We start from the raw sequence: 72,089 nt of genomic DNA on the forward strand, positions 1-72,089 counted from the left end.
GGTACAGGCTTCTTCCCGGTAGGCCGTTCTGGCCTGTACCGGCTCCCTTTCACCCCTGGATAAGGGACAGATTGAACTCAGTGAGCATATACAATTTTTTCCTCCATTTGATAACTAAACAAATAAACATACAAAACTTCCCAAATCATCAAAAAGGCATTTCCCTGACCCAGTGAATATCTGCCAGATCTGATCACCTAAATCTTTTTTGACCTAAGTGCTAGAGCTTTCCAAAGAAATGGCTGCAAGATTTTTTTTTTTAAATAACTGGGAAACATTATTTTCAAGCAACCATTTTTTAGGAATGGTTTACAATTTCTAATCGCAAATTCACCAAAATATTGAACCCCGTGCAGTCTCTACCTTGCTAGATTTGGCAAAAAATTAGGACATATTTGCAAAGTTACAGCTTTCTAAAGACCCTCATAACATAAATCAATATGCAATATTAACTATAGGTGTCACTCTGCACTCTAATATTGTTTAGGAGTGTTATAGGCAATTATCCCTAGCTGTGCTCAACCAAACAGTGAAAAGCTCAGTATACAATTATTACTGATCCCATGAATCTTCCGATATCCAACAAGTAAAGTTTGGTTTTAGAATCAAAGGAAAAAATCTTGTTAGAAGTAACCGGTAAACTGGTAAACATCATTGCTTTACACCAGAGTTTATTTTTAAAAAATGTTTCAATTCTTGCTACTCTGTTATACCTACTATTCTGTCATTATATCTCTAGGTTGTGGATAAAGACTGTGAAATACAAGACCCAGAGAACAGCCTAGAACAGCCAATTTGTTGCATTGCTATCAGTTTGCTATTGTATGGTTATGATAAGACTGTCAGGTCATTAGAATTTAAATCAGCTTATAAATATTTTATTTGAAATTCATTGTCAAGTAAACACTAAGGCTTGTCACTGTGATGATATGTTTATTATCTAAATTAAGTCTTAATATTTAACTTGCTATAATGCTCTTGCATGGGAATACAATTTTATAAGGGTTTAATGAGAATGGGTTAAGCTAGTCTCATTGTCCCATTGTCACGAGACTGTTCTTATGCCATTTTCTGTTCTTGTTCCAGTCTCTGCCACTGAATTAGAGGATTTGGAGTTTTAATAGTTAATGTGTCTCCTTAAGTATAGTGGTCTGCTATAGTGCATTGCTTTGACCATTTCATTATTTTGTATCTTAACTTTGTGCCCAGGCCATCAATTCAGCTCTTATTTAGTCAGGTTGTTAATGAGGGAAAAGTGCTGTGACCATTCAGTACAATCACAGAATATAGAAAAGGTCAAGGTAGTGTACATTATTCTAGTCCACAGAATATTGTACTTGAGGCAATACAGTCTTCATTCTCTGATACTTAATTCTCAGGACAAAATTACTACAAGAACATAATATGGCATAAAATTAATCCACACTGAAAACAAAGCCAGCAATTAAAATGCTAAATGGCACAACTTCAATCCTTCCTTTTGACAATTATTGAAAAGAGAATGGGGATTTGATCTCTTACCATATAAAATTGTAATCTTATAGCAATTCTAGTTGCCACAGGATAATAAATATCTGCTTAGTTAAACACTGCATTTGAATCTGGCCCACCTGTTATATTATTTGATACTAGAATTCCTTGCTGGCTTTTTATCTTGTCACCTTTTACCTTATAAATGCTACTACTGAATGTCTATTTGTTAGCTTTTTCCCAAAAACTTTCCTATTTCTTCATTCACAGCATTTTGTCTCTGTTCCTGTTCAAGCCTATGAATTCTCAGGCTTCTGAAGCCTGTAATTTCACTTCCGCTCCCTTTCACTAAATGGAGTTATTGATATCGTAGTGACTTGAGCTATTGGACCATGTCTCTTTTGATTCATACTTTCCATTAATTACATTTAGTTCATTCGTATGATGAATTGCAAAGGCTCCAGTATTGTTATTCTTGGCTTCAATGTTGTGGAATATTAGTTTAGCCTTAATCAATGAAAATTAGAGACTAGCAGCAGATTGGATATAAAAATTACAGATTGCAAGTCAGAGGACATTTGGGGCCAGATCCTGGGCTGCAGCTGAGCTGTGCTCAGTATAGCTCAAAAGGCTGAATTAAGTTCATTTTAAGCAATCTTTATGCTCGTCCTGATCCTGGGGAACCACCTTACTCTGGCTGCCCACTACCCATAAGGAGATATAGGGGCTGCTAGGAGTATTCCATTATCAAGCGAATAGAAACCTCCTCTGGATTTATAGCTGCTTTGGACTAGGAACAATTTGTTTCAGCATCTCCTCTTTTGGCAGCTTAATATGATTTTCCCATGAGTAAATTTACTCATGTTTACTCATGTTTGCAGGATTGGGGTTAAAATGTATGTATCTATCCATTTTGATGTGGTATATACTTTACATATATGTATATTTTTTACACTGTGGTCAGGCTCATTATTGGGATTGAACAAGATCTGGGAACATTATATCTGTGCTTTTTGGTTCCAATTTGGCCCAAGACTCTACCAGGGATTGTCACAGATAGGAATCTGTATAGTTATGATGAGAAGGGCTGTGTGAACTGCAGGTTACTTTAAGAAGAGTGAATATATGCAGACCCTGATAAACTCCTTGAACCGTAGCCTTATTCAACAGAGAAGAGGACCTGCAAACCACCCCTTACAGGCAAATCCACCATTTCAAACCTGCACAATCTGAAGGCCACTATTCAGTAGAAATTTGGCAGATTTCATAGCACACAGACATTTATTGACATTTTTGGCTTGACCACTTTTGTCAAAAGGGCATGATATAGCCATGGGAGATTTAATCATCCTGTGCTACTAGATGAGTTAAGGCTAATGAGCATCTTTTCAAAGAAAATAGATATGAATTTAAGGCAAAACCATTATTTCAATACTGGAAGGCATTTGTCTGTGGGATTTTCAATATTTCAAAGAACTCTTCCCTTTCCCCCTCTCTGACCTCATAATATAACAACAATTTATTTCTGTGGTGTTTTAGTTTATGGAGCAGTTTTATATCACACTTTTTGGCTGTGTTTTCATTATATGAGTTATGAAGCTTATCATGGTGCTCTGATCACTCTGAAGGGGAGGGAGGGTGGGGGGCATAGTATAGGAGAGATGTATAAAACTATTATTAACTATATTAATCAAAGGGTTAAAAAAATTCTAGAAATCAGAAGATCCAGCAAAACTGGACTATCTGGCAGCATTCCACAGTATGTGCTGCTGCCATTTCCCCTGATGCTTTTGTAGATACTTTTTGTAGACAGGACTGATGTTTTTTTGTAGATTCTGCTATAGCTCAAGACAGGCCAGTGGCTCATGCGTAAGTGTATGTCTCTGCAGCTAAAGAAGAAAAATTCCATGTGACTTGTGTGATGGTATAAAAATTCATTATAAAACAGTATCAACCCTGAATTTGTGTAACTATTGCAAGGGTTGCTGATGGAGAGAGTGTCAACCAAGCTTTTAATAGATCAAAATATCTCTTTCTAAATACAATGAAAGGGAGAGTATCTGATCAGATATAGTCTCCAATTTGTTTTAGAATTATGTGCCAGACCCTCAGCTGGTGCAAATTGGCATGGCCCCAGTGAATTGAACCAGCACCGGTTCTGTTCCTAATCCCTAAATTATTACTACTTTTTTATATGGCAAGGATTGGTGCCTTGAACTCTAAGCTCTTTAGGAAAGGTATTGGCTCTTCTTACCTGTTAGGGTAGTACAGGGGTCAGCAACATTTCAGAAGTGGTGTGCCAAGTCTTCATTTATTCACTCTAATTTAAGGTTTTGTGTGCCAGTCATACATTTTAACATTTTTAGAAGGTCTCCTTTCTATAAGTCTATAATATACAACTAAGCTATTATTTTATGTAAAGTAAATAAGGTTTTTAAAATGTTTAAGAAGCTTCATTTAAAATTAAATTAAAATGCAGAGCCCCCCGGACCGGTGGCCAGGACCCGGGCAGTGTGAGTGCCACTGAAAATCAGCTCGTGTGCCGCCTTTGGCATGCGTGCCATAGGTTGCCTACCCCTGGGGTAGTATGATCCTAAGGACCCCTCAATGTCAGCTGGCAAAGGGTTCACTGTTCTGTCAGCAACTCCTATCAGCCCTGACAAACTCACTACTCCTAATGCATTACTGTCTTAGTATTTATCTACAGAGAATATTATTTGATGTATCAAATGACAGCTGATGGCAAACTGGTCATTAATATAATTGTGTTGTGTATGTATTAACACTAAATGATAAGTTGTGTACCTACTAAAAATATGTTTTAAACTATGTAACTGGGAAGAGTTGGCAAACAGAGTTTTTGCCACACAAGAGATAAGACATATATATCCCGCACATGTAGATTAAGCAGACACAATGAAAACCTAATTTACATGTAAAGTCAACAGGAAAAACAAGGTTGACTTGGGAGAAGCTGGGATGTGAACTCAACATGGAGCTAGTAGTGCATGAGAGAACAAACAGGAGTGCATTTCAAAGGTTTACTGGACTTCAACAGGTGCAAGGACAACACATCATTATCCATTTAACTGAGAAACACTTTTGGTGGGAGTGAGGGGGGAGTGATTCATGAAGGAATAGATTCTGGATGAAATTTAAAGTAATAGGATGAAATTTAATAGTGAAAAGTGCAAGGTCATGCATTTAGGGATTAATAACAAGAATTTTAGTTATAAATTGGGGACACATCAGTTGGAAGTAACAGAGGAGGAGAAGGACCTCGGCGTATTGGTGATCACAGGATGACTATGAGCCGCCAATGTGATATGCACATTAAAAAAGCTAATGCAGTTTTAGGATGCATCAGGTGAGGTATTTCCAGCAAAGATAAGGAGGTGTTAGTACTGTTATACAAGGCACTGGTGAGACCTCATCTGGAATACTGTGTGCAGTTCTGGTCTCCCATGTTTAAGAAGGATGGATTCTAACTGGAACAGGTTCAGAGACGGGATACTAGGATGATCTGAGGAATGGAAAACCTGTCTTACAAAAGGAGACTCAAAGAGCTTGGCTTGTTTAGCCTAACCAAAAGAAGGCTGAGGGAGGATATGATGGCTCTTTATAAATATATCAGAGGGGTTAATATTAGGGAGGGAGAGGAATTATTTAAGCTTAGTACCAATGTGGACAGAAGAACAAATGGATATAAACTGGACACTAGGAAGTTTAGACTTGAAATTAGACAAAGGTTTCTAACCATCAGAGGAGTGAAGCTCTGGAATAGCCTTCCAAGGGGAGTAGTGGGGGCAAAAGACATATCTGGCTTTAAGACTAAGCTTGATAAGTTTATGGAGGGGATGGTATGATGGGATAGCCTAATTTTGGCAATTAATCAAAGATCAATTGCCAAATTATCAGCAGGTAAGTATGCCCAGTGGTCTGGGATGGGATGTTAGATGGGATGGGATCTGAGATACTACAGAGAATTCTTTCCTGGGTGCTGGCTGGTGAGTCTTGCCCACATGCTCAGGGTTTAACTGATCGCCATATTTGGGGTCAGGAAGGAATTTTCCTCCAGGGCAGATTGGCAGAGGCCCTGGAGGTTTTTTGCCTTCCTCTGCAGCATGGGGCATGGGTCACGTGCTGGAGGATTCTCTGCAGCTTGAGGTCTTCAAACCACAATTTGAGGACTTCAATAACTCAGACATAGGTTAGGGGTTTGTTATAGAAGTGGATGGGTGAGATTGTATGGCCTGCATTGTGCAGGAGGTCAGACTAGATGATCATAATGGTCCCTTCTGACCTTAAAGTCTATGAGTCTATGAGTGAAAACCAGCAAACTCTGCAGAAAGTCTTTGAGGGTATGAAAGTACTTTAGACAAGGGTTGTTGCCTGCTAAGATTTAGTCTCTAGAAAGTGTTTTGTACTTTTGTTTTATTTGTAACCATATCTGTTTTCATTATTCTTACTCGATACTTACTTGAATCTGTGTTCTTTGTTAATATGCTTATATTTGTTGTCACTATAAACAGACTACAGTGCTGTGTTGTTATAAAGGGCATAATCCTGAGTTGTAATATCCCAGCTGTGTGCACTGTCTCTTTGGGGACACTTACCTGGTAATTTCTGCGAGTGAACAACAACGGGCTGGAGGCTACAGGGGAATGCTTCAAAGGGAGTTCGGGGGCTGGAATTCACCAAGTTTTAACCTGTAAGGCAAAGTGAAGGCTGGCAGATCCCTGAGGAGCTTGTTGGGTGGCTAACTGATTCTGCGTGGTAGAAACAAATAGTACCAGGAAGTCTCTCTTTCATTGAGGCAGTGGATACCATGGTGACCTACAGTACTGGCCACCCCAAGAAAGCATCACAGAAAGCATCTCGCACAATGGACACTGATCCAGATTGGGGCCTTTGGGCACTACCGCAACATAAATGCTAATTAATAACTACTTTATTTCACAGGAAAAATGAAGATGCTATAAAAAGTGAAAGCCATAATAAAATATGATTTCTTAAAATTAAAAGTCGGTGGGTTTTGTCTTCCAATCTGGACTATTTTAAGCATTCTTGAGGTGAACAGATAAACTGTAAGATAAGAAAATAAAAGTATATGAGGTTAATGTTTAATGCTTCTCTTTGGCATTAAGCAAAGTTGGGTCGGCAGTAGTCCTAACAGATTCTGTGCCAGAGATCACTGAAATGCCAAGCACAGCTCAACAGAAAAAAATTACAGTATTGTTGGCACCTTATGGACAGATCCCTGTGTACAATTCCCATATATGTAGTGACACAAATGTATAATTTACCATTTTGCCATCATGCCGCATAAATAGCTGTAAGTAATTTTACTATCCTCTTTCTTAGCCTCTCTGATCACAATTTTCTCTTTTCCCCCAATGTCTGGGCCAGATTCTAATCTTAATTCTACATCTTTAAATGTAGAATACAGAATGACTTGAATGAAGTCAATGGAGTTATTCCAGATTTAAACTACTGTAACTAAGATCAGAATCTTGCTCTCTTTCCCCTAAAGTAAAACAAACACTTTCTTCTTCATGTTGGGCAGACTATTCAGTCTAAAGAGCTAATAATTCACTGTGTCATCCTTACACTATTTCCTATGCCTTTGGTTCTACAAATGAACAGTTGTGGTAGGGAGAGAAAAATTATAAAATGAGCCCCATGCAGGTCAAGAAGCCAGGATACTTGGGGAGGCAGCCTGGTCCAGTGGATAGAGCAGTGGGAGCCTGGAGACATAGATTCTGTGTGGAATTTTCAGTGGGCCTGAGGGAATAGGTGTCCAACTCCCTTAAGCACTTTAGGAATTTGATTCTATTCCTAGCTCTGCCATTGACCTGCTTTGTGAGTTAAGTCAAGTCAACCCTATATATATCAGTTTCCCCATCAGTAACATGGAGTTAATGATACTCTCCTTCTGAAAATCCTTTGAGATGTTCAGATGAAAAGCAGTATATCTGAGCTAAGTGTTATTAGTTTTTCCACTGTATGGGGAGAGAGTTGTGTAATATGAGACATCAAGAACTGACATGATACTTGGGAATTTAATAGGGTATATTTTCCTCTTGATAGGCACATATATTTCCCATGAAAGCTAATGGGAGTTATATGTGTGCATCAAGAGAACATACCACTTTGCATGTAAATTTCACATTTTATTGTACAAAGGATATGTAACTCTCTTATCACCAGGAACATAGTGCCAGCACGAAAATCTGTACCAGCTCAGTTGGTTATAATCAAACACTAAAATGATCTAGCTGAGCCTAATTGTATTTTACCTTCCCGCCACTTTTGTAATGAAAGTACTTTAATCGAAAGCATTTGCAGTGTCACATAGATGAATAAATAGCCTTTTTCTTGAAGTTAAGATGTTTTTTAAACTCAAGCTAATAAAACCACTCATTTCCATTTTCTTCAGAGTTACAGCTACAGTTAAAAAGCTTATACAACTTGGATTTGAAATATTATTCTTCTGTAAGAAAACCTGGTAAAAGATAGGAACTTCACTTGTGAAATTATCTTCTAAAGCTGATGTAAAATGCCAGATTTCATGAATTCTGAATTTGATCTGGAAAGTATATAGTAATTTCACCATGCAACTATTCTCAAAAAACAAGATATGTAGGCTTATGACCTTAGATATTAAATGGCACAAAGTCACACATCATGAAGCAATTCAGGATAACAGTAACCATGTTTCACAAGCTGCATCATAATGGGAAATCTCCTATATTGATCTTGTTCTTCAGAAAGCTCCTCCTATTTGCATGCAATTTCCACCCATTTTCCCCTTCTATCAAGTCCATTTGTATCAGTTCAGTGGCAGCCCCTTTACATGTACAAAAATGTGATTCCAAAACCAGCTGAATTCAAATGCAAAATAGTTGTCTGATTCAATATTTCTTAAATTTCTATCAAATCTAGAAGTACATGGTGCAGATCTTGATCGCCAAGGAGAAAATGCCTGCAGATGTTTAATGACAGATTTTTAAATCAAGAGAATTGTTGATAGTATGAGTTATTTTATTTCACAGTCAGTAAAAGAGAAGGTGTTAGGCCAGAAGGGAGAGTACAGCAGTCCAACTAGTACAGTATAGGACCAACACCATTACTCAGTGAAGAAGTAGAACCAATACGTCATCTCTCATTTACATTGGTGAAAATTTGGAGTACTCCAGCTGAAATGACTGGAGCAGTTATGGGTTTGGGTCCCAAAACTGCACCCTTGAAGTCAATAAGATTGAACAAAATTGGGCCCAGGTGATGGGATGTACATCCCACAAAAGCAGAGCAGGTTCTTAGGCCTGCATAGGCTGCACCTGATGGAGAGCCAGGGACTGAAAGGTTAATTGACAATGAAGCCCAACTGGGAAGGGGCAGGCTAAGGCTGTGCAAAGCCAGCAAGCTGAGAACAGAAGAGGGCTGCAGGAGAAATAATCTCACAGGAGAAATGTCATGTTCTTTGTGCAGATACGGAATGACTACAGAGCTTGCTTAATACACCTAATGTGTTCATCATAAGATCCTTGTTGCCCTGCAGGTATGGTTGAGGTTTGTTTAAATAAGGTGTTTTACACATAGGGCCACCTAGTGGCTAAGCAGCATAATAAACAGCATAATTTAGCATTCCATTCCATCTTCCCCTTTAAGTTCTGTGCTCCTACTATTTATAAAATTTACACTATCACACTGTCTTTTAAGTTGAATACGCATCAGTCTAAATGTCTCTAATTCATACTGGTTTTCTAGCCCTCCATTCGCTTGTGGGTAATGTGGGCTTCTAGTAATATGATCAAAATCATATTTCATTCAGAAATTCTTAAATTCTGCTGCAGTGAATTGTGGTCCGTTTTCCATCATTGGTTGTTCTGGAATACTGAAGTGATCAAAAGTGTATTTCAATTTCTGGATAACGCTACAACATGTTATATCTTTTAAGTACATTATTTCTATATACCTAGAAAAATAGCCCATGATAACTAGGTAATGATGTCCTCTGATTTCATATAAATCTGTAGCTAGTCTCTTCCAAGATCTGTTTAGTAGAGGTGTTGTTATTTAAGTTTTCTTCGTATTGTGTTGGTCTGTTATTTCTGCAATGGTCATATGCAGATACTTTATTTTTTATGTCCTTGCTGATGCACAGCCACCACACTGACTGACTGATTGTTCCTTTCAAGGAATTTGATGTCTCTTATGGATAAGGTTAGGATTTCTCCCCTCATTTAATTTGGAATTAGGATGCAATCATGAGTCCATTTGACTCGCTTAATTGTCTGCAAGTGGTTTCTGGCTTGTTATCAATCAGTGTAAATGAATCCCATCCACAAAAGTTCTCACATGCCCAAACGCTTGCCAGGCACTCCTTTTCAAACTGTGCACATCATTTTTCTGCTTCTGTGAGTATATGAGAGCAAAATGCAACTGACTTCCACTCAGACCCATGTTGTTGCAACTATACACCACATAGGCCTCAGCTGTGTGCATCTACAATGTCCAGTGTGTATTTGTTCACATCATAGTACTTGAGAAGTGGAGCTGTTTAGATAATTTCTTTTACCTTTTTGAAAGCAATTTCTTAACTTGGCCCCATAGCCAACATATGTTGTACTTTAACAGTTCATTCACTGGTTTTGTTATTGTAGAAAGTTCTTGTAGCTATCGATCAAGGTAAGTGACCATCCCCATTATATGTCTCAGCTGTGATACATTAGTTGGTGCATTTAATTTTGGAATTGCTTTTACTTTATCAGGGCTAGGAGTGATTCCATTTTTGGTTATTGTCTATCCCAAAAACTAGAACTGGGGTAGGTGGAAAATGCATTTTTCCTTATTTAACTTCAGTCCAGATTGGCTGATTAGGCTTTGGACTTTGAAAGTTTTGTTGTGTTTTTTCATTGAAGATCCTTACATCAGAATATCATTCATGAAAACTAAAATTCCATTTGTGTTCATTAACAATTATGCCATCTTTCTCTGGAAAATTTCAGGTGCAGTGGCATTCCCAAAAGATAATCTTTGAAAGCAAAATCTCCCAAAGTTTGTGATAAATGTAGTCAATTTAGCATTTTCTTTGGCTAAAAGAAATTTGCCAGAATCTACTCAAGGCATCCAGCTTTGAGAATACTGTAGCTCCTTTCACTTTGGGGAGGAAATGTTGAAAGGATATGTATTTTCTCTCACAACAGATTCATTAAGTCTTTTAAGATTCACACAGACTCAGATTTTTCCATTTTTCTTTATAGCTGGAACCATTGGGACACACCATACTGTTGGCTCAGAAATGTTCTCAATTATGCCAATCCACTCAATTCTCTTTAACTTCACTTTATGAAGTAATAGGATAAGAATCCTGAGAGGTGTATGTTCACTATTTGTTCAGCATTGTCTCTTAAGTTATTTGTATTAAATCTCCTTTCAAAAGTCCAATATCACCAAATTGCACCCATCAGGGCTGCCACATTTGTCTGTGGTGCTTTGATCACATAAACTCTGAATGTAGCTTTTGTCTATATAAGTTGTTTCTGTGGTGACCTGGCCCGTGCAGTTCAGAATACCTTCAGGGTTAGTCAGAGCTGTGTCAAGTGACTTCAGCTCTGGGAGGGGTTGAAGGTGATTGTAAGTTCCTACTGAGATGTCTCTGATGTTAGCTCCTGAGTCAATTTTAAAGTCAATAGTCTTGCCATGAACATTCAGTTTCACTCTCCAGGAGAGTTCTATGTCACCCTAAGTGCTAGATCCCAGAAACAATGCCTTTTGATTGTCTGTAATATGAGTAAAATCCCTGACTGCTTTGGTGTGGCAAACAACTGCAAACTGTCCATCTTTTATACATGTACTACAACATGTGCCTCTGGCTGAACATGTATCATATCTTGGGACATGACTTTTTCCATACCTTACACATATAGATTGGAATTTGTCCTGCTTAGCATGGGAGTACTCTCTCCTTGTCTCTGGCGCTTTATGATAATGACTTTTAACACTCAAGGGTCTGTTTATAGCTTTTAAGCTAGTTTCAGACTTCTCCAGTTGCTCCTGCCTTTTGTTCTGTTGTTTGACTAATTCTGACTGGTTTGCTATCTATATAGCTGAGGCTAGAGTTAAATGTCTCTTCAGTTGTAGCTGCTGTGAAAGGCTGGTTATTGCATTAAGAGATAAAAACCTGTCTCTGATATTTTCATGCTTTGCATTCCCAAAATCACAGTGTTCAGCCAATATATACAGAGCTCTTATGAACCATTGAATTGAATGATTCCCCCGGGTTCTTGAATTCTCTGGTGAAAACATGCTCTTTTGTAAACCACATTTCTCAGAGGTATAGTGTGTGCATCAACATAGTCAGTCAGAACCCTTTCATGGTCATCTTTGTAGTTATCTTCAGTAATGTCAAAGGATCAAAAAATATTCTCTGCTTCCCCATAGCATAAATTAGAGAAGATACTGGTATATTTCTAATTTCTCTGTGGAGTTTGTTTGCAATTTGAAATCGTGTAAAATATTGCTTCCAGTCTGCCCATTGGGAAGCTTTGTCAAACCTGATGTTCTCTGGGGCATTGAAGAGAGGATTGTTGATGATATCCTGCAACCTCTGTTGCTTTGTTCCATCTGTCTGCAACCTCTGTTGCTTTGTTCCTTCTGTTTGCAACCTTTGTTGCTGTTTCCTTCTGTTTCTGTTCTTAATTTATTCCTTACCCCATGTCATGTTCCTGTACCAGGTACAGACTGGCTGCACAGCTTGCTTATACACATCAGATGTGTTCATTATAAGGTCCTTTAATGCTCTGACAGGTATGACTGAGGTTCCTTTAAATAACTGGGACCTTAGTTTCAATAAGGGTACTTTACACACAGTGCCACCTTGTGGATAAACAGTATAATACAGTTTAGCATTCCATTATAAGAAGGGAGGTGTGTTTAGAGCTAAAGAGTCTAGCAAGAAGCTGAAGAAATGAGTAGTTTGTAGGTTAGTACAAAGTATGTGTGTGGGGGGGGTGGGACATGGCCCCCTGTTCCGGCACTCTGAGCTCATCCTGTAATCAGGGATGGCTTAGTCTCAGTGTCTCCATCCCAAGGGCAAGCCATCCTGTTACATGGACACTGGCTATAACAGCCAAGAGCATGGGTTTGTCTCTTATAATAATGCCCCTTGATGGTCTTTTTACTTTAAATATTTATCTACAGAGATCAGAGATTTTTATGGAAAAATTATGATAGAGGCAGATGCATTCAATTATCCAACTGGTAACTAATAGTGAATTGTATATTTTCTGGTATCATAACACTTGCCTACTCTTGGTTCAGTGGCCTATGAGCACAGAGCATATACTAACTCAGAGAACTCCTTAAAGTTATCCATTGTGATACACAGTACTATGATTGCACCTTTTTAAGTCTAATGCAGTGCTATCTTTGGGACATTAATTATGCTGAACTTATTGCTACATCTTGTATTTCTACATCTGTGATAGTCCCTTGATTTGTTCCTTTGATCTTATTTCAGGTTCAGCAATGAATGTGGGTTTTGAGGTCCTGATCATCTGAGTGGATTTAGTGAACTACAAGATATAAAATTGTTATAAGTAAAAATCTTCTCACATTTTTGCAGTGGTTGGGGTCAGGGAGAGTTCTTACATGAAATATTTAAGAAACATCTGACTATAACCCAACCAGCATGTGGGAAAATTACATTATTTCTTAGACTACTTTAACATCAAAGGTAGCACTGAAGTGAAGGATAGTCATTAAAAGCAGAATTACTGAAAGTGTCTGGGTAGGGCACTTAAACACATTTCAGTGGAGTGAAATAATTTAAAATCTGAAGTGTGATCCAGAATCACATATGTCAATTACTATGTTGTCTGTGGTATTAAAAATATATGCAGCTGGAGGCTTAATTACATGAGCTCTCTGAGTTAGAAACACTTCATTGTCTGCCCTCCCCCCGCCCCTTTTAAGTGCAGTATTTTTGGAAATAGAATGCAAATAAGCCACAAAATGAAGGGTTTTTTTTCATTTATTGTTATTGAAATCCATGATAACACTAGAGATTTGCAAAAATTAACTTAAAATATTGTGCTGATGGAATATGATTACCTGATGATGATGGTGATTGACTCAAAAAAATGTTTCCAGTGGAACAAAGATTTTTTATTAAGGAAAAATAGAAGGAAAACAGGTCTCCTGTATTTTTAGATTTTCGTATCTACAACAACAACAAAAGATGTGGTTACATTATATCTTGCATAGAAAGACACACAGGCTTTAGAATCATCCTTTCCCCTTAAACATTAGTCATGTGCCCCTTCCCCCTAAACCTAAATCAAAGAATACAATTCTAACCTAATGTTCCATTACTGTTAACCCAACTTAAGGTCCACTCCCACTCCCAATTAAGTCAATGGCCAAACTCTACTTGACTTAACTGGGAGTAAGGACAGGCCCATAATTCCTACCACTAAAGGTCCATCTAAACTGCAGCTGGGAATGAGCCTCCCCACCCGGCTAGATATACTTGTGCTAGTGGTGCTTGAGCTAGCAAGCTAAAAGTAGCAGTGTGGATGCTGCAGCTTGGGCACTCAAGCCTATCAGGTCAGGTGGTCTTACAGGCCTGAGCTGCAACTATAACTGCAATGTCCACACTGCTATTTTTAGCATGCTAGCTCAGGCCCCTCTAGCATGAGTATATCTACCTGGCCTGGGAGGCTCACTCCAAGTTACAGTGTAAACATAACTTAAGAGACTATCTCTTCATTCATATTACATTGCAACAGTTGAGGTCCTCAGAGGCACACAAGCTAATAGCCTCTGATATTACAAAGGAGGGGATTGGTGTCAGGGTTGTTTTCAGTGTCTTTGACTCTGATATTCACTTCCAGTTTTGGTGTGACAGAGTCTGAATTTATTGAACTTCAGGGCATGTTTAAAAGCTCATCTGATTTCCCAGGCTTTCTGGAGTGAGTAGAGTGAGAGGGTGGAAGGAGAATTTTAGTTTAAGTGGATCATAAGGGTTTTAATATAGACATTAGTCCTATCTGATTTTTTTTTCTGGTAAATTATTTATACAGTTACCCAGCATGTGGGAAAATTGAACATTTTTGCTATGTATTTTTTTAGATATCTCAGTACATTTATAAATATCAAATAGCTGAGGCTTTGCTGTTATGCACTGTATTTTTCTGTTGCTCAGTTTTCAATTGTTCATAGAGACCTATAATTCTGGGCACTAGTAACTATAACTACTATGGATGCTCAGCTTTACAGGTCCTGTTTGTACCTCCTCATATAGGAAGGCAAAGCTTCAGCCCTGTGGTAAATATACCCTCAAATATCCAACAACTCTTGTATTGTGTGTCAGCTTTGTGGCCTGAAGCTCTGCTATTCGCTACTACCTTCTGTTGGTGAACAGGTGAAAGAGCAGACAGAAGCTTCATAGGGGAAGGCATTCTTTGCCACCATCTGTTCATGCAAAAGGGAAAGTATGACTACAGTTTATTTGCATAAGCTTTCTACTTAGAAATCCTCCAAGTAACACGTTGGCAGAAGGGTTACGCCTGCAGATAATACATACAGCCACTTACTGCCACCAGTCGCACAAAGAGGAGTCTTTCATTTTCCATTTGTGCATCAAGTGGCCGTGGCTTCCACGGTTTGTTCAGATGCAGTTTAATGAGATCCACAATCTGTGTGGTAGGTCAAAACTGGGATGGTGGCTTGTTGGGTCAGTAATAATGTGCTTGTTTGGCATGGTAGATGAGGTCCAGACACTTCCATTCCCTAGACAGATCCAGAAACATAAAGTGGTCGATTGTGGTTTTTGCAATTTCAGGAATTGTTGGGGTATTTTATTCATGACTTGTCGGGTGGGAAGTTCTGGGTATTATTCAGTGCATTTAAGTTCTTGTGCTGTGGCTATATCTCAACAGAGAGTTGGAGGGTCAATGTTTGCTAATACAGAAAGCTTTGCTGAAGTGTTGGATATGGCATCTGTTAGAAGAAAGAGCAGATTGACCCAGAGGCAGATATGAGTGCAGGTTTCTTTATTGTGATACTTGTTCCCCTGGACCCAATTGTCCAGTAAGCACTGAATTAGTTACAGCACATTCTTTTTATTTGTTAGTATATACATGCCTACATCTGTTACAACACCCAAAAAACCCTTATTAAGTCATAAAAACACCCATTTTGTTAGTAATAATAGGAGATATACCAATCTCCTAGAACTGGAAGGGACCTTGGAAGGTCATCAAGTCCAGCCCCCTGCCTTCACTAGCAGGACCAATTTTTTCCTCAGATGCCTAAGTGGCCCCCTCAAGGATTGAACTCACAACCTGGGGTTTAGCAGGCCAATGCTCAAACCACTGAGCTATCCCTTCCTCCCTCCCTATTTATTATGCACACCATTACACACATTACACAGGCATTTTAGCTTGAATATATATTTCTTTGCAACAATTTGTTGCCACAAATCTCCCTGGTCAGCAGTTCTTACGGGAGGGAGGAAGGGGCCATGAGTAATTCTCAGGGAAGGTAGGAAGGGGCCATAAGCCAGGGCTTGTTTATGTAGTTGGGAAAGGAAGGGAGAAGGAGATAACACTGCTTTACCCAAAAGGTATCCTTTAGATTCCCACATTTCTTATGCAGCTGCAACACTTATCAATTCTTACAAGCAACAGGGAAGGGCAAAATATGGCAACTTATTTATTAAACAAAGAACTATGGAACTTCTTATGCCTTTGTCCCCTAAAGCCATGTCAGCACATTAGCAGCTTTCCAGGTCTCTACTTAACCCATACATATCCCAACAGCATCTTCTTGTCCACAGAGGTGCACAGTACTGTGCAACTGAGCATACCAGGGTCAAGGCTGATGTTCATACTACTGGGGCAATTGATCTCCAACTTGTTCCCACTTACTTTTGAATAATGTTGATGTGAATCTTTGTTTTAGAGACTACTTTCTTGAGGTGGTCATGAAAGGTCAGTTGCGGTCATAAGTGACACCAAGATATGTTGACTTTGGGACATAACACATTGTTTCACCACAAAACTCAACAGCTAGAGTGATTTATGAGATTCTGTTGTCAAGGTGGGAAGTATAGACTACTGATTTGCTCAGATTTGGTCTTAGCCACCATTTTTGAAAATACTCTTCCATGATCTTAAGGTCAGATGTAAGGGTCACTTCAAGTTCTTTAAAGCTATGGGCCTGAGTTGTAAGTGCCTGTGCCACTGTGCAGTGGAAGATGATGACCTTCACGCAGTCCACCCTATTAAGTAGGAAATCACAACTAACGTCATCAAACCGGTGATTGAACGTTGACCATCGACCTCCCAATCAACAAAAAGCAAGAAATTATCCATAGGCAGAAGTACATAAGCTTACCATTAATATTCAGATAAAGCAGTATATAAAATCCTAAGTATAAGTTAGATAATACACTTGTTTGCATTTCTATACTAAAAACAGGCAAGGACTGAGAACATTTTTCCACTGAGACAATATGGGTATGTCTACAGTACAGCTGGGAGCATGACTCCCAGCCTGGGTAGACAGACTTGCACTAGCTGAGTTTGAGCTAGTGTGCTAAAAATAGCAATGTGGAAGTTGTAGCTCAGGCAGTAGATTGATCTCTCCAGCTCTCAGAATCCCTTGGGTCTGTGCTTGGGTGGCTAACCCAAGCCTCTGCCTGTGCCACAATGTCCACACAGCTATTTTTAGTGTGGTAGCTGAAGCCGAGATAGTGGGAGTCTGTCTACCTGTGCTGGGAGGCATGCTGCCAGCTGCAGTCTAGACATACCCATAAGGGCCCAGGCTTATGTAGGCAAACAGGTGTTTTGAAGTCAGTGGGAGTTTTGCCCATTTCAGGACCGTGGAACTGGGCTTTTAATTTCAGTCAAAGATAATAGCTGTTCAATAACATTTATTTAATTCTGCAGCCTGGATTTTTCTGGTATTTTGTTAGACAAAATATTTTTTTCTAAAAAAGATTTCATGGTAACAAAAACTCCTTCAATTAATACCCTCCCCAGAAGATTATTATCTGAGATCAGGGTCTGCCTTCCAGCTACTATACTTAGTAAACACTCTTTGCTAAAGGATTTAATGGAAATCTTTCTCCTTCTGGTCAAGATCTCTGGAAGAATCCTTAACCCTGGGCCTTGGATTGGTTAAGCTTCCTGGACATGCTCAGTGCTGAGCAGCAAGTTACCTTTATGATTCTGAGGATTGTAGCACTGCACAAGACAGCTCGAATCACTGAACTGGCTGGATGCTAAGACCTTGAAAGTTAGGTTGGATTGGAAATGAGAATATTTCCAGAGTAGATAATGGTCCCCTTGGCTTTCACACGGAGTTTGAAGTATTTATTTTTTTATTTTCTAATTGTGTAAAACTGTTACACTCAAGAGAACTTAAAGAAGAGTTTACAAATTTGGGTTAGTAATTCTCTTTAGTCTAGGGCGACCAGACAGCAAGTGTGAAAAATCGAGACGGGGATGGGGGGTAATAGGAGCCAATATAAGAAAAAGACCCAAAAATCGGGATAGTCCCTATAAAATCGAGACATCTGGTCATCCTATTTTAGTCCCCATAACTTTTATGAAGAGGTTCACCATTCAGTGCATATTTTGAATATGCATTTTAAGAATAAAGCACCTTTCTTGATTACTTACATAACAATCAGACGGAAAGAAAAGTTAACCCCAGAAAAAATATAATAAAGTTTAACAATCAAACACTATGCTGGCTCATTTTTTGCCAGAGCTATATAGGAAGTCCAATAACATGGACCTAATTTCAATTATTAAAATAAAAAATTACCCATGAGAGTATAACTGAGGACACATTGCATTCAAGGCCCATAAGTGCTGCTCTATCCTACAAAAAGATTCTTCCCCTGAAACCTATACTTCCAGGTCATCCATTTTATATGTCATGTAGGTGTTAAGTCTGTGTGACACAGCTGGAGAATATGTACACATTTCTAACAGTATTACCGTCATATAATTTTATGTTTTGTGTCTTACAGAGGTTAGCAGATATATGATGTTTTTATTTAACATTTATACTGTGGTAGCACTAAGAGGCAAACTTTCATATCATACAGCATGTGAGCACATACTGTATGACAGTCCTGGCCCCAAAGAATCTGCCTGTGATTTGTGACAATTTAGGAAATTGTCTGTAAGTGTCAAAGTAAAAGTCCAATTAATCATAACAATGTAACCCACATACCTAATAGGGAAATATCTCTTTAAGAGATCTAGAGGGGAGACGTGGAGAGGAATGAGTTGTGTCTGGGTCATCGTTGCTAGGTAGATGTACAATTAGCATTACATGTCCAGACATTTCTGGAAGTGGTTCTGGTAGCTTTGGGCATCTCAATAGGTTACCTGTAGCTGGACTCACAGATTCCACTTAGGGCAAGTAGTCAGGTCAGCTGCTTTGCAAAAGAATGTGACCTGCATGGGTTGAGAGAAGCTCAGCTACTGAGCAGAAAACAGGCTGGTTTCCCCTAACTGTGAAGCATTTTGCAGCAGGTTAGTGCTGCTGTTAACTTTCCAACACAGGGAAGCACTGGGAGCATTAGTTATAGACTGAGAAAATTGAGAGGGAAAACTAACTTCTCTCATTTTAAGTGTATACCTTGAATGTTCTTTGATTCTAGCCAAACTCTTTTTAATTAAATTGTCTTAACCAGTCTGGGTCACCAACTCTTTTCTTATTGAAATGTGACAGTGGGGATAGAGACCTCTGTGTTTGGCTAGTCTCAGTTTTGTATTTTTGGTATAAATGAAAAGCCCTGTTACACTTAATATAATTGGTTAATTATCTGACTAGCAAATTCCAGCAGAGAAGGCGAAAGAGTCGGTGTGGGTTCCAATTGGAGATTTCTGAAAGCAAGGGCAGGGGAGATATTACTGAACTGCTTTTACTTCAGAAGACTGGAGAAAGACTGAAACTTGTGAACTCAGCTTATGCTCTTGGAACTCTGAGTTACTTTTCACTGTGTTTCGGTGGGGACAGATCTGTTTAGATGTAATTTGTTTATTTTGTTTATATTTATAAATAACTGAATATAACATGGATTATGAAGTAGCGTCATTATATGGCAGAAATTAAGCTATTATTATTTGTTATTATAACTTAATTTTAAGTACCAACTTTACAAAATGTTAATTCCTTATTGTTCTTTTTGGATGTCATTGTGAGGAGGATGACCATGTACAATCCTTGCTGAAAATCCTCAATGACTGAATTCTGGGTCTGTGCTTTTCTCTAGGAGTTTTGTTTAAGCACTAGAAGCGGGACAATGAAGTAAACGCTAACCAAATCAAAGGTTACAGAAATACTTTTCCAAGACAATGCAAAAGAAATTCTAAACGCTTACAACAACTTGACCATAAATACAGATTCTTGAGCACCAGACTATCAGAGGAATCATTTCTACACAGTAACAGCCTCTGGTCACCTGATTTAATTGTCCACAGAATTTCATGGTCCACAGCACTTGGCAAAGTATTTTTGTGCTACTGATCCAAGTCCATTTAGGGATACATGAGGACTCTGACATAAATGCAGCTGAAGATAATTGCTGAATACACAGAAGGCTCTCTTAAACACATTCATCTCTGTCCTGGAGCCTACATTTGCTGTTATGATGACAGGTGACCTACAAAACGAGCTTCTGCCAACCCATTCTTGGGTCCAACTTATAATACCATATAGGTATTTTACACTTGATGTAGGATCTTTGGTATGACCTTCTTTGTAATTTACTGACTTTATCATAAGAGGTACGTTCTAGGACTGGCAATTACTTCATACATTTTAATGAACTGTCCTGAAAATAATGGACTTTTGTCACTTGGTTCAAAAAAATCCCAGTTCTGAAAGTAATATGTCACATCAGCAGCAATCTGGATTCGCATTTCTACCCTCTTCCATCTTGTAGGTGTAATACAGCTGTAGAATAAATATGAAGTTGGTTAAGGAAATATATGTGTTGTAAAGCAAGGCGTTGAAAGTAATGAATTATAAGGCCAAAAGGAATGAAGTAGGGAGGATGTCTGGTTCAAAGAATAACTAATGAAATAAGGGGAAGCTTCTAAAAAGAAGGTCTCTGATCTATAGAGGGGACTGCAGATGGTTTTAAATAAAATAAAGAATATCTGTTTTTAAAAGAGCCAATGTGAAAGTTCCCACCCCACATACCAGTGTTATTTTAAAAATTAGGGCTGGTGTGAACCCAGGTGCAAAGTAAAAACTGTTGGTCAGCAACAGGGGTGGCTCCAGGCCCCAGCACGCCAAGTGCGTGCTTGCGGCGGCATGCCGCGGGGGGCGCTCTGCCAATCGCCGGGGGGGGGCAGCAGGTGGCTCCGGTGGACCTCCCGCAGGCGTGCCTGCGGAGGGTCCGCTAGTCCCGTGGCTTCGGTGGAGTCGTGGGACCAGTGGACCCTCCACAGGCACGCCTGCGGGAGGTCCACCAGAGCCGTGGGACCGGCGACCGGCAGAGCGCCCCCTGCGGCATGCCACCGTGCTTAGGGCGGCGAAATGTCTAGAGCTGCCCCTGGTCAGCAAGAAGGAGCAGAAGAAAGAGGGAGGAAAGGCCTTGGGGAGAAAGAAGGTTCTAAATCTTACCTGGATTAAGACTAGAAATAGGTGAAATGTTTCAAACTGTTTTTTTGCTTAAGTCAGTTTTTTGCTGAAATGACATCATTTGTTTTGTTAAAGGGTGTAAAGAGTAAACCCTGAAAAGGTTCATTGCTAATACCTGCCTCACCAATATGGGTCTAACCACCACTGAGCTTAGCCCATTTGTAAGTTTCTTTATCTAATTTTATGCATTTTGCTACAGTTTTGGATGTAGTAAATTGCTTATTATTTAGGTTTTTTAGGCATGTGTAGAGCAATTATATAAATACTATTCAGTTTTTGGATTTAATAAAGTTATTTATGCTTAAATTAGCATGGTGGTAATAATAATACATGTATAAATAATAATTATTCCAACAACAGTCCATTCTCAGTGGTAAGGGTCATTGTTTTGTGATTGGCCTCTTTATTCTTTTATATATTGATTTACACCTTTCTTATCTTATTTCTTTTATGCTACAAAAATATTCTAGAGTAATATGCTTCTGCATATAGCTATTTTCCAAGAAAGCTTGTTGAGGTAATGTAGCCACATGACTTCAGTTAGTCTGAAGTGCTGGCATTTACTTTACAGTTTGTGTCCAGATGTCAGCTGATTATTTCAAGGGATACAGGTTTTATTTAAAAAAAAAAAATTAGCCCCAGCAGGTATTCATCTCTGATATCAACTCTGTCAAAATTTGTATATACAAAAACGAGACATCTGGTCCTCTAAAACACAGCTCAGAACTGTAATCACAATGCCTTAGATTGATTGTGCCACTCTTGGTTACATATGTCATGGTAGCAGTGACTATTTGAAATTTTATATATTAAAAACAAAAGCAAAGTATGTGATATTTTTGCTTTCCATACACTACCTCCATCCAGTCGGCTGGTACTGGCACATTTGACATGTTAGTGTACGTGCAAGGTGCCTACGATGGCATGTGACAAGGATTCATCACAAAATTTGTTCTGCTGATTGGGTGATTAGCTTCCCTGGTTCAGGCCGGGTAGTGATGGGGTGCGCAATGTGAATGCCGATCCATGCCTCCCACTAGCACATGTTGCCATCAGATTGATCTCAAGGGAGTGACTTATCCCAATTTCCTTTTTAAAAAGATAGGAAAATAAAGAGAAACAACAACCCAAAGAGGTAAGCAAGGACTAGAATTAAATATTATAACCCTCTAGTTCTCCCACTTTGCATAAACAAACTAGTTTCACTATATATTTTTAATGTTTCAGTAGAACTATACATTAAATTGGACTAGATTAAGATAGCTCATTTGGAAAAATCTTATTCAATTTACTAGGAACATAGGCCCCAATTCAGCATGTTTTTTATGTGCTTATCGTAGAATCATAGAATATCAGGGTTGGAAGGAACCTCAGGAGGTCATCTAGTCCAGCCCCCTGCTCAAAGCAGGACCAATTCCCAACTAAATCATCCCAGCCAAGGCTTTGTCAAGCCTGACCTTAAAAACCTCTAAGGAAGGAGATTCCGCCTTCCTTAGGTAACCCATTCCAGTGCTTCACCACCCTCCTAGTGAAAAAGTTTTTCCTAATATCCAACCTAAACCTCCCCCACTGCAACTTGAGACAATTACTCCTTGTTCTGTCATCTGGTACCACTGAGAACAGTCTAGATCAGGGGTGGGCAAACTTTTTGGGGCGAGGGCCACATCTGGGTGAGGAAATTGTATGCAGGGCCGGGGCAGGGGGGTTGGAGTGCGGGATGTGGAGGAAGGGGCTCAGGACAAGGGATTGGGGCAGAGAAGGGGTGCAGAGTGTAAGAGGGGGCTCAGGGAAGGGGGTTGGGGTACAGGAGGGGTACGGAGTGCAGGATGGGGCTCAGGGCAGGGAGTTGGGGTGCACGCGGTGCAGGGTGCAGCAGAGAGCTCAGGGCAGGTGGTTGGAATGCACAGGAGTGCAGAAAGGGGCTCAGGGCAGGGAGTTGGGTGCAGGAGGGGTGCGAGGTACAGGCAGAGGGCTTAGGGCAGGAAGTTGGGGGGCGGGGGGCAGGAGGGGTTTGAGCTCCAGCCCGGTGCCGCTTACCTAAAGTGGCTCCAGGGTGGCAGTGGCGCACACCAGGGCCAGGGCAGGCTCCCTGCATGCCTGCCCTGTCCCCACGCCACTCCAGGAAGTGCTGCGGCCCCTGGGGGGGGGGGGGGGGGCAGAGGGCTCTGCGTGCGCACATGGAGCCTTTTGCCTCCCGGCCCGGGGGCTGCTTCTGAGAGCAGCGCCGGGCCCGCAGCACCACCAGGGGTAATCCCGCGGGCCATAGTTTGCCCATCCCTGGTCTAGATCCATCCTCTTTGGAAACCCTTTTCAGGTAGTTGAAAGCAGCTATCAAATCCCGCCTCATTCTTCTCTTCTGTAGACTAAACAATCCCAGTTCCCTCAGCCTCTCCTCATACGTCACATACTCCAGCCCCCTAATCATTTTTATTGCCCTCTGCTGGACTCTCTCCAATTTTTCCACATCCTTCTTGTAGTGTGGGGCCCAAAACTGGACACATGTCGAATAGAGGGGAATGATCACGTCCCTTGATCTGCTGGCAATACCCCTACTTATACAGCCCAAAATGCTGTTAGCCTTCTTGAAACAAGGACACACTGTTGACTCATATCCAGCTTCTTGTCCACTGTAACCCCTAGGTTCTTTTCTGCAGAACTGCTGCATAGCCATTTGGTCTCTAGTCTGTAACAGTAAATGGGATTGTTCCGTCCTAAGTGCAGGACTCTGCACTTGTCCTTGTTAACCTCATCAGGTTTCTTTTGGCCCAATCCTCCAATTTGTCTAGGTCCCTCTGTATCCTATCCCTACCCTCCAGCATATCTACCACTCCTCCCAGTTTAGTGTCATCTGCAAACGTGCTGAGAGTGCAGTCCATGCCATCCTCCAGATCATTAATGAAGATATTTAACAAAACCGGCCCCAGGACCGACCCTTGGGGCACTCCGCTTGAAACCGGCTGCCAACTAGACATTGAGCCATTGATCACTACTTGTTGAGCCCAACAATCTAGCCAGATTTCTATCCACCTTATAGTCCATTCATCCAGCCCATACGTCTTTAACTTGCTGGCAAGAATCCTGTGGGAGACCGTATCAAAAGCTTTGCTAAAGTCAAGGAATAACACATCCATTACTTTCCCCTCATCCACAGACCCAGTTATCTCCTCATAGAAGGCAATTAGGTTAGTCAGGTATGACTTGCCCTTGGTGAATCCATTCTGACTGTTCCTCGTCACTTTCCTCTCCTCTAAGTGCTTCAGAAGTGATTCCTTGAGGACTTGCTCCATGATTTTTCCAGGGACTGAGGTGAGGCTGACTGGCCTGTAGTTCCCCGGATCCTCCTCCTTCCCTTTTTTAAAGATGGGCACTACATTAGCCTTTTTCCAGTCATCCCGGACCTCCCCCGATCACCATGAGTTTTCGAAGATAATGGCCAATGGTTCTGCAATCACATCTGCCAACTCCTTTAGCACCCTCGTATACAACACATCCGGCCCCATGGACTTGTGCTCATCCAGTTTTTCGAAATAGTCCCAAACCACTTCTTTCTCCACAGAGGGCTGGTCACCTTCTCCCCATACTGTGCTGACCAGTGCAACAGTCTGGGAGCTGACCTTGTTTGTGAAGACAGAGGTAAAAAAAGCATTGAGTATTTAGCTTTTTCCACATCTTCTGTCACTAGGTTGCCTCCCTCATTCAGTAAGGGGCCCACACTTTCCTTCACTTTCTTCTTGTTGTTAACGTACCTGAAGAAACCCTTCTTGTTACTCTTAACATCTCTTGTTAGTTGCAATTCCAAGTGTGATTTGGCCTTCCTGATTTCACTCCTGCATGCCTGAACAATATTTTTATACTCCTCCCTGGTCATTTGTCCAATCTTCTTGTAAGCTTCTTTTTTTGTGTTTAAGATCAGCAAGGTTTTCACTATTAAGCCAAGCTGGTCGCCTGCCATATTTACTACTCTTTGTACACATCGGGATGTTTTTTTCCTGCAGCTTCAATAAGGATTCTTTAAAATACAGCCAGCTCTCCTGGACTCCTTTCCCCATCATGTTATTTTCCCAGGGGATCCTGCCCATCAGTTCCCTGAGAGAGTCAAAGTCTGCTTTTCTGAAGTCCAGGGTCCCTATTCTACTGCTCTCCTTTCTTTTGTCAGGATCCTGAACTTGACCATCTCATGGTCACTGCCTCCCAGGTTCCCATCTACTTTTGCTTCCCCTACTAATTCTTCCTAGTTTGTGAGCAGCAGGTTTAGAAGATCTCTGCCCATAGTTGGTTCCTCCAGCACTTGCACCAGGAAATTGTCCCCTCCACTTTCCAAAAACTTCCTGGATTGTCTGTGCACCGCTGTATTGCTCTCCCAGCAGATATCATGGTCCCAAACCACTTATAATTAGCCATGTGTTTAAGTAATTCCATTGACTTCAAACTGAAATACTCACATTCTTGAAGGTAGGCCTTGCTGAACTGAGGCATAAATTAGTAGGGTTGCATTGAAACTTCTTTAAAAACTTCTCGAACTTGATAGAGAATGTGATCCTATGACGAGATGCCTTGAACCATTCTTTAGAAATGTAACATGAATGTTTTCTTTTAAATTCTCCTTGACTTTTCCATAAATGAAAGGTCAAGCTCATATAATCTCGTCTGAGGAAAATAACCCCATAAAGGAGCAGATTTTCAGCTGGTGTAAATTGTCATAGTTACATTGAAATCAATGACAATGACAGTTTGACAATTTACACTTGCTGAGAATTCTGTTCCTTTATGTCAACTCTACTCCATTTCACCCGTGAAGGCATTATGTCAGTTTGTTGTTCCATTTATGAAAAAATTGAGAGAATTTAAATCTATGCTATGACAGTTTACACTAGCTGAGAATTTGTCCCAGAATTTGTAAAGTGAGATACAAAACATACACTAAATTTTGCTTTTTAAATGTTATTTTTAGTTAATTTCTCAAAGTAATACAAAAACAAACAGTAACAGAAAACGAGCAAATCCTATACATTAATGCAGCACCACCATTAAAGAAAGAAAGATAAATATGTTGGTGTATTGCTGTTTGTATTTAGCTACTATTTTCTTTCCTTGTGATTTTTTTTAATGATTTTATTAAGTGCCATAGACATTGATCCAAATTTTGAATTCCTTATGCCACCCTTACCCATTGACTTCATTAACATTTAAGGCATATTTTGAGATTTCCCGAGGTAGGACTTAGGAAAAACTGAGGAAAATATATCAGAGTTTGGCCCATAATAACGTTACTTGCCTCAGTTTCCTTATACTAGCACAGGGATGGGCAAACTACGGCCCGGGGGCCGGATCTGGCCCCTCAGGGCTTTGGATCAGGCCCCTCAGGGCTTTGGATCCGGCCCACAGTGCCACCGGCACCACGTCCCTGCAACCCCCGGGTGGCTGGGGGCAGAGGGCTCTGTGCATTGCCTCCAGGCACCACCTCCCACAGCTCCCATTGGCCAGGATTGGCAACCAATGGGATCTTTGGGGGAGGTACCTGGAGGCATGGCAAGGGCAGTTCATGTGGAGCCCTCCACCCCGCCCCCAGGGGTTGTAGCACTTCCTGGAGCGGCACAGGGCCGGGGACAGGACAGGCATGCAGGGAGCCTGCCCTGGCCCCGGTGCGCGCCGCTGCCACCCTGGAGCCACTTGAGGTAAGCAGCACCGGGCCGGAGTCTGAACCCCTCCTCTACCCCGCCCCCCAATTCCCTGCCCTAAGTCCCCTGCCTGCACCTCGCACCCCTCCTGAACCCCAACTCCCTGCCCTGAGCCCCCTGCCGCACCTCACACTGCTCCTTTGCACCCCAACCCCCTGCCCTGAGCCCCCGCTGCATCCCGCTGGACATTTCTGAGGTGGGCCTTGGGACAACCAGTGTTGAGAACACCAGGCTGTATCTGATGAGGAGAAAAAAATTTCTTTTGAAGAAAGGTTATTCCAGGATAGACAATGAGTGCCTAGCCCTGACATAGACAATAGGTTTCTTGCAATATTACTTCCTTTTATCCTGGTCACTGCCTCTATTACATGAGTTCCAGCCATGAAAGATACTACCTAAGGGTTCAAAAGCTGGCTTTGAAGCCCTATTACTTCAGAGTGTGCCGTAAGTCAGGGGCAGCACACTTGATTGATCCCTCCCCCCAATGTGTGCTGGATACCATGGTTTTGGGGATCAGGGAAGAAAGCATAAAAGCACAGCACTTGGACCCATCGGATTCCTTTTCCCCTTCCCTGAGCATCTGTGCAAAGGAAAGAGCTATTAAAAAGGCTGCTGGAGTGCAAACAGGAGAATAGGTGGATAAAAACAGGGCTCCCTACCTGGGTTCTGAACTTTGGATTTATCCCCAGGCTGGAGAAGTTTCTACCCTTTTTTGCTCATGGTACCTTGTTCCGTTTGTGTTTACAAAGATTTTCTCCTGCTGAGCAGACCTTTCTGCCTGTTACTGAGTTTTGTTCCTGCTCAGTCATCCCACTTGTTTATGTACATATTGCACAGAGAGATAAAAAGAGGGAGAGACTGTTCAATGCACAATTTGAAAGATGTTCTTCAGGGAATACTGCGTCTTCATTACAAAGAGGCAGACAGATATCAAGATAGAGATTGTCACACTGGTTATCTCACTTCCTCTTTGAATAAATTCACCAGTCATGAAAGATATTCTAATGAAATCCATATTTTGTTATGTATGAATGATATTACAATGAGTTGCATACTGTTGAAGCAAATAGTTTTTAGCCATGTTATTGTACTTTAGCTGTGGTAGTTGAAGTTACTGCTGTTTTTAATTTTGAGGCACCATGGTAGTTTGGATGGTGTTCTGCAAAACAAAAACAAAAAAAAGTAGTATATGAAAGCACATTTTTCTCCTTCTATTACTAGCTAATACAAGCCCTTCAAGGAGTCCTGCATACAAGCAAAATGAACTTAATAGAAGTGAACTGAGAATCACTTCATCTAACTACTAAGGAGATAAAGTCAGATCCTCAGCTGGTGTAAATCAATGTAGTTCCACTGAAGTCAGTCAAGCTGTTCCAATTTAAACCTGCTGAGAATCTGGGCTTAAATCATTACTAATTTCCATTTTGCCTTACATATGACGACAAATGATAATATTGAAACAAGAAGCTTTGGACTGATATGGGCCACAGTCCTGCATTCCTTACTTACATGAATAATCCCACTGACATTAGTGGGCCAAATTTTGCTCACAATCACACTAGTGAAAATCTGGAGTAACTTTCAATCTACACTGGTTACCTCACAACAGACTGTGGTATTGCTATCAGCCAGTACAATTAACCAATGAGAATTATTTGATTCATAGAACTAACTATTCATGTGAATAAGAGTTGCAAGATAAAGTCCTTGGATTGTGGTAGTTACTGCTGTTCAGCAAAGGAAAATATGAAAAAAGGCCAGAAAGTGTCACAATTGTTTTAAGGTAAGTTCTATTAAATGTATAGAAGTTAACATACTGTATCAATACAACTTGTTCGATTTACAGAGCATGTCAGTAGTGTATGTTTGTTATTTTTAAACATGTACTACAAGAAATCTTGGTGATCATCTTTCCAAGCTATGCTCAAGATTTAGCTACATGTCTTCTATTAAATTTAATGGAAGTTACATGGTTAAAACCTATGTAAAGATTGATCACACCACACCTTCAACGGGGGTGGGGATGGGGATTTGTTTGGCTGGCCAAATGAAGGAAATGGTGTTTTATGGCTATGGGGGTGAGGGGGCGGGGAGAGGAAAACTGCTGCAAAAGGGGACAAAGGGCAGGCCTGGTGACACAGACTCATCCCCTGGGAACTGGATGGGTGGAAGGGTATAAAAGGGGCAGCCTTGTGTGTGAAGCTCCCTTTTACACAGAGCAGGCTGGGTGGGTGAGCCAAGCTAACTGCTGGCACCTCCTTGTGACGGATGTACTCCATAGGGAAGGTATACAGTGACTGGATAAATTAGTTGGAAATGGACTTAAAAAGGAGGTGTTAGTTAAAGGAATGGAATGGGAGTGGGGTGGGGACTCCCCCATGATTGGCATGGCAGGGAGTCAACCCCCCATTCTTATAGCCCACCTTAACCCTCCTACAAGGAGGGGGGTGGATGGTAAGGTCACAGCAATAGATGGGATGCAGGTACCTAGATAGAAAAAAAAGATGGGGAGCTGGTGGAAGCCCCCCAGGTAATTATGGAGTAAACAGGGAGTTAACTGCATTGTACACTTTTATCTGCCAGGTAGTCCCAGACATCTAATAATAAAGTTTCAGCCTGATTAAATATATATCAAATGTCTCCTGTCCTTCTTTCAGTATAGCTGGATAATTGAATATTTAGAATTGTATCCTGAACAGTTCTGATGTTAACCATACATTGCAAATGGAATAATCTTTTTGCGTCCATAAAAAGTCTAATTGAAGAATATTCATCTTAGTCTAATCAATGTTTTTGGGAAAAAAAAATAAGATTATTGATGGACAAATTGTTTGACTAAAATAAACTAAAACCTTTATTTGCAACATGAACTGAGTCAGTTTAGGTTTTAAAATATTCACACTATTTTTCACATTCGTTTCCATTTCTGCATATCTCTTGAGATCAGATGCAGGTGGGATCTGAAGCAGTGAGGCTAAACCATGGGTAGTGAACAACAGATTCCCCAGAGAAATATCACAACTATACAAACAGTGACTTCAGTATTTCACAAATGTCTTTACAATGGAAACTAAGCAGCTGATGCTTCTGCTGTTTTTATTGCCACATTGTTATGGAATAGAGTTGCCTGTACAAAATTCAAGCTTGGTGGGCCCAATAAAATCCATGATCAATGTTGCAGCCACGTGGTAAATGTGCTTTCATAGTGCACTGGCACAAATGTTTAGTTCCAAGCATCATCCAACATGAATTCAAGATTCTAGTCCAAAATCTGGTGTAAATGGTTGCAGCACCAAAATCAATAGAGGTAGGCCCACTTACGCCATCAAAGAATTTGGTTCCCTCTCTCTCTCTGTAGTTCAACTATCATGGAAATTGAATGTCATGTATTCTAGCACAGTGAAACAGCCCAAGAGTGTCTCTCATCACTATGTTGCAGCCTTGGTATTTTAGGAACCCAGGGTGAGACCCTGGACATAAAGTTTAAACCAGAACTCTCTGTAGATTCTGAACATGCAGACCCTCAGATTCCTGCATCATGTGAGAAACCTCTTATGATGGGGGGAGGCCCTTTAGTGATTACACTTCTCTAATTTTAGAGAGATAGTATCACAGGATACTACAACTCGTTTCCTCTCAGTAACAGATATCCTCTATATCCTACATACATCTTCAGTTTACACCTTCTGGGCATTTTTAATAGCTGTATGTCTCAAGACAGAAACAGAGTTTGTGCTTTGTTTTGAAGGGTTAGGATTATTGAGAAAAGTTACCCCCTGAGCAGTCCAGGGAAAAGGCTATTAGAACAATAGGCTGGTTCAGCCCATCAGCCTATCTTGCATAAGAAAAGAAACTTCTTTATTTGTAGCTTGTCTTTCATTTATACATCCATTTGTTCAAAGGCATCTGAAAGTCCCTGAGCGCTGACCTGAATACAATGAAAAAGGAGGCTAATAGAGTGTTCACCTACAGCATTGTTTCCTTTCTTGTTATTAGATGGATATGACCCTGTCTTTGATCTTCTTGCAGATGGTACAGCCAGGGGTGGCTGGGATAAAGAGACCCACATTCCTCCTGTGAGGAGGAAAGAAAGAGGGGAATAAGCAGAAGCAAGAAATGTCCATTGTGGTAATTACAAGTGACAAAGATAAATGAGTAAAAATATGTGAACATATTCCTCAGTGGATCCTTAAATAGGTAAACAATATCCCCTTTATTGTAGCATGGTAGTCAATGACGGCAAGGTGAAAGAAATTATGAACTTCACTTTGATCCAATAACACTGTCAACAGAATGGTTAAATAAACACAAGGTTTTTTTTAAAATGATGATTTGTCGTCGTCGTCGTCGCCAACACACTGCTTGTGTTTCACGGGTATATCTCTCTTCCTCAGTGGCTGTCAAATACTGAGGCCATGTCTATTGCTAACTAACAATGAAACATTTACCGACAAGAGACTTAGGAAATAAAATTGTTTTATTATGTAAGGGAGGACATCACTAAGGATAAAACATTACTACTTTCTTTGACTGAAAAGACCAAGGAGGTGACATTCTTTATGGTGGTGTGTTAATCCTTACCTTTTGTTTATTTTAATTCATGTAGTTAACTTTTGTTCTGCATAGCCAGGAACCAGAATGAAGAAGAGGGATACGATTCTATCTTTGACTCCAAGAGAAGAAACTGCTAACAAGCAGTATATGTCAGTTATTTTTTGAATTGTTTTGAAATATAGTATTGGCCAACTTCTGCTCTGAGGTGCACACACAAGGCTTTAGAATGAGGTATATGCATGGCCAGAATTGGACCATATATGTGTACTTAGAGAGTGGTTTTAGTCAGGAAAGTGACTGTAAGTAAGACCTAGTAGAGTTCATAGACAGGTAGAGTGGAGATAAACTGTTAAGGGCCTTCACAGTGAAAACAAGCATCTTGTGTTTGATGCAATAGTAAAGAGGGAGCCAATGGAAAGATGCAAAGATAGGGCAATATGGTCAAAGCGATGGGCTAGGAGAATGATCTTTGCAGAAGAATTCTGACTGGATACGAGTAAGGTAAGACACATTTGTCCAGGCCAGAGAGAAATATATTGCAGTAATCAAGATGTGAGATTTAGCTGTGTGGATAGCTAGGAAAGCCATCTTACATATGCTATTGTAGAAAGAATGTAAAACATTTAGCCCTAGTTTGAATGTGAGGACTTAAAGAGAGGTACGAGTTGAAGATGATGCCCAGGTTATGAGTCTCAGTGACAGGCAGGATGGTGGTGTTGAGAAAAGAAGTAGCAGGGAGTTTTTTGGGGAGCAAGATTAAGAGCTTTGTTTTAGCTATGTATAGCTTGAGCTGATGGCTAGACATCCATACGGAGATGACAAAGGGACAGCCTGAGATTTTAATTTGGACAGAAGGAGACAGATCTTGGACAGAATAGAGACATAAATCTGAGTCGTCAGCATAGAGATGGTAGTATAACAGTGACTTGCATATTGAATAGGCTCAGTTTACAATTGAAAAGGTGATTTTTCTAAGTGCCAGAATTGCAAATTCAGGACAATGTCTGGTAATCTAGCTGTGCTCTTCGTGCTTCTTATATCAGCAGCAGTAAATAAGGATTTGCAGTGAGAATCCTGCTCCTGAAAACAATGCGTAGCTTTATGTACAGCTATTGTCCTTTTGAAATGAATGGGACTCCTTTATATTGAGTTAAGCAGTATGTTTGGTTTGGGAAAGAGGAGATTTAGCGGGGACATGATAGTGGTCTTCAAATACTTTAAAGGGTTCCATAAAAAAGATGGAGAAAATTGTTCTCTTTTGCCACAGAGAGCAAGATAAGAGGCAATGGGTTCAAATTACGGCATAGCAGATTTAGATTAAATTTTAGGAAAAAATTCCTAACGGTCAGAACAGTAGGGCAATGGAAAGGACTGCCTCTGGAGATTGTGGAAGCTTCTTTGCTGGAGGTTTTCAAAAGGAGGCTGGATAGCCATCTGTCTTGGATGGTTTAGACATGACAAACCCTGCATCTTGGCAGGGAGTTATACTAGATGACCCCTGTGGTCCCTTCTAACCCTGTGGATCTCTGATTCTATGTGTGTAAATGTTTGCAGGATTAAGATTGTAGCTGTATTGGTACTACACAAGACAGAACTCAATCTACGTCTCTCTTGCATAGGTGCGTTAGTTCTGCATGATTAACAGTAGTAAAACTCTGTTGTGGCATGAGTTGAAGATAGGTAGGGAAAGAGTACACTGAGTATAAAGGTACCATTTATGCAGTCATTTCTCCCTCTACAACTGTCTGTCTATCTTACATCTTTTTGTAGCTCCTGTTACTGAGTAGATAAGTGCTGAATAGGTATAGCAAATCTTCACACTGACAACTATAGCAGACTCTCCTGCAGTGTCCACACAGCTGTACTATCAATGCACTGCTGCATTCTACAAACCATATATTTTTGTTACTCCTGTATCCTGTGGACTGTTGGCTGTGAGTGCCCATCTCATGAAAGTCATGTCGTCGTCGTCGTCGTCATCATCATGTTCCTATTACTCCTCCACTCCAGTCTGTTTCTGGCAAGTCTTTCAATGGTTCCCCAGCTGTGCCCCAGGTTTTTCAGGTTGGCTTCCGCAGCTCTATGCCATTCTGTTTTTGGTGTCCTTTTTTTCACAGTACTCCAGATGACACGTCACCAATGTTGAATAGAGGGGAATGATCACGTCCCTCGATCTGCTGCCAGTGTCCCTACTTATACAGCCCAAAATGCCGTTACCTTTCTTGGAAACTAGGGCACACTGTTGACTCATATCCAGCTTCTTGTCCACTGTAACCCCTAGGTCCTTTTCTGCAGAACTGCTTCCTACCCATTCAGTCCCTAGTCTGTAACAGTGAATGGGATTCTTCTGTCCTAAGTGCAGGACTCTGCACTCGTCCTTGTTGAACCTCATCAGGTTTCTTTTGGCCCAATCCTCTAATTTGTCTAGGTCCCTCTGTATCCTATCCCTACCCTGCAGCATATCTACCACTCCTCCCAGTTTAGTGTCATCTGCAAACGTGCTGAGAGTGCAGTCCACGCCATCCTCCAGATCATTAATGAAGATATTGAACAAAACCCGGCCCCAGGACCAACCCTTGGGGCACTCCGCTTGATACCAGCTGCCAACTAGACATGGAGCCATTGATCACTACCTCTTGAGCCCGACGATCTAGCCAGCTTTCTATCCATCTTATAGTCCATTCATCCAGCCCATACTTCTTTAACTTGCTGGCAAGAATCCTATGGGAGACCGTATCAAAAGCTTTGCTAAAGTCAAGGAATAACACATCCATTACTTTCCCCTCATCCACAGAGCCACTACTTTCCCCTCATCCATCATAGAAGGCAATTAGGTTAGTCAGGCATGACGTGCCCTTGGTGAATCCATTCTGACTGTTCCTGATCACTTTCCTCTCCTCTAAGTGCTTCAGAAGTGATTCCTTGAGGACTTGCTCCATGATTTTTCCAGGGACTGAGGTGAGGCTGACTGGCCTGTAGTTCCCCGGATCCTCCTCCTTCCCTTTTTTAAAGATGGGCACTACATTAGCCTTTTTCCAGTCATCCCGGACCTCCCCCGATCACCATGAGTTTTCGAAGATAATGGCCAATGGTTCTGCAATCACATCTGCCAACTCCTTTAGCACCCTCAGATGCAGCGCATCTAGCCCCATGGACTTGTGCTCATCCAGTTTTTTTAAATAGTCCCGAACCACTTCTTTCTCTCCAGAGGGCTGGTCACCTCCTTTTCATACTGTGCTGCCCATTGCAGAAGTCTGGGAGCTGACCTTGTTTGTGAAGACAAGCAAAAAAAGCAATGAGTACATTAGCTTTTTCCGCATCCTCTGCCACTAGGTTGCCTCCCTCATTCAGTAAGGGGCCCACACTTTGACTTTCTTCTTGCTGCTAACATACCTGAAGAAACTCTTCTTATTACTCTTAACATCTCTTGCTAGCTGCAACTCCAAGTGTGATTTGGCCTTCCTGATTTCACTCCTGCATGCCTGAGCAATATTTTTATACTCCTCCCTGGTCATTTGTCCAATCTTCCACTTCTTGTAAGCTTCTTTTTTTGTGTTTAAGATCAGCAAGGATTTCACTATTAAGCCAAGCTATTCTCCTGACGTGTTTACTATTCTTTCTACACATTGGGATGTTTTTTTCCTGCAACCTCAATAAGGATTCTTTAAAATACGGCCAGCTGTCCTGGACTCCTTTCCCCCTCATGCTATTCTCCCAGGTGATTTCCAGACTGTATTTAAGCTCTTGAAGGTGTTCCTGGCTTTATTGATTTTTGTTCCAGATGTCCTGGCTTGTTCCACCGTCCTGGCTGATGGTGCTGCACAAGTATGTGAATGTTTCTATATTAGTGAGAACATAATCCTCTATCTGTACTCGTGATGTTGAGGTGGTAATAAAGATTATAATATCTGTCTTACTGCAGTTGATCTTCAGTCCACTTTGCTGAATGTGTTGAGTCGATTTTTTTTCTTGTATATGGTGTTGGGTGTGTGATAGGAGAGCATCTGCAAAGTCCAGGTCTTCAAGGGATGAGAAGAGTGTCCATTTTATGACTCTTGGCATGTCTTCTGTTGTACACCGTATTACCCAATTGATGGCAATGTTGAAGAGGACTGCAGACATGACACACCCCTGATGTACTCCTGTTTTGACTTCAAAACTGAGCTCACTGTGATTAATGCTGCATGTAAAGGTGAAATACAAGCTTTTGATAATGTTGATTATATGGAAAGGAATTCCATATGCCTGCAGAGTGCACCATAGGCTGGTCCTGTGAATGCTATCAAAAGCCTTCTCAAAGTCTATGAAATGTAAGTGGCATTGCCATTGCCATTCTAAGCACTGTTCTATCATGTTTCGTAGAATGAAGATCTGGTTTGTGCATCCACACCCTTTCCGAAAACCAGCTTTCTCTTTTCTGAGAACTCTATCAACTGCCTCTGATATACGCTGGACTATGATCTTACACAATACTTTGCTTAGCACAGATAAATGTGTGTAATAACTGGTGTGGTATCAATCAATGCGAGTTCCTTTCTTTGGTATCTTCACTATAACCCCACTGGTCCACTCATCTGGCACTTTTTCCCTTTCCCAGACTGATGTAAATAGAGGGGCCAGGATAGATGCTGCTAATTTAGGATTTACCTTGAACAATTCTGCATTCAAGTTATGCTTGCCAGGAGCTTTCCCATTTTTAAAGGATTTGATGGCTTGAATTATCTCTTCCTTAGTTGGGGTATCTGTGTTGATATCAAGATCTTCTTCTGCCTCCTGGATGTTTGCTTCCTCTTTAGGTGGCTCCCTGTTCAACAATTCTTTGAAATGCTCTGTCCAGCACATTTCTTGTTCTTTTTCGGTTGTTAGTAGGTGTCCTCATTTGGTCCTGATGAGAGTGTTTGTTGGTGTCTGCTGTTTACCACTGATAAACCGTGTCATTTTGTAGATAGTTCCTTGTTCACCACGAGCAGCTGCATCCTCTGTTTGTGTTGCGACCTTATCAATATAATGCCGTTTGTCTGCTCTCACAAGGCATTTGACCACCCGGTGTGCCTTGCTATACTGCTTGTGGTATTTGTCCTTTAGCTTCTGGGATTTTGTGTCTAAAACTTTTTTCTTCAGGGCTTGTCTGGTTTCTATGGTGTTCTATGTGCTGGGTGTAATCAACTCCTTCTGTCTCTTCTGTCTGTAGCCTACACAAGCTTCACTTCTCTGTTTATGAATTGCTGTTACTTTGTCCCACTTCTTGTTGATCTCCTCATCTGCATTCCCCTCCTCTTCATCAGGGTCTGCAAGTCTTGAAACCTGTTCTTTAACTGCAGAATGAAGGTTTTCTGTATTTCAAGGGACTTTAGCTTGTCAATATCATAACGTCTATGTCCCTTGTTTGGTGGACCCACACTTCTCAGTTTTAGCTTGATGGAGGCTGTCACAAGGTGGTGGTTGCTGCCAACATCTGCACCCCACATTACATGTAAATATACCCACATGAAAATAAAATATTTTGATCAAATAAAAAAGAAAAGGGTCTCATATCTCCTGTTCTGAGCTATTGTTTATAACAAAGGATTGAGAGTCAGGAGTTCTACTCCCAGCTCTGGTATTTACTCATTTGTGACTTTGGTAAAGACCTTTAATCACTCTGTGACTCAGTTTCTTCATCTGTAAAATGGGGATATTAATACTTTTCCCTCACAAGAGTCTTGACATTTAATGTTTGTCAAGTGCTTTGAGCTCTTCAGAGGAAAGAAGCGAGTTCCCGATTCAGGAAAACACTGAAACGCATAATGTATGTTTATACTGTAAGCAATACCGAGGCAGTGCTGCAGCTGTAGCACTGTAGACACTAACTATAACAATAGAAGGGTGTGGCAGGTCTGGCACTGCGTGTCCCTTTGTGGTAGGGGTGGGATGGGTGTTGACCCCTCACCACTCTCCTGTCTTTACGTCCGCCTCCCTGCGGGTGGGCGGTTACAGCCTCCTGGCCTTCTTCCCCCTATCGGCTCTGTCAAGCGGGGTAGTGCGGCCTAGCAGCCAGAGTCTATACAACCCCTCTTACAGGTGGGGTAGTATGGCCTAGCGGCAGAGACTATACAACTCCTCTTATGAGCAGGGTAGTGCGGCCTAATGGCCAGAGTCTATACAACCCCTCTTATGAGCGGGGTAGCACGGCCTAGCGGCCAGAGTCTCTAGGATCCTTCACGGTTCAGGGGTAAGGGGATAGGAGGACTCGAGCCCACCATCTCCACTGAGCCCCGACCCAGGGCCCTGGTAGTGGCAAGCTCTCCTTGCCACTCGCTCGGTGGGGATCTGCCCGCAACACACTGGGCGTTAATACAGCTCTAACGCTGTTGGTTTCTAAAGTTCCCCTGGGCCACTTCCTACCATGAGTACCAGTTCATCTGCAGCAGGGGGTCCTGCCATCATTCCTCCCCTGTGACGTCCTCCATCTGGGTCTCAGGTAGTGCCTCGGCTTGGCTGACTCCTGGATCCTGGCGCGCAGGTTCTCCCTCTTCAGGAGCTGGCAGTGTGCATCCTTCTCCTCCAGTGGTCAGCCCCAACTGAGCTGGTCTGCAGGCTTTTATACTTTTCTCCAGTTGGAGCATGTCCAGCAGAGCTTCCAGGGTGTGGCTTCCTATGCTAGGAAGGAAGGGTTAACTCCTGCAGCACCAGTTCGGGTCTGCTCTGCCCCGTCACAAAGGGGTTTGTCCATCACTGCAGTAAATCCACCTCTTTGAGAGGTGATAGGTAGATTAATGGAAGAATTCTTCCATCTACCTAGCTGTGTCTACTGTGGGGGTTAGGTCAAACTAACTACATCACACAAGGAATGACATTTTTCACAGCCCTGAGCAAAGTATCTAGATTGATCTAAATTTTAGCTGTAGACCAGGATTTGAATAAGATTAATAGATTATAAAAACAGAAGAGACCACTGTGGTCATCTAGTTTGACCTAACACTGGGCATAGAACATCCCTGAATTAATTCCTTGTTGAACCACAGCATATCTTAAAAAAAATCCAATCTCAATAATAAAATGTTCAGTGATGGAGAATCCACCATAACCCTTAGTTAGTACTTACATTGGTTAATGAACCTCACTGTTAAAAAATGTGTTCCTAATCTACTGATTAAAAGTGCTATATAATTTACTATCCAAGAGATAGGTATTAATTAATGTATTATTATTTCTAATCTGAATTTGTTTAGCTTCAACTTCCAGACATTGGATCTTTTAAACCTTGGTCTGCTAAATTGAAGAGCCTATATTATCAAATGCCTCTTCTGAGGTACTTAGACTGAGATCAAGTTACCCTTTAGTTTTTTCTTTGTTGAATTGAATAGAGTTATTTGTGTCTATCTCTATAAAGGCATGTTTTCTAATCCTTTAATCATTCTTGTGCCTCTTCTCTGAACCTTCTCTAATTTACCAACATCTTTCTGGAATTGGGGATATCAGAACTGGACACAATATTCCAGCCGTGGTTGCACAAGTGTCAGATACAGAGATAAAATAACTTCTCTACTCCTACTCAAGATTCCCCTGTGTTTGCATCCAAAGATTGCATTAACTTGTTTGGCCACAGCGGCACATTGGCAGCTCATGTTCAGCTGATTATCCACCATGACCCTCAAATCTTTTTTAAAGTTGCTGCTTCCCAGGATTGAGTACCCCATCCAGTAAGTATTGCTTACACTCTTTGTTACTAAATATATGACCTTACATTTGACTATATTAAAACATGTTGTTTGCTCACACCCAGTTTACCAACTGATCCAGCCTGCGCTATGTCAGTGATCTCTCCTGTCCTTTTCATTAATCACTCCCCTAATGTTTATATATTATCTGCAAACTTTATTGGTACTGATTGTATGTTGTCTTCTAAGTCATTGATAAAATTGTTAAATAGCATAGGACCTAGAACTGATCCCTTTAGGACTTGTTTAATGATGATTCTCCATTTACAATTACATTGTGAGACCCGGCAACCAGTTTTTAATCTTTTTAATATGTACCATGTAAATTTTGTATGGTTTTAGTTATTTAATCAAAATGTTTTGCTGTACCAAGTGAAATGCCTAACAGAAGGCTAAATGTATTATATCAATACTATTATGTTTATCAACCAAACTTGTAATCTCACCAAGAATAAATATCAAGTTTGTTTAATAGGATCGATTTGTCATAAATCCACATTGATTGGCATTAAATATATTTATCTTTTAATTATTTATTAAGTCGTGTCAGCCATTCCATTATTTAGCTCAGGATCAATGTCAAACTGATTGGCCTATAATTAACTGGATCATTCTGTTTTTACCTTATTAAAACATCGACACAACATTGTGCTTTTCCAACCTTCTGGAACTTCCCCTGCATTCTAACAATTATTGAAAAACAGCATTAATGGCCCAATAGGCTCCTTGTCCAACTCTTTTAAAACTCTTAGATGAAAGTTATCCAGACCTGCTGATTTAAAATGTGTGATTTTAGCAGCAGCTGTTTAACATCCTCCTGAGTTATTATTGGAAAGGAAAGTGTTTCATCATCATGGGATATGACTACATCATCTCTTTCCCCCCAAATATAGAATAGAAATATTTATTGAATACATCTGCATTTTCTACATTATTGATATTTCTACCATTTCCATTTAGTAATGGACCAATACCATTGCTAGAATTCTTTTTCTTTCTAATCTTCTTAACATTTCCTCCCTTCTTATTGTCCTTAACATAACTAGCCATAGATTTTTTCCTTTTATCTCTTTGCTTCTCCTATCAATTTTCTACAGTTCCTATCTTACAATTTATATTCATTACTATAAACTTGTCTTTTTTCATTTTTTATATATATTTTATTTATTTTTATACGCATGTTCAGTTCCTCTCTAATCCATGTTCATTTTTTAACCAGTATGGCCTTACTTCTTGATTGTGGCTTTTTGGTTATCTACTAAAATGTTCTTAAATAATTCTAAGTTATCATTCACATTTCTCTGTTTTAATTCTTTCTCCCAACTGATTTTGCTCATAATTGTTTTCAGCTTTGTGAAATTGACCTTTTACTCTGTGTGTGTGTGTGTGGGGGGGTGGGTGGGTGTGTGTGGGTGTGGGTGTAAAAAAATTGGCCTAGATCTTATTCTGTTTGGTAACAAATGTGCTTAAGTCTATTCAAGATGATATTTGCTTTTGCCCTCACTAGTATTTTATGTTTTACCGTTATTTCAGTTGTAAATATTTCAATATCTGCCCAAATAAGACCTCTGAATTTGAATATGAGTGAAATTGAAATATGAGCCCTTTTTCCCATGCCATCCATTCTGTTAACTCACCAGAAGGGAATAACATTTTAACATAGAGATTAAAGTGTCTGACAGATAATTCCACTCCTGTGCATCTCTTGATTGATTTTTTTTAAAAATTGAAACATTGTATTTAAAAGGGTGTTAGGAATTATGGCAGCTTTTAAAAAACTTTGTCAATAACATTATAGATGTTTCTCAGAATGGTACCATAGATTTTTTTTTAAATGCTATGATTTCCTGATTCTCCCACTGTATGTTGATTCCTGTACTTTGAGAACAGAAAAGTATACATTATGAATGTCTGCCTTTCTTAAGTGGATCCTAAAAGCCTTTTCTCCATATGGCTTGGGCAAAGGGGGAAATGTCAATGTTTTTTCTTTAAAACAACAAATAATTACTGCACTAAATGGCACAAAGGTAACTTAGCAACAATCTATTCATTTTCTTACATAGCATTTTTAAAATACTTCCTATCGAGCACAGCACATGAGCTCTGTGCTATTTTGTTGCTAACCTGGATTGAACCATTTCACTTCTTCTCAGTAGTCTTATCAATCAGACAACAAAATATGAACAATTATAAATCCAGAATGGAAAGGAACCTCATTGAAATATGGCTAAACTCAATACTCTTTTCACAGATGTATCTTCACTAGAGCTGGGTGAACTATTCATAGCAAACAATTTATTCATTAAATATAGTCCTTCATGTGTTCATGAATCCATGAATAGACTGCATTTTAAAATAGTTCATTCATTATTTTAAAATTTATTTGAAGAAGGCCTGATCCACAACCCACTGAATCAATGGAAAGATTCCCATTGATACCAATAGCTTTAAATTTGGCCAAATATTTTGTGCAAATACATTTCAGCTGATGGATCACTCTCTAGCAGGTTTTTTGCAAGTATTGTGTCAAGTACTCGATGGTTCACAATCTAATATTTGAGATGTGTGATTGGTCTACTAGGTAACATGATATTGCTTCCATTCCCTGGCTTTTACGAATATCACTTTTTATAAACAGGAGAGACTAAAACAGGAAGGGGAAGAAGGAGGAAGCTATCTAAGGATAGGTTGATGAGCAGGAGGTAAGCAAACCTGGGAAATGTTAGGACATTTTAAGCCTATTTACAGGATATTATAGGCTGGTTATGTATGTAGAGATTGGGTTTAAAACACCCGGAGACCATGGAATTCTGTCGCATTTCTCAGGATATAGCATATCTTTCTTCGTATTTAACATCCCTTTTCCTATTGCAGCCTTCAGATTCCTTACATTCCAGACCCCTATTGGATTTTCAAATTGTTCTATGCCTCTTTATATTATGATGTTCATATTAACTAATGCCTTAGACAAAACTGTACCCGTTGGGCATGGCCTGTTATACAAGGTGGAACAGAGCTGCAATGTCCAACTAAGAGCACCTGGAGGCATTCCGCTTTTGCTACAGATTTTTAAAGGGTGTAGCTTATTGCCATAAGTGCAGCCAGTCAGCCCTGCTGACTGACATGGGGGAGTGGAGCTACAGTTCTGCCTACTCCCTGCCCCTTTTCCACTGTGTTGCTCCCATAGGGGAACTATGTGGCAGAAGTCCCTGTGACATCTAAGTACAAGAGCTGTGATTCCAGGTAGCCCTTACATGGATCATGCAAAAGAGGAGGTTCCTTACTGTCCCCCCATGAGCTTCAGAAAGCTAGCCACAATCTAGTCCTTAATTTGAACTGCAGTTTCTTGTGTTTGCCCTTGTTTCCTTCACTGTTTACGCCAGGGTTTCTTAGCGCCTGTCAGTTTTGTGAGTTTATGAGAAATTGCTTCATTTTACTCTCCAGGACCACTACAGCAGATCTATCCTTTCCATTCTGGCTAAAATATGTTGAATATATCTTTGTCCATTGTACCTGAAGCTGTGTCCTTAATTTCTCTCTATGGGCGAGGTTGTCATTGAGATGAGCCCATTCATTTCCATAGACACTTCTATTTCTCACTGGATAAGAAAATCAATTATCTTAATGGAAGTTATGATAATGCTGCTTTCATTGTTGTGTTTCTCTAACTTTCAGTCCGTTTTGGGGGCAAAAACAGTGGAGAAAATGAAGAGTGTAGAAATACTACTGAGAGTCCCATCATTATATGTATGTGGCAATAAGTCTAAATGGGCATAGATACCACAGTATTCAACATGTAGTGTAAGTAACAGATCAAGCAGCATTCTCCCAGGACTAACGGATAGAATATAAGGAGAACAAATATAGTAGGAAAAGTTAAACCATGGTTGATCCTCTGCTGCTTTCTCGTGAACAAACAAATGGAGTGATTACATCATGCTAGTTGGTTAAATAATTGAATCATTTTACCAGATTGCAATTGTTGCCTCTGTTGCTCTGCAGGGCTGCCCAGAAGATTCAGGGGGCCTGGGGCAAAGCAATTTTGGGGGCCCCTTCCATAAAAAAAAGTTGCAATATAATAGAATACTATATTCTTGTGGGGGCCCCTGTGGGGCCCAGGGCCTGGGGCAAATTGCCCCACTTGCCCCCCCACCCAGGCAGCCCTGTTGCTCTCTAGAGTAGAAATCTATTGCAGGCATAAACATGATTTTGCACCCTAAATTGACATGTTTATTTCAGGGGATACGCTGCAACATGCCAGTTATAATTTTAATGAAAAATGAATTAGTTTTGTTCCAAATACCTTTGGGAAGGACTTGTGTCATTTTTGAGGAACCATGGCTAAATTCTTTTCTCACAGTGATTTCACAAGTGTTTCACTCTATTGGCTTCTGTGGAGTTAGCACTGGCTAACACTTGTGTTAAACTGTGTAGCATAGCACCTTCCGTTTATCTAAATATAATCCTCCAAATAAAAGTTATTGGATCTCTGGTCAGACGTGCTAAAATTTATATTAATTCTAGAGGAGATTCTCAATAGGCACCAATAGTAAATAGGCACCTAACTCTCAGTGAAAGTTAATAGGGGATAGGTGCTAACCTGTCTTTGGAAATCTGTCCTTGTCTGTTACTTAATTCTTAAGAAGCTTCAAGTTTGACAGTGGAATAACATCTTGATTAATTGTAAAATATATTTTAACTAGATTTTCAACAGGCATTAGAGTTAGCACTCAGTGTGCAAAATATGACCAAAATAGTACATTTTCATGTTCAGTTTGTCTGAAACCTAGAGATAATTGCTTCTATCTGGGTTATTCCATATCAAGGAATACTCTTTATAAAAAGAATCAGTCAGAGAATAGATTGAACCTTCACCTTCTCCCCTAATTATATCAAGGATAATATACACGTCTGACCAGGATGTAGTGTGTAAAATGAAGACTAAAGGAAATGAACAAAAAAAAGTCAAAAGAAGGACACAGAGGAAGAGTGGAGACTATACACTACTCTTCTAATTTGTAAATGTAATTAAAACTGATTGAGCAGTTAACATGTTTCTGACTTTCTAATGTCATTCTGATGACTGATTAATTAATAAAGGCACAATATTGCTGCCCTTTTTCACATTGAGTAAATGGCACTGACGCCAATGGGACTACTCACAGAGTAAGGTACTACTCATTATGAAATAAGGATGGCAGAATATGGCCTAGAGCCATCTATCACAGATCTCTTGTTGTTTTAAAAGTGGAGCGTACCTATAAATAAAATGATATACTAAAGAAACATCATTTTAACACTGTGTCCAGAGTAAAAATCTTCATTTGTAATAATGGAGCAATAAATAATGATAAAAACAAAGGAAACTGTGCTCATTCCCTAGCCTGAAGAAAAATAATATTCCCCCAGCCTTACTTTACAATAAACTGCATGTTTCATATTGGACACTGACAATGGGATGTGAAGTTACACTTTCAGTTGAAATGTAGATTGAAAAAGATACAGGTCTTAGCAGTGGGTTCTGGCACAGGAGCCATTCAGAGTTTGTTTTACCTACAAATTATCAGTGGCAAATTTTGCCATCTTCATTCCTATTGGGCTTAATGGATGGGAGATATAAAACTGGAGTAATGTTGTGGTGAACCAAGCCCACTGAGCAGTACCTTACAGTCCCTCCAGATTTCTTGAAGTCAGTAGGACCACTTGCAGAGAATGATATTAGTGAACTTGATCAAGGTGGCAGAATCTGGACCTTAAGAAACAAAAACTATGTTTTGTCATAGATGCAGGAATCATGGGTAACTTCTATGGCAGGGGTCGGCAACCTTTCAGAAGTGCTGTGCCGAGTCTTCATTTATTCATTCTCTTTAAGGTTCCACGTGCTGGTAATACATTTGAACATTTTTAGAAGGTCTCTTTCTATAAGTCTATAATATATCACTAAACTATTATTGTATGTAAAGTAAATAAGGTTATTAAAATGTTTAAGAAGCTTCATTTAAAATTAAATTAAAATGCAGAGCCTTCCGGACCGGTGGCCAGGACCCGGGCAGTGTGAGTGCCACTGAAAATCACCTCATGTGCCGCCTTCGGCACGCATGCCATAGGTTGCCTACCCCTGTTCTATGGCTTGTATTATGCAGGAGGTCAGACTAAATTATCATAATTAGCCTTAAAATTTATAAATCTACAAATTTACTATGGCAAAATATTCTGTATCCTACTGAAAGCAAAACTTGAATACAAACTTCTTGTTAAACATTCAAACTTTTCAAAACTTTTAGAAAAGTTTAGAACAGCATATGTCAATGCTCCTCATTCCTAGATAAGATATGGATAATGCGAAAAATGTTAATTATAAAGTCTACTTTAGGCATTATCTGCTGCTTAAATAACTACTTTTTATCGTCAATGCACCATTTTTTAGGAAAACTTCATCTAACCATGTAAATGTTTTGAACTGCTTTTGTTGTAGCAAAAAAACCCCCCTTATTTCATGTATTTAAAAGGAAAAAAGAACATACAAAAGGGAATTTTGTCGTGCTTTTGTTACGATGATAGGTATTTCACATTTGGCAAAAGAACCAAATTTCCTCTTTACTGGAGCAAAAGAATGATTGAAGAACAGACATCTTTGTAAACTATCCTTGATGTTCCCTCATCTGGGCCCGTTTTATCCCCAGCAAGCCTTTTGAGACACTTTTCAAATGTGGTTTGAAGTTATACCATCTATTTTACATGACAACTTTTGTTTTTGTCTCTTTCTGTGGTGGTGGTGCTGTTTAGTTTTAGAACCAATTCACAGCAGATACTTAAGAGAACTTGAGTGAAAAGATACAAATGCCCGAGAGCAAGAATTTAAAAATGTATGTCTGTTTTTAATGATCCATGTGTGTTCTTTTTTCGTCAGATTGTTATGCTTTACAGATGATTTTATATATGATTCACTTTGATTTCCAAACCTGAATATAATCCAAAACGTGAACCTTTATGTTTTAAAAGCTGTGTCAACATTTTTATTGTTACCCTTTACAGTTCAGTTTTTCTGCAGACCTACTTTTGGCCTGAATAACTAGTTACTACTACTAAAGTAAATTATGTCTCAGTACCATATATAACATGATCATGTAGTAAGTTAACAAAAAATAGTATTTTTCTGTGTATCTTTCAAATTTCCTCTCTCTTTTGGTAGATATTCTAACCTATCAATTTAAAGTAATCATTTCTTATTGTTCATTTTACTTGTTATATAAATAGATGTATTACACACAGAAAGCAGTAAATGTGTCAGACTTCCATTTAAAAAAAAAAGCCTGTATATTCAGAATTAAGGAATTGAGGTGATTTCAGCATATACCACCTTAGCGTATAGGACTATGGGCTCAATCCTGCTCCCACTGAAGTCAATGACAAACCTATCTTGGGAGCAGCATTAGGCCCCAAAGTCAAGTTTACACACATGATGTAACTGTGCGTTCACATATCAGTCAGCATGAAAACCCAGCACCCAAGAGCCTGAAGTATCTATTTTGTTAATTTCACCTTGTTGTTTTGTTCACACCTGGAGGTTTGAGCAAAGCTTGAGAGGGGGTCCCTCCTAAGCAGCACTGGGGTGGGCTGACAAAAAGTGAGTTGCATGGGGGAATCTGAACAGCTGTAAAGAGAGACTATTTTAATAACTTCACTATGCAGCATAGGGAGCAGAACATAAATAAATTAGTGCTGACCCTTTGTGCTGACACTTACCAACACACTTCATTTCTTGCTTCTGCAAGAATGATTTATTAAGGAGCTCATGGCTGCTACATTTAATTGAAAGCCAATGCTTTAAAAACTGGGTACCTAAAGTTAGGCACCTATATCTGTATTTAGTCACCCCAAGAAGTGCCCTGATTATCAAAGGTGCTGAGCATCCATCAGTCCTGATTGACTTCATTGGGAGTGTAATGGGGATGGACTCACCACCATGGGACCTCCTGCTGGCCATCCTGGGAATTAGTTCTCATTTCACCAGAGCGCCCTTGTCTAGTAGTGTCTCACCCGTCGTCACTTTTGCCTCCACCTCTAGGACCCATGTCACTCCCTGGACTGCAGCATCATCTTCTGGACACAGCCCTCCAACTGTACCCCACTCGATTCTTTTCCCCCTTCCGGAGGACCCACTAGTCCTCAGTCCAGCCAATCGACTCATTGGCAAACTGCAGTCCATTCACTGGCCACTCCCGTCCACAGCTGCCCCACCACAGGGAGCATAGGGGGATAGTTTTGTAAACAAAAAGATGCTAAGTCAAAGTCTTTGGTTTTACTAAACCTGCATTATTAATTTGTTTATCCCAAGCAGTACAGATGTTTTTAATTTCTATCAGTTCATTAGAGAGAATCTCTACGCACCATGGAAAATGGAAATCAATTCCATTATGCTATGCTGTTATGTGTGCAATGTGGAGGTAAATGACAGTAATCAAGGTTCCAAATTCATCTCTGGTATAACCACTTCACTCAATAGAGAGACTACCATGGCCCACTGATCATGGAACAACATTTATCAGCGGTGCTACCTTTTCACTGCTTCTCTATAGGCCTGATCCTGGCAAGGAAGTATGTTTCAATTACTTCAATGGGACGAATTGTGTGTCTGAAGTTAAACTTGTGAATAAGTCTTTCCAGGAAACTGTATTTGCTCATACAAAATAAATGTACTAAATCGGTGCTTTGGAATTTTGTTTTCTGATGGCCATTCTTGTGTTCTTTGTACATATCTGCTATAATTTGTATAAATGCTTTGTTTACTGTAAATGTTCAGGGTAGTTTGTATATGATACTTAAAGAAAACCATCTGTTTATGCCAGTATTAGAAGGCTTTCTGTACTTTGTTTTGCTGTTTTTATAGAAATAATGGTTCACACCTTAAAATGATACTGGGAATTTGTGTTTCTTTGCCTATTGGCCAAAAATCAAAACACTGGCCTGTACTACCGCAACGCCGATAAAAGCTGAGTATGTAAAATGTTCATGTCTTGATGAGGGCTGTTAAGTAATTACAAATATTAATCGTGATTAATCGTGTAATTTAAAAATAATCTGTTAATCAATAATACAATTCTATAAATATTTTTGGATGTGTTCCACATTTTCAAATATATTGATTTCAATAACGAGTGCTGTATCTATCTTTAGAAATCTCACACTGGTACCTTCTTTGTGTTTTGTCAGATCTGCAGTGAAAGTGTTCTTAAAATGAACAACATGTGCTGAGTCATCATCCGAGACTGCTATAACATGAAATATATGGCAGACTGAGGGTAAAACACAGAGCAGGAGACATACAATTCTCCCCTAAAGAATTCAGTCTCAAATTTAATTAACACATGTTTTTTAACAAGTGTTGTCAGCATAGAAGCATGTCCTCTGGAATGGTGGCCAAAACATGAAGGGGCATGCGAATGTTTAGCACATAAGTGCCTTGCAACACTGGCTACAAAAATGCCATGCAGATGTCTGTTCTCACTTTCAGGTGACATTGTAAATAAGGAGCAGGCAGTATTAATTCCCATAAATGTAAAGATTGGCGATTGGCTGCAGAAGAAGTAGGACTGAGTGGACTTGTAGACTCCAAAGTTTTACATTGTTTTATTTTTGAGTGTAGTTATGTAAAAAAAAATTTACATTTGTAAATTGTGCTTTCACGATAAAGAGATTGCACTACGGTACTTCTCTGAGGTGAACTGAAAAATACCATTTTTCATCATTTTTATAGTGTAAATATTTGTAATAAAATATAAATTGAGCAGTGTACACTTTGTATTCTGTGTTGTAATTGAAATCAATATTTTTTAAAGTAGAAAAACATCCAAAAACATTTAATAAATTTCAGTTGGTATTCTATTGTTTAGCAGTGCGATTAAAGCTGTGATTAATCACAATTAATTTTTTGAGTTAATCGGATGAGTTAACTGTGATTATTCAAGAGCCCTAGTTTTGATGTTTTTGTCTTTGATGATTGAACAGGGAATAAGATAAAAATAATATTAGTTGAATAACTTCTTGTGCACCAAAATGAAAATGTCTAACATTCTTTCTGAGCTTCCATACCTTTGGTAGAATCATAGAAGTAGTAGTCATAAAAATATTAAGGGAATTAGCTAATGAACTAACTGTACTACCAACATTTTTTGTTTTTGTTTTTTTGTTTTAAATCACAGACAACTGAGGAAGTAGCAAAGGAAAGGAAAAAAGCAAAGATAGTGCCAATTTTCAAAAAGGAAAGGAAAGAAGGATGATTCTGACAATTACTGTCCTATACATCTATTCCCAGTGAATCTGTGGGGAAAAATATTAAGGTTTAGAAAACCACCTTACATTTTGGACTTAAGTCTGCCCTTGCATGCATGGGGAAGAGTTGTGAAAATAACACAGACAGTGGATTTGTTGCACAAAAGACAGGTCCCTCCACATCATTCCTTGTCCATGTGGGGACAAGTGAATGAGAATGTCCATGATCGCTGCAAACATAAGAGGAAGTATGATTAGGATTAAAAGGAGAAGATGGTATATTTCACAGGATAAGCAGCCGGGGAAGTATCTTCATCCTGTATTGTACGTGTATACCACAATGCCCTTGCATGAGTTATTGACTGGGATTCAGTTCAGAACCTCTGAATATAAAAGCATGAGATTCAAAAGAACCCAGGTGTAGGATCTTAAGAAGCCAGACTCCAGAGCTCAAAGGCTCATAAACCTCTCTGCTCGTGGTAGCCACTAGAGAGGTACGGAGACTCTGACTGTGTTAATGTGGATCACACATGCAGTACAGGCAACTGAAGCAAGCAAATTAGAACTGGGGCATTGTAGAATACAACCAGTCTTCAAAGACAGCATAGGGGACCATGGCTATAAATTACAAGAACAAATTCAATAAGAGCAGACCAAGGATTACAATACAAGTAGATAACATGTAGCTATGAGGAAGCAACATATTAGGTGCCAGGAGGCCATAATACTACTAGGAGCAGACAGACAATGACAGTGAAATAGCTGATTTTTCAATTAAACAGGTCAAAATTCTACATACGATTTAGAAGGGGGAAAAAAGCCTACATTGGTAGTGAGACAGTCTGGGTGACATAAAAGGCTTTTTTCATTTCCAATTTTTTAGGACTTTGGGATGAAATGGCTTGCTTTTGGCCAAGACAAGACATGTGAGATGCATATAAAATATAAGTACCACAGAGCATAACTGGAAATGCCAACCATTTCAGCTCCAGTATTAGTGTCACCATTCACATGGTGAAATTTCACAACAAAAAATTGTGACTCAGAGTTGTAAAATGGCTGAAATCTGACCTTTTCAATTTGACTGTCCTTCCAGCTTCAATATATTCCCCTGAGGAGGCAATAGTGTCTTTGCCTCATACCTTTTAGTACCCCTGATTAGGTGGTGGACATTTGATGCTTTGCAGACCTGGGATCTTTGGGAAAAAAAAATACAGTTTTAAAATTTTGCTAAATAAATGCCCAAACGTCTTACATACAGTGTGAGAGATTCAAACTGGAAGTGCAAATTTTAGGCAGGTAGTTAATGGCCTCTTCCATTCACGCTGCTCTATTACAGTAGGTTTCTGGATTAGCATTACACACCTGTGATTAACTTACTAGCCACTGGATGTCACTGATGATCTACACAAATACATCTTAACCCTTTGAATGTTTCATTGCATACAATATAAATTGAGCAAAATGACTCATATGACCTTGTAGGCTTAATTTGTATATCAACAGTGTCTTCACCTGGAAATAAACTGGATGCCTTAAAAGGCATTAGCAGTGGGTGGGAACAATGATGTGGCACAGAATGAGTTAACACATGAACTAGGGGTCAATGAAATGAATAGGTAATAGATTTAAAAGAAACATAAGGAAGTACTTCTCCACACAACACACAGTCAACCTGTGAATTTTTTTGTCAGGGGATGCTGTGAAGGCCAAAAGTATAACTGTTCTCAAAAAAGAAATAACTTCATGGAGGTTGGATCCATTAATGACTATTAGCCAAGATGGTCAGTGATGCAACACAATGTTCTCTGTGTCCTTAAGCCTCTGACTGCCAGAAGCTGGGACTGGCTGACAGGAGATGGATCACTTTATAATTGCCCTATTCTGTTCATTCCCTCTGAAGCATCTGGTAATGGCCACAGTTGGAAGAGAGAATAGTGGACTAGATGGACAATTGGTCTGACCCTACATGGCCATTCTTATGTTCTTATGTTAAAGTTCTATTTGATTAGGGGATAGGTACTGTACTTATGGCTCTCTTTATAACACCAGAGAGAGCATTAATATGTGCATAACTACCCAAGCTATTATAATTATTGTACCTATAATAACTCTTTGGGTTCTAATAGCCTTCTGACTCACCACATTGAATGGGCTGAGCAAGCTCTCTTGATGTTTAGTCATTTTTAGTTTAACTCCTCCTCCAACAATTCTAGGTTCTCCCTGAAGAGAATTCCCCCAAAGCAAAGACTGAGTCTCCTTAGCAGTTATACAGTTTGGGTAGCAGGTTCTTTGCAACTGAAAGGTGAAGTGTCCATCTCTGGATGCAAGTCTTTATGCTGTTTCAAGCAGCAGTCAGGTCCCTGGGGAACGCTATACATGAGTTAATTTGTTTCTCTACCATTTTAATTTAATTCTTTACTTCTTGTCTAGTGCCAATACGTCTGCTTTTATTCACTGATGCCACTGTGATACTGATCCCAGCTTTTAAAGAGTTCCATACAAATACAGTGAAGAGATGCATCATGAGAGCTCTTTACACTGATACAGTTTTAGCTAGATCATTCTCTATTTGCTGGAAAATCATTGTCTCTTTAAAGCAACCCATAGTTTAGTCTCTAATTAAAGGAATTTTTAGCTTCCCTCCAGCAACTTGTGCTCAGTGAAACTGTAGAATGTTGCCAGTTGTACAGCTATTTATTTAGATAAGTAACTCAGGCACTCAGAAAATAGTCTAATAAACCTTGTATGGATAGATGAAGAAAAACCATCATTATGTTCTTTCAAGAACATAGATTTTTCTGTAGCAGGTTTCGCCATCAAATCCAGCATCCTGCCTTGGGCACTAGCCTATACTTGCTGCTGTAGCAGAAGGCAGTTCCTTCCACCCTAACAGAACCCCAATATGAACAACAACAGAAAGTTCATAATGTACCTAGCAAATTATGTAATGCTGGACATAGAAAGGAGATTCTTTCCTGGCCTCTGTGGGGATCCCTGAAGTATGTGATTAGATTAATCTTATAGTCAGCTGTCTAATTATCAGGGGCAGCTCTAGACATTTTGCTGCCCCAAGCACAGCTGCATGCCACGAGGGGCGCTCTGCCGGTTGCCAGGAGGGCGGCAGGCAGCTCCGGTGGACCTCCCGCAGGCATGCCTGCGGGAGGTCCACCGGAGCCGCGGGACCAGCAGACCCTCTGCAGGCACGCCTGCGGGAGGTCCACCGGAGCCGCCTGCCGCCCTCCCGGCAACCGGCAGAGCGCCCCCCATGGCATGCCGTCCCAAGCACGCACCTGGCGTGCTGGAGCCTGGAGCCGCCCCTGCTAATTATAACTCTTTTTATTGGTCATAACATCGCCTTGCCCTTTTAGAAATTAGTCATAGAATCTCTTGTATCAGTGAATTCCACAGGATGACTATATGCTGTATGAAAAACATTTTTTATCTATTAAGAGAACCATGGCACCCTACCCCCATCCCCTATTTTGGGATGTATGACCCAATAATTATTTTTCAGAGCTAAAATAACACAGGGAGACCATCTCCCTGGAGAGTTTGGCTTATTAAGGCTTTCATCAAAACAACAATTTCCCTCCTACAGTTGTATTAGCTGCTATATACTGAGCAAGGTGTGCAAATTATGTCTCAAGAGAATGAGGACAAGTCAATGTTTGGAGCATAAACATTATATGAAAGAAACTGCTTCTATAGTCCCCTTTGGAATACAAACTCTGCTTTGCTTATTTTTTAATCTGTTAGAAGTCTCTGGGTGAGAACCAAGGACTGCGTGTTAGGTTTCCTTGTTTTTCTTCCTGGCTGTGCCACTGAATTATTTTATGACTTTGAGAAAATCATGATGCAATCTATAATGGCAGATGCTGCAAGTGAGCATTTTATTATAATCTGACTGTCAGTGAAGCATCACTAAGGGGCAAATCTTTATCCCCTTCCACATACACAATTAAATGTGTGTAGTTTTTCTACAAAGGAAAGGAAGAAGTTGGAGAGACTGCACAAGAGGTTCATGTTCCCTATAAAGAGCGCAGCTCAGCAGGATCTGTGTCTTGTACATGGGGGATACTAAGGCAGACGAAGGAAGAGCCAGCACACAGATGGAGCTCTTTGCCACTCAGTCGGTAAGGAGGATAGGTAAGGGGGATGCCTTCCCTCCTGACCTTAAAGAGGACTTTAGTGCACAGCCTGGTTGTTGGGGATCTGCACTGATTCTGAAGACTGACCCTAAAAAAAGTCCATGGTATAACACCATGGCCTTGACATCAATTCAAGCTTCATGCAGAGCCATTTATAATCCAACAGAGCCTCAGAACCATTTTGATTTTTCCCTAAACAATTATTTATGATTAGTTATTTATAGACATATCTTATGTCCCTATGGTATATTCTATAGATGATCACTATACCCTTACAAAATAATCTGAGGAGAGAAACTGAGACTCTAAACATAGATACAAACACTTACATATCAGAATGATAGGTCACAATAAAAGGTGCCTTAAACAGGGAGACAGAGAAGGAATTTTGACTTACAATATTTTCAATGACCTAGAGTGTACCACAATTAAAGGATGTAGCACACTGTACGGGTTTTATATTGAATAGTGTCTTATGCACAAATTATATCCCAAGACGTATTACAGAATTAGCAATGTATAAGACAACAAAGAATGTATGGCACAAGTTCAGATCATGGTGACTTTAATATATTTCTATGAGCAATAAATTAAAGGCTGCAGCCATAAAATCAATAATAGGAGGAAATAAATAAGCAAAGTAGAACAGATATGTTTTTAGAGGATAACTTAATAACCTAGTTCACTACCTAACGTACATCAAACCTAGGAACCAAAAAGCTAAAGTGTGGTTTCCTTTTCAAAGGAAAACAGATTTCCCTATCAATTAAGCTTTTGGCAATATTAATATCTGATGCCTGTGGCCTTTTGTTAGTGTTCATAACTTTGCATTTAGTCATCAACCCCTCCTTGAGCTGACAGCGGTGTTTGAACCTGAGATTTGCAAAGCTAAAAGCTATTGCTTGAACTAAAGTACTAATGAATGAGATAAAGATCCAGACTCATACGGTGGGTTAGCTACAGTTTTTGAGCATTGTCATTCTTTTGCGCTATTGATAAAATGTATATGTGTGCAAACCCATTGGTGGTGATCAAACAGAAATGGCAAATGTGAAAGGACACGCCCTCACCCTGGTGTGGAGAAGGCTAATGAGCTCTTCTGGGCCTGTTCTACACTACGAGATGTACCTGCAAGAAACTTAAAAGGGGACAGCTTACCATGGGATGGGGTGGTGAACAAGAAGAAAGCTGTTCCACTCAGAGACTGTTGGTAACAAAGGTAGTCTAGCTGAGAGGAGACAACAGCGAGAGACAGTTTCTGAAGCTCCCCTGACACATGGTAAAGCAATATGCCCCAGGAAGAGGGGTAGAAGGTTAATTCCATGAAGGGGTAATAGAGTCTAATAGAATGAGCCCTTAAATCTGACTCTCTGGGGGCTGCCTGAGAGACTGGTCCTTGTTCTAGCCAGATCTTTTTCTCTTGAAAGGGGTAGGAAAGAAGAGGAGTCAACCCCCTGCTTGCGGGTAGTAGCCCTCAGAGTGCTTCACCAAGGTCTGCCAACTGGCGGGATAAGGGAGATTAAATGATGTACAGTGTGTGTGTCTCCAGGGATCTCTGCCCTCCCCCACCCCACAACAAAGTATATTTGAAAATGTTTATATGCACAGTTATGGGGACCCAAAAAGAGAACCAGGGTTGAGGATCCCTTTAAATATCAGCTCTTTGTCAGAGGTGCTGTAGATAGGAAAAATGGACCAACACACACTGAAAATGAGTGCAAATTACCTCCATGAGTAGGCCTACAATGTAACCTTCCAAGTGCAGGTTCAATCGCTTGGTAACCTGGGATCAAGCAAACAATATGTGTTTTAGTGTGGCCAAATGTAAAAACATACATGTAGGAACAAAGAATGTAGGTTATATTTACTGTGTGTGTGTGTGGGGGGGTCTCAATCCTGGTTAGGGTGATCTGATAGCAAGTGTGAAAAATCAGGACACTTTTCCCCCCCCCACAGGGGCTGGGGTGTAGTTGCATATATAAGACAAAGCTCCTAATTTCAGGATTCTGGTCAGCCTAATCTTGAGAAGGAGTGACTCTGAAGAAGACTTGGGGGTCATGGTGGGTAATCAACTGAACATGATCTCCCAGTTCGATGCTGTGTCCAAAAGGGCTAGTGCAACTATGGATGCATAAACAGTGGAATGTTGAGCAGCATGGAGATGCAATATTTCCTCTGTGTTTTTTGGCACTGGTGTGACCACTACAAGAATATTGTGTCCAGTCCAAGAAGAAGGATGTTGATAAATTGTAGAGGGTTCAGAGCACAGCTATAAGGGCTTGCCTTCACTACCAGAGTAAGTTGACCTAAGTTATGCTACTCCAGCTACGTGAATAACATAGCTAGAGTCGACATAACTTAGGTCGATTTATCCCGGTGTCTTCACGGTGCTGAGTTGATGGGAGATCCTCTCTGATCTGCTTCCCTTACTCTTCTCGGAGACCTGGCATACTGGGGTGAACCGGACAGTGCTCTTCCATCGATTTAGCGAGTCTTCACTAGACCTGGTAAATCGATCCCTGCTGCATCGATTGCAGCAGTGTCAATCTCCCCAGTAGTGGAGACCAGCCCTAAGAATGACTAAGGATTAAAAATCTTGTGTTAAGGTGATTGAGCTCCTTGAAACTATCTATAGCTTATCAAAGGGAACATTAAGCAGTAAACTGATCAGTGTATAAGTACCTTCATAGAGAACAGAAATTTGTACCTAGAGGGCTCTTCAATCTAGCAGACAAAGGTATAACAAGAACCAATAGCTAGTAGCTGATGATAGACAAATTCAGACTAGTAATGATTTTTAACAGTGAGGTTTAAAGAACTATTGGAATAACTTACTAAGGGTTGTGGTAGATTCTCCATTTCTGGAATTTTGTAAATCAAGATGATGTTTTTCTAATATAAATGCTCTAGTTCAAGCAAAGATACTGGGTTTGAAGCAGGAATTAATACAGGGAAGTCCTATGACCTGCATTATGCAGGAGGTCATATTAGATGATCACAGTGATGCTCTTTGTCCTTAATCTGTGAATCTAATAATTCTCTGTATCCATTCTCATCCTGAGCTATCTTTCTGTCTTTTCCCAGAAAGGCATCTCAATTCAAAATTTTTGTGACACTCTTCTTAAATATTCTAAAGTCTTCAGTGTAGGTTGTGCAGCTGCAAGGAGCACATCTCCCCTTAACAGCTAAGCGATACTCTCTTTTGGTTTGCTCATTTGCAATATCCCAAGCACACTTGCTAGATAAAACAAAAAAATTACTGTATGTCCATCGAGTTCTTCTTAAGCAAGAATTTTTCCTTTAATGTCATTTGCACTACACATATTCCTAGCTTTGTGGAGATGGTCTTGCTGGACCTGGATCCCTCCCTAATTACAAAATAATAATACAAATAACCAGAGAGGATTCCTTAGTTGCTCTGCTGAATCAATTACATGTCTCTTAAATCTTTTGTTTGGACTCCACAGACATTAAACTGGACAATTAATCTAGTCCTACAGTTGATTTTCTGTTCCTTTTCTTTCCCTCTCTTTTCACTATGCTTATGCTGTTAAAGCTATCCTAACTGCTACCCACTTCTTGATGAATTCCCATTTCTCAGAAACATCTCCTCCCTAGATATGTGGGACCTAAGTCTCATTCCATTAACACACTGAGTTGAATTGTCCTCAATTTCCACCAGTGTGTGTGAGATCATAACACAGCCTTTTCTTTCTCTTCACAAATTTTACAAAAACATCCCTGACTCTGCAAAAAAATCGGGACCAGCCTTTGTCCTGTAGATATGCAGGAATAATTCATTAAAAAAAAAGGCCTAAATTTGAGGCTCATGAAAGGTGCTGGATCAACAGCCTTTGAAACGTAGTACTGTATTTCTACAAAACAACAGCAGCAGTGTAAGCTTTTTCCCATAATTTCCTCAAATTGTGCCTTATCCTGGTCCCAGAGTAAACACCTCCATTCTCATTAAATCTTTGACCTCCCAGCCAGGATTTACAACAAAGTTGCTGTTCCTGATTTTTTAAAAATTATTATTTATATATAGAAACCTGTTCACCGGTATTTTGACTAAGACCACCAACTAGTTGCACAATAGCTCCATACTTATATCAGTTTTTGTGTGCATTGTGTTTTCCTCATGAGTCAAGTGTGAAATGTACAGGGCTTGTACTGGCTTTTATTCCAAGAACACTGTGCTATAAATAACAGGCTGGTAATAAAATGATTTTGGTAAAATATCTCAGGCTGTGTAAAGCACTAAGGAAGAAGGTATTATCAAGGAACAGCATTTCATTGCTGAAACAAAGACTGTCTGCATTTGTCATGCTCAGTTAAAGGAGTTGATATCAAAACTTATCTTAACTGTTCAGACTCAAGAAAATACCCACACCTTTTGTAATCACAACAGAATAATAATATAATAAATCATTTTTATGAGGACTGTCTCCATTAAATCACGTGAATAATAATTAAATTGTACAATGAAGGAGCCACTGAATTCAATTTCTGTAGAAATCAGCCTCCTGCCCTTTCGAGGAAAGAAGATGAGGGTGGCTTGGAGCTGAGACAAACAGAGTGAGAGAGAAAGATAGACTGTCTCACTCTGGTTGTTAGTTTGAAGCAGTAAGATATGTAGGGGGAGGGATGAAAATCAATGTTTATAATCTAGAACCAGAAACAGCAAAAATCCCTGTTTCAGTAATGATCTGCAGGCTAGTAAAAATATTGACAGATTATTGTTGGTATTCATGTGTGTTGTTACTGGCTGAGTGGTATACATTTAAACAGAAGAACTCTCATTCCATTCAGCTTGTTTCTCTTTATTTATTAAACCTGGTAGGTGGATGTGAGTCACAAGAAAGCACTGTCATGAAGTTCACTGTAATTGGTGCCCCAACTGGCAATTGCAACAGAGAGGCCAAAGACCAAATCAACATGGAGACTCAACTACCCTCCAGGTCAGCACCTAGGCACAGTGGGACAAGTGGTGGAAATGCTCACTCTGCTGCTGCCTGTTCATCTCTTCTCTGATACTGCCATGCTAACACTTTTAATGAGCACTAAATTCCTTTACAAATAATTGCTTTAACAAATGGAACCGAGCTACTCCTTCATTCAGTGTCACTGAAACTAGATTTTTTTTATATATATAAAATCTAGTTTCAGTTTTTTTATATATATACTATGCTTGGTATGGGGGGGGGAAGTAGGGTTTTAGATCAAAAGAAAGCATGTTTGACTAAAAAGTGTTCTTGTCAGCACACCTGAGAGTGCATGAGTGGTGATCCCACTACTTACTCAGTTTAAAAAGAAGTTGTCTTAATTCTTTGGAGGTGGCATTTCTGTTCCAACTGCGACCACTCTTTTCAATCAGCCATTTTAAATGCATTTAGCCTAAGGACTTTTGTTTCATTTGATGACTATCTGTTTTTTATTCTCTTTTATTCTCCATTGTCACTGTGTCACCTCAGCCCTGAGGACTGTTTTGGTCAGTGTTCCATCTGCTGAAGTAAGACTCTAACTCCTTCTTTAACACTGGGAAGGAATTTCCTCTAATCTGAAGACAACACATTACAGTTCTTTTGACCCCATGCCAAAGTTACAGAAGTGAGTTTACATTTGTTTCTGAAATGAGGGTAACTCATTTTCAGTTTGACTCTTGACACTTCTTTACTTACATAAGTGACTAGGAAAAAAACGCCATGAATGTAATAATTGATTTTAATATCTTATCCTTATGCTCTCTACAAAGCCTCTGATGGGCAAATTTTAATCACAAACATTGTTAGTATTAAGTATCAATGAGGAGTCCAGTGGCACCTTAAAGACTCTGGAGTTTTACCATAAAAGCCTCAGTTCTAAATTTTCTTTTTCACATTAGTTTATCTGAAAGCTGTTTGACATGAAAGCTGGGTTTTTTTTAAATTCACCTCATCCTCACTCTGCTTTAGCAATGTGCTTGAGTATGTGCTTTTCTTTATGATAATGAGTTCCGTGGAACTACTGGTGTGCTTAAATTTGAGCATGTGCTTAAGTGTTTCTTTTTCTATCAGGCCCTTTGCCCAATCCTGCAGTCCTTGGATACATAGGGCCCAATCCAAAGCCCACTGAAGTAATTCACAATCTTTCCCTTAATTTTGGATCAGGCACTTAGAACTCCTATAAAAGCCACTGAGTTTTGGATGAACAGATAATATAATTTTCCCTTTCAGTATATGGGGAAAAAATCAAACATGCCTTAGTCACTTAGGAGTCTCATTTATTTTTGGTGGGACTTAGACTTCCAAGTCACTTGGACAGTTTTGATTATTTTATCTTATATGCTGAAACTGAAACAAATATTTATTTAACATATAATGCCCACCAGGAGAGGTATAAAACATTAAGTTTACTTTCTGTCTGTCCACAATACTGTAGTAGTATCCACAAGAGTTAGATTTATATCAGGGATTATCATGAGAGCTGGTCAAGAAATAGTTTTCCTGTCCTATACATTCTTTTTTGTAATATTGAAAAAATGTTATGCCCCACATCAAAATGAGAAGCTGAAATCTTGAAAATGTTCACAAACAGAAAATCCCTTCCTCCCTCCCTCAAGATAGTGTTTCAACTGACCCAGACCCAGTTTAGGTTTTGACCATTTTTCTTTTTAATTATAATTAGCTTACATTTCAAAATGAAAAGCTAGAACTTTGTTTCAAAATTGTTGAAATGTTTCATTTTGACACTTTTTTTCAATAAATGTTTGAGTCAAAAATATTGAAACTATGAAAAGTTGTGGTTTTGATTAATAGACTTTTCTGATAAAATAACTTTCTTCAGAAAGTTCCCATCTGATTCTAACTGGCATACAAGCTTGGCCTGAGCTCATTCTTTTTTTTTTTAAAAAAAAGGCTATGTTGTTTCTAAGTATTGGAGCCTAGATACTTCAGTTATTGGTGTAAGGGATATATAGCATAGGTATTCCTTGAATAACTAATAACTACTGATTCTTTCTGTCATCAAAAATTAGAAAATCCTGTCCACTTAGGTTTATCACAAAATAGGATCCACCTAACAAGTACAGACGACAAGAAAATGGTTCATGTCACACAAGACACTTTAGCTAAGAACATAGATCAGCCAAGGTTGAGACCAAAACCAGAAACTAAAAATCACTGAGTAAAGTTAATCACCTAGACAAGAATCTCTCATAATTTTCACATGGATAAAACTTGTTTCTCTCTTCCAACCTAGCTAAAAAGAACTCCAAGTTACCAAGTAAGGTTGTCACCTGAATTCTAATGGAAAGTGATCTATTGCACACTGTGAGTGGATCAATTGTTGGGTGGGGAAGATCAGGGGCGGCTCCAGGCCCCAGCACGCCAAGCGCGTGCTTGGGGCGGCAAGCCGTGGGGGGCGCTCTGCTGGCCGCCGGGAGGGCGGCAGGCAGACAGCCTTCGGCGGCGTGCCTGCGGAGGGTCCGCTGGTCCCACAGCTCCAGTGGACCTCCTGCAGGCGTGCCTGCAGAGGGTCCGCTGGTCCTGCGGCTCCACCGAAGCCACGGGACCAGCGGACCCTCCGCAGGCACGCCTGCGGGAGGTCCACCGGAGCCACGGGACCGGTGACCGGTAGAGCGACCCCCACGGCATGCCGCCATGCTTGGGGTGGCGAAACGTCTAGAGCCGCGCCTGGGGAAGATGCAAGTTAAGCAAACCAGAAATGTGGCTATAAGATTGAAGGGACAAAATATTACCTTAAAAAATCCAAGTCACATGTTTTCATCCCGAAGTATAAATTATACAGTGTTTTCCATGTAAATCACATATACCATGGATAGTCTGTCTTTCACCCTAAATTATAAGATACACATTTGCTTACCTTGTGAGTCAGATCTACATCTTTCAATATGTGTAAAATATCTCTTGTTCTATTGTAAGTACTAAATAATATGAAATGATTATGTACAGTCAAAGAATGTATGGTGAATGTCCTCCAAATTTAGGAGATTATAAAGGATTTTGTTACACTCTAGAGGTAATAGGAATTGTGTGGCACAGGGAAAGCTATATAAACCAGTGTGTAATTTTGAAATATTAAGAAAAAATTGCTTAAAAGGGGAGATCAAAATTAATAGTGGGGCTAATAATGAAATGCAATCCTTGAAATAAAAAAAAAAAATAATTGGAGATATACCAGTCTCCTAGAACCTGGAAGGGACCTTGAAAGGCCCCCTGCCTTCACTAGCAGCACCAATTTTTGCCCCAGATCCCTAAGTGACCCCCTCAAGGATTGAACTCACAACACTGGGTTTAGCAGGCCAATAGCTCAAACCACTGAGCTATCTCTCTCCCCCAAATGTATTAAACTTAAAAAGCCTTGGATAAAAAAAGAATCAAAGGAATTTCAATCCAACACCATCTACTGGATTCCAGTGGAAGCAGTAGAGAAACAAAGAGCTGAAATTTGAGCACCTACATGGTATGTGTCTAATAGGAAACAGAGGGCGTCCCCCTCCAATGAGTCCTGAAATGAGAGTATATAAACTGAAGTCATCACATGCTCAAGACCATTGACTGAACCCAATAAGAAGCTGCAGAAACCTAAGTGTGACCCATGCCCAGACCAGCCAGATGGAAAGGGCTTGCCCCCATCCCAGGATTATCAGAATAAGAAGTGGTGAGAACTAATTTCAAAGATTGTATTTCTCCTTCCTTTCTGTGATATAAATAATTGAAGGATATCTTGCTGAATCTACACTCTCTAGAGAGACCTCAATTAACTATATTTTAGATTTTAACTCCTTTATAAATCCAAGCAAATTGGCTAAGAGATTGAAAACAAAACAAAAAATAAGCAATTGTTTTTAATCTAAACTTGTCCCTTTTTGATCAATCTAGTCCAGTGTTTCTCAAACTGGGGTCACCACTTGTGTAGGGAAAGCCCCTGGCAGGAAAAGAAAAAACAAACCCACCAAACTGAGGACAAGATCTTTGACCTAAGAATCTAACAATTTAATTCAGGACATGACCACATGGTTCATGTATGTTCTGTTTAAATGAAAAGGGCTTCAAATAGTGAGAGGAGGTCCACAGTGAATGGCTTATTGATGGAAGAGTGGTTTGAATGTGAGGCAGTTCTGTAGCAAAAAAACAAACAGATTCAAGTAATGGAAGAAGGCATGAATCTGGGAGCAGAAGCAAGATGACTTTGAAGGTTCTTATTGCAATGGGTATTTTTAAAGCAATGCCTCTGATTGTTGGTATGAACTTATGCCTTGGTTCACAAAGGGACTTAGATGTTGCAGTAAGAACAGGAGTACTTGTGGCACCTAAGAGACTAACAAATTTATTTCAGCATAAGCTTTCGTGAGCTACAGCTCACTTATTTGGATGCACAGAATGGAACACACAGACAGGAGATACATACAGAGAACATGAAAAGGTGGAAGTACGCATAGCAACTGGAACAGTCAGTTCATCTCAGTTGATTGATCGTCAGCAGGAGAAAAAAAAACTTTGAAGTGATAATTGAGATGACTCATAGAAGGTGTGAGGAGAACTTAACATAGGGAAATAGATTCAATTAGTGTAATGACCCAACCATTCCCAGTCTCTGTTTAAACCTAAGTTAATTGTATCTAATTTGCATATTAATTCGAGTTCAGCAGTCTCTCTTTGGAGTCTGTTTTTGAAGTTTTTTTGTTGCAAAATTGCCACCTTCAAGTCTGTCATTGAGTGGTTAGAGAGGTTGAAGTGTTCTCCCACTGGTTTTTGAATATTATGATTCCTGATGTCAGATTTGTGTCCATTTATTCTTTTGCGTAGAGACTGTCCGGTTTGGCCAATGTACATGGCAGAGGGGCATTGCTGGCACATGATGGCATATATCACGTTGGTAGATGTGCAGGTGAATGAGCCCCTGATGGCGTGGCTGATGTGATTAGGTCCTATGATGGTGTCACTTGAATAGATATGTGGACAGAGCTGGCATCGGGCTTTGTTGCAAGGATAGGTTTCTGGGTTGGTGTTTATGTTGTATGATGTGCGGTTGCTGGTGAGTATTTGCTTCAGGTTGGGAGGCTGTCTGTAAGCGAGGACTGGCCTGTCTCCCAAGATCTGTGAGAGCGAGGGATCATCTTTCAGGATAGGTTGTAGATCTTTGATGATGCGCTGGAGAGGTTTTAGTTGGGGACTGTACGTGATGGCTAGTGGCGTTCTGTTATTTTCTTTGTTGGGCCTGTCCTGTAGTAGGTGGCTTCTGGGTACTCTTCTGGCTCTGTCAATCTGTTTCACCACTTCAGCAGGTGGGTATTGTAGTTTTAAGAACACTTGATAGAGATCTTGTAGGTGTTTATCTCTGTCTGAGGGATTGGAGCAAATACAGTTGGATCTTAGAGCTTGGCTGTAGACAATGGATCTTGTTGTGTGTCCAGGATGGAAGCTGGAGGCATGTAGGTAAGTATAGCGGTCAGTGGGTTTCCGGTATAGGGTGGTGTTTATGTGACCATCTCTTATTAGTACAGTAGTCTCTAGGAAATGGACTGCTTACAATGACTGGGAACAGATAGGCACCTTAGAATGTGATCCACAGAAGCCAGCATGCTAAGCAGGGAGATGCTAAAACTAGTGTGGCAAAGCACCTCCTTCACCTCACCGATATCAGTGTTCCCCTTCTGGTAAACCATCCTAATTTTTCCCATCTTTACTTACTACTTTCTGTATGTGCCCTTCAACAGTCTGTTAAAGCATTCGTCAAGGCCATCAGTCTGAGGATGGCAGACCGAGGTTTGCAGGGCCTGTATTCGGAGCATCACACACACGTCCTTCGTCAATTATGACACAAATCGGGGTCCCCTGAACAAATGGCTATGGGCTAGGTCTAATACTGCTCTTCGATGTCTTCAAGGTACTAGAAGCTGCTCCAGTTCTTGTTCCTGTAGTTAGACTATCCTATATAATAGATCACTTTTAATCCATGAAGTACAGCCATGGACCTTTGGTTTTCCCCCTCTACCATGATCCCATTCACCTCAACTTCTTTTCTAATATTCTAAAATCATATGCAAGATACCAGCATGTCCAAACTCAAGGGGACCTATTTCCATTTTGCCACCAGGATTGGTCTCATGTTCATCAACTAGCAAAGTTGCAATTGTGTTTGCTGGATGAGACTGCTTACCCGTAAACACCATCTTTTGATTCTGGGTCAAGACTTAGGTCCCAATCCTTTGTCTGCCCACATCTAGTCTTCTGGGACTTCCTAGTTGCAGAAAATAAGTACTGAGCTGATTCAGAGTAAATGAGAAGAGGGCTATTTGCTGAGTCCATAGTATTGGTCCTGGGGTTATTGCCTTTCTCTGACCTCTCCACAGGGGATAGATTTCCAAACCCTGGGAAGTCTTGTCCTATGAGTACTGGCTATAGGAGTTCAGGGACCACTCCAGCTGTCACCCATGTTGCATTTCCCTGGATTTCAATTTGTACAGGAATGGCTGGGTAGTAATTAACTGCCCCATGTGCACAGATTATTTCCATGTGTTTGGCATGAGACAGCTGGTTCCACCCCACCAGTTTCCCTTGAAGCTATTAAGCAATGATCTTTATACCATTCATTCTGACTAGCTGCATGTATCTATGTGGGGTCTTAACAACTCCCACAAGGTTGATTAAGTCATATAAGTCTACATAGTTACCCAGATTGTACTGCCTAGGCTCCTCTATGTTAGGACTCTGAGCTGCTATATGCCTTAGTTCCCCACAAGCAGAATAGCTATACAAAGTCTGGGGTATCTCCCTATTCTTTGGGTTATTGGGGCTCATCCTGAGGCCTTATCACCTTGATTCCCCAAGTCCCTTTGTGGCCTAAGGCTGCTTTTCAGCATCCTTCCTCCCCAACATAATCCTACGTGAACTTTTGGAGGTCTAGGCCTTCAGGGATTGGACTGGCCTCTTGGTCTGGGACATCTCTTCCCTGGTAGTCCAATAAAGTTCTCTGGCTATTAACTGCCTCTCTACGAGGGTGAGCAAATCATCGTAAGATGAGGAGTCACTTTGGCCAACCCACCCTTGTAGGTCTGGCAGTAGTCCTCTCAGGAATCCATCCAAAACCAAGAGTCCTATGATCTTTTCTGTATGGTAGGTCTTGGGACACAGCCAATTCCATGTTAGTGAATCAGGTTGAACAGGTGTGATCATGGTCCTTTGCTATCCCAATACCTCCACCAGTGGAATTACGGGGCCCTTATTGCTATAATAACTCCAGCTTTTTCCAGGATCTCAGTTTTTAAGTGAATATAGTCTGTAGCAGCTTCTGCTGCAATGTTGTTGTGGGCCATCCCACACAGGAAAGGGACAAGGATTCTGCCCCACTGGTCTTGGGGCCAGGCCTCACATTGGACTATTCTTTCAAATATTAGGAGATATGCCACAATGTCATCTTCTGTCATCATCTTTGACAGATAATTGCTGGCCTCTGGGGATGGTGGCCCATTGTAGCCATGTGCTAGAGTGATCAGGACTTTCAGATGGTTCACTACCTCCTGTAAGGTAGCTCAGTCCTTGGCTGCCTGGTTCATCAGCAGTTGATTCATCTCCTGTTGTATCTGTACAGAATCCTGCGGAGCTGCCATCTGGACTGTGGTAGCCTCTTGTGCTGCTGTGGCCTGCATCAGCTCCCTCACAATGTCATCTATTCTCAAGAATGAGCTATCTTGCCCTTGGGTTAGTTTGCTGCATCAAATCCCACCTCTGACATCACAAGTGGCAAGATATGTCCTTCACCTCACTGGTCTCAGTGTTTCCCACTCTGGTGCGAGCGGGGGAGAGGGTTAGAGTAAATCAGTCCCACTCTGGAGAGTTTTTATTTTTCATTCATGCTTTATTTTTCAATATTTTACCAGGTGGGCCTCAGGGTGTCCAAACACCTAGAAGGAGGCAGCAATGAACATGCCAAGTGAGTTCAGAAACCTACAGGGTTAGGTGGCAGCTGAGTGGAAGTTTTGTGGATCACAGTGGAGCCCAAAGTTGAGAAGTGCCCCAGTCTGGATCTGGACCTGAGTGTACAACTGAACAATACACTTTGAGCTAGGTTCTCATTTACACGTAGACCCTTTCCACCACTCTGGGAGTGTGGACCTTATGATGGGCCTAACATACATTTACATTCATGGTCAGGCCTTTTACAATGCAAAAATGGCATGAAAGGGCCTTAATATAAATGAGAATAAGTCTTTGTGTGCATAAACAATGCACTGTCATGGCTCTAAAAAGTATGTACAGTGGACACTAATAGGAACACCAACTCTTGTTTTAGAAATATTTTGTAATTTGCTTGTAGTTCAGTACTGGACTGTTGCATGGGTGTCAGAGATGCTGTACCACTTATTTTAATGAATGAAGACTGCAAGGCTAAAGAGATTAAAAAACTACTAATTATTTGGAAGAAAGCTAGTATTGGATATTTGGCTTAACAAAATGCCTATGTTTTATTGTTACTGTACCAATAGGCTGGTGTATGGCTGCAGAAGTTATATGCTGCCTTAAACAAACTGTACATCCCCTTCTAATCCAAAACCACTCATTCATAATGGTCACTAAATAACTTTAAGAGTAGCAGCCGTGTTAGTCTGTATCCGCAAAAAGAACAGGAGTACTTGTGGCACCTTAGAGACTAACAAATTTATTTGAGCATAAGCTTTCGTGGGCTACAGCCCACTTCTTCGGATACATAGAATGGAAAGTTCTCTTCACACCTTCTATGGGTCATCTCGATTATCACTTCAAAAGGTTTTTTTCTCCTGCTGATAATAGCTCATCTCAATTGATTGGCCTCTTACAGTTGGCATGGCTACTTCCACCTTTTCATGTTCTCTGTATGTATAAATATCTTCTTACTGTGTGTTCCATTCTATGCATCTGAAGAAGTGGGCTGTAGCCCACGAAAGCTTATGCACAAATAAATTTGTTAGTCTCTAAGGTGCCACAAGTACTCCTGTTCTTTTTACTAAATAACTTGTTCTGCCACAGATTTTGATGAGCTAGGCAATTTCTTGTTATACTGTTATCACTGAACCAGCCCATATATATCAGTGCTTATGAAACATGCTTATTCGGAATACTATAATACATTACAGTTGATATTTTATAGAAATGTAGATTATCTTCAAAGAAAAGTCTTGAAATATTCAGTTGCAAAGTAGGGCTTGTCTGTCTGGGAACACTGAGAAAAATAATCTGAATGAACTAAAGGTGTGAATTTACAGTGATTTATTTAGATTGAAGAAAACCCCTTTGTGGACATACTTGTAGAGACCTAAAGTAGCCTTAATTCAGTTTAGTTTAATTCACTGTAGCCACTTTTATCCTGAATGAGAGTGTGCACACAGGGTTTTAATATAGTTTAATTAACCCACTTTAAATTCACACTTTTAGTTAATTTGGATTAATGTTCCTGAGTGTCCCACTGTAGACAAGCCATTAGTAACATAGGATTCAGGTGGGGACACAACCAATGATTGCCTCCAACACCATCACAACTCATGTGCTTTCCAGTGCTGTAATTTGCGCCAGCCAACAAAGCTGTTTACTGTGTCATTACAACATGAAATTCTTATATAACCCTATTAAACAACTATACCAAATCAGTGAAAACTATCTCAAGTATAGCTTCTTCAGCTATTGATAAAATTACAGGTCCTTTGGATACTATTTAATACTATATTGGCTTTCTTTAACCAACCACCACCACCACTCCCCCCCCCCCAAAAAAAAAGAGTTTTAATAGTTGGAGTCATTGCTAATCCATTTTTGTTGGCAGTCTTTATAACATCTTTTTGTTTCACAAAATGTTAGATGCATTGTATCTTGTAAAATGGGTTTAGCTAAAATTGGCGATGAAAGTTTGTTTAAGCATCTAGTTTATAGTTTTGAGTTTAAGTGTCTACTTTGTGGATATGAGTCCAATAAGAGGGAAAATAAAAATAGCTTACTTATAATAATGGTTAGCACAGCTTATCAAATAATAAAAAGCTAATTGGCTAAGTTCAATTCACTCTGATTCATGGGATCATATTCTTTATTCAGAAATGTTCTGACAGTTGCTGGAATTGTTTGTGAATCCCAAATGTTTCATACATTTTATCATGAATAATTATTCATTCAAATGTTCTTAACACTTCAGTTCAACTCAGTACTTTGTACACATAACAAGCTATACAGATAGTGCCAGGGGTAAAAAAGAGACAGCTCCCCCCAATTGTCTGTAATAGATTCATAGATTTCAAGGACAGAAGGGGCCATTGTGATAAGCTAGTCTGACTTCCTGTATAACACAGGGCATAGAACGCCCCCAAAATAATTTCTAGAGCAGATCATTTAGAAAAAAAATACAATCTAGATTTTAAAATTGTCAGTGATGGAGAATCCACCACAACAGAAGTAGGTAAGATTCACCAGGATAGTACTTACCACTGCATTTGGTGTTTGATTCCTTGCCTCCTTTAGGCCAGTGTTTCTCAAACTAGGGTCAGCGCTTGTGTAGAGGAAGCCCCTGGCAGGCTGGGCCGGTTTGTTTACCTGCCCTATCCGCAGGTCTGGCCGATCACGGCTCCCACTGGCTGCGGTTCGCCGCTGAAGGCCAATGGGGGCTGCTGGAAGTGGCGACCAGTAAGTTCCTCGGTCCACGCCGCTTCCAGGAGCTCCCATTGGCCTGGAGCAGCGAACTGCGGCCAGTGGGAGCCATGGTCAGCCAGACCTGTGGATGGGGCAGGTAAACAAACCGGCTCTGCCCGCCAGGGGCTTTCCTTACACAAGTGGCGACCCCAGTTTGAGAAACACCGCTTTAGGCATTAGAGCCCATTTTTTATCCAATTGCACATGGCGATGTAGCGTGATGTTCAGGGGCAGTTGGCCATTAGGAGCCAATGGGGCTAAGCCCCATTAAAAACATCACACATACACTTATGTTGTTTGACTGACATCCTCCTGAAACTCGTGCAGGCTACAATATTCCTAACTGCACCGCAAGACTTCTGACACTACAGAACACAGAATACATAAGGAAGAAGTATGCAGCAGAAAATATTGGTTTAACTGAGATTAACCCTACATAGGTAGATTACAGGGTTGTAGTCACATGCTTCCTGTGGTCTCCAGCAGTAGGAAGAAACACAGAGCAGGGAATAGAGGCTTCTGTGGAGCCATTTCAGATCACATGTACATTCTGTTTGCTGTCTCTGTGCCTGCTGTTGTGACACGGTATCTATCTCAGTCTCTCCTTTGTCACAATGGCTACACAATTACTCCTCTGTGGACTTAGATATAACGTGCCATTTCTACCTCTAGTTTATTGTGATTGACAATCCAGATATGCTTTTTTAACTGTGTACCTTTGCTATTTCTCCTGCTTAAAATGTTCTAATTCTGCATTCAGGGAGGAGAAACAGTGCCTTAGGTGACAAATCACATCATACAAATAATGAATTGTGATGGTGAATAACAAAGAGACATAGGGCTTTATTTTCACTTAAACTTAGCCCCCCCCCCTTTAGATCACTTTGGCAATGTAAAAAAGCCTTAAAATAAACATAATTTATGCCCATTTTGAGGCCTCTTTATATTGCCAGAGTGACTGAAAGGGACCTTAGTGTAAATGAGAATCTAGGCCCAAACGAATAGTTTACCAACAAATAATCTGCAAAGAAAATTCATTCACACTGTTGCTCCTTCCTCAGATGGTAGCCAATGGCCACTGTCACACCAGCCTATTTAGAGCTGGGACTGTCTCTGTGAGGTGTGCAGGGTTACACAAACACCTTGAGCACTTGCTCTACCTTCCCTCTCTCCCAGGCCCTCAGTCTTCCAGTGGTGTGAAGGACCCCTGTAAATGTGGTAAATTTCATGTAAAGAGGATTAAGCACATGAGTGTGATTAGCTTTAACACAACCTTGTAGGGGTAAAGACAGGGTAATAATTCCCCAACCCCTGCACAGCCTTGGTAGGGCTACCCAGGTTTCAGCAACAGGTTCTGGAGAAGTTCAGGGACTGCACAACAGACATTGTCCCCAGGATAGGAGGGGAGTAGGCAGAATTCATATGCCGCTGGGCACATGATGAGGAATCCTGAAGAGGCCTGCAGCAAATTACTCCTTTCCCTGAGTGCAACCAGGGCATCTGTGATGTGTAGGGGACTAGAAGGAAGGAGACTTGATAACAAGGGTTGGCGATGGAAACAGAAGATGCTGTTTTCCTATGAGTCTACTACAAATGAAAAAGGAAATGACAATTCTAATATTCCTTAACACAGAATAACAAAGCCTGAAACTGTTTAAATATTTAAAATGAGAGCACTCAAAACACTATCAGATCATCACTGCTATTCTATCTCAGTGCTCATGTTAACACATAGCTCTGGGGGGTAATAAGGTGACAGAAATGTTTCTGAACAAACACTTACCACTATAGAGGTAGAAACTACATTTTGGAAATTGAATCTTTTCATTACTAACCCAGATCATATTTTCTTCTCAAAATCAAATCAATGAATTCTATTAAAGTATTTTAGTGGGCCATGCATTTTTATTTAAAAAAAACTTGCCATCAGACTGTATGTCTCTAACAATTAAACTCCTTACACACCAAGTTCCATTGATTTTAGTGAGTAAGTGTGCACAGTCTGGCACTAAACCATCCAAGTATGGAACACAGTCTCTGGATCCCTCTAGGAATCAGACCTACCAATGATGTAGAACATTGATGGTGGGCCACAGCTGAGACTCAATTGCACATGCTTATGCCATCAGTGAATTTGGCCCTGAACTAGTGAGGATACAAAAGGATATCACAAAACTGGGTGAGTGGCCAACAAAATGGCATAAGAAATTCAATGTTGATAAATGCAAAGTAATGCACATTGGAAAAAAAATTCCCAACTATACATATAAAATGATGGGGTCTAAATTAGCGGTTATGGTTCAAGAAAGAGATCTTGGAGTCATTGTGGATAGTTCTCTGAAAACATCCAATCTATGTGCAGTCAAGAAAAGCAAATAGAATGTTGGGGATCATTAAGAAAGGGTGTCACGTATAAGAGGGGTAGCCGTGTTAGTCTGGTTCTGTAGAAGCAGCAAAGAATCCTGTGGCACCTTATAGACTAACAGACGTTTTGCAGCATGAGCTTTCGTGGGTGAATACCCACTTCTTCGGATGCAAGCAGTGGAAATTTCCAGGGGCAGGTGTGTATATATAAGCAAGCAAGAAGCAAGCTAGAGATAACGAGGTTAGATCAATCAGGGAGGATGAGGCCCTGTTCCAGCAGCTGAGGTGTGAAAACCAAGGGAGGAGAAACTGGTTCTGTAATTGGCAAGCCATTCACAGTCTTTGTTTAGTCCTAACTGTGATGGTGTTAAATTTGCAGATGAACTGGAGCTCAGCAGTTTCTCTTTGAAGTCTGGTCCTAAAGTTTTTTTGCTGTAGGATGGCCACCTTAAAATCTGCTATTGTGTGGCCAGGGAGGTTGAAGTGTTCTCCTACAGGTTTTTGTATATTGCCATTCCTAATGTCTGATTTGTGTCCATTTATCCTTTTCCTTAGAGACTGTCCAGTTTG

At 40.3% G+C, this 72,089-nt stretch overlaps 1 long non-coding RNA gene across 1 annotated transcript; it reads left to right on the plus strand.

Annotated features, from left to right (window-relative positions):
- Positions 1 to 26,726: 26,726 nt before the first annotated feature.
- On the plus strand, positions 26,727 to 41,786 carry LOC123370817. The gene is made up of 3 exons (XR_006579571.1): positions 26,727 to 26,825; positions 28,495 to 28,611; positions 41,721 to 41,786. It is a non-coding gene; the product is annotated as an uncharacterized LOC123370817 (long non-coding RNA).
- Positions 41,787 to 72,089: the final 30,303 nt, after the last annotated feature.

Source organism: Mauremys mutica, chromosome 5 (genome assembly GCF_020497125.1).
Source record: "Mauremys mutica isolate MM-2020 ecotype Southern chromosome 5, ASM2049712v1, whole genome shotgun sequence".
Classification (NCBI taxonomy): Eukaryota; Metazoa; Chordata; order Testudines; family Geoemydidae; genus Mauremys; species Mauremys mutica.